At 38.8% G+C, this 72,089-nt stretch overlaps 2 protein-coding genes across 2 annotated transcripts in view; both read left to right on the forward strand.

Annotated features, from left to right (window-relative positions):
* The window catches only part of KLKB1 (kallikrein B1), a 24,364-nt gene extending 20,758 nt beyond the window's left edge, over positions 1 to 3,606 (forward strand). The window contains exons 13-15 of the mRNA XM_040966222.1: positions 479 to 574; positions 2,115 to 2,254; positions 2,779 to 3,606. Of these exons, the coding sequence (XP_040822156.1) occupies positions 479 to 574; positions 2,115 to 2,254; positions 2,779 to 2,943 (401 nt within the window). The 3' untranslated portion in view covers positions 2,944 to 3,606. The remainder of the gene's footprint in view (positions 1 to 478; positions 575 to 2,114; positions 2,255 to 2,778) is intronic.
* A 6,811-nt stretch (positions 3,607 to 10,417) lies between these two features.
* Positions 10,418 to 28,105, forward strand: LOC121146578 (coagulation factor XI-like). Its single transcript, XM_040966078.1, has 14 exons — positions 10,418 to 10,472; positions 12,529 to 12,688; positions 13,823 to 13,929; positions 15,282 to 15,441; positions 16,614 to 16,723; positions 17,154 to 17,313; positions 19,744 to 19,853; positions 19,958 to 20,117; positions 20,205 to 20,311; positions 24,530 to 24,698; positions 25,704 to 25,879; positions 26,742 to 26,837; positions 27,359 to 27,498; positions 27,763 to 28,105. Exons 1-14 carry the CDS (start codon positions 10,418 to 10,420, stop codon positions 27,922 to 27,924), a joined length of 1,872 nt encoding a protein of 623 aa, XP_040822012.1. The 3' UTR covers positions 27,925 to 28,105.
* The last annotated feature ends 43,984 nt before the right edge of the window (positions 28,106 to 72,089 follow it).

The raw sequence follows: 72,089 nt of genomic DNA on the forward strand, positions 1-72,089 counted from the left end.
GCAGAATGAGCCTCAGCAAATCCCAAAGCACTATAGTTGAAGGGGCTGACATGGAGGGATGGTGTTCCACGAAACTGCCTGCCTCTGTGTCTGTGATGACCGTGTCACCTTCACCTCTTTGCAGCTTTAATTTCCTAATCTATAAAATGGAAATGATGATGACTTCATTGACATAATAACCATTAAATGAACAGGTGTAGACACTTTGCTGTGACTATCAATTATGGGTTTGCACACTTTAAGAACTTTCAAATGCTTTTAACATTCAGTGTGAGTTCTGAGTTTTTTTTTTTTATTTATTTAATTCAGAAAGCTTTATAAGTAAATGTCAGGTGAACATTATTCTGCTGGTGAGAAATCTTGAATCACTGACCTTACAAATAATACAGAAGTGCTATTTTGTGGAAAAGGATGTCTTCTCATGGCTAATGCCTGTAACTTCATTGAACCAAACTCTAATTTAAGAATTAATTTTCAGACTACCAAAAAGCAGTATGCCTGCCTTCCAAAGAAGATACAAACATAATTTACACCAACTGCTGGATAACAGGCTGGGGCTACACAAAGGAAAAAGGTACAGCCTGACATTTTTGATATTTTTCCTAGAGCAAGTCTTGGTAGAATACACGGAGTAGACAAATTTAATCAGTTTCTGTCTAAAAGCATCATGATCTTATTTATTCCAAATATTTTTCCAGTGACTCTTAAAGAAGGAGATTTTTACTTGGGACTCAAAAAAAATCATACGGTAGTATTTTAAGCATCATATACAGGTAATTTGTTGGGCTTCACAAAGATTGAACTACTTAAGGCCAATAAACCCATTCAGTTCATCTTATGCTCAGTATAACTGGTGTGCCCTTTTCCTCAAACCATGTTCTCTTTTGATGTTAATGTCCAGAAGGCATGTCTATTCTGTTTGCGGGTAGTTCTTGGTTTTGCTGCAATCTGATGAAGCCTGTGAAACACTTCTCTAACGATGCTTCTCCATGCTTCAATAAAATTCCCGAGACGATAAATGAAGCCAGTTAAGTTGAATTACAGTCATCAAATTTACTTAAGATATGATGCAATCATATTTATTTGCATTTTATATATTATAAGTATTAATATATAAAATATATTTGTTTACATATTAAAAATAGGGTTCTAATACCTATCCCAATTTTGAACAGATGATAGCACAAACAATATTTTCAGTTATCTGCCATAAATATAATGTGATGCAAAACTATCTTAATCTCTATTGGTAGCAAACTCATAGGCACTGCTAAGACTACTACGCTTGGTGCCTACGTTTGTAACTGAAGAGAATATGAGATTTCAGTTGGAGATTAGTAAAAAGAAAGGTATACTTTATCCAGCCCAAGTTTATGGACCATGTAAATTCTTTCAATACACCCTAAGTTAAGAAACCCAGTTTACCTGTCTTTAAACTTTTCACAAAATTGATCATACTTCTTTTCCAAAATCCAGTTTTTTCTGATGGACAGTATAAGGAACAGCTTTCCAAATCCCTCCATCTTTTCTAATTTATTTATTCAATTGATTTAAATTCAAAATCTTCCCTTGAGGAAGACAGAAATTAAAAGTAATCTTAACTAAACCAAGTCTCTCAACATTTATTTAGTGGGGAACCTGAACAATGGGAGAAATTTAGGTATTTATACTTAAGTTGATCTTCATGGAAATATTTGTGAAGAAGAGATGTTCCTCCTTTGCCAGAGAGTTTTCCCCCCTAGAAATGGCATATTTGTAAATGCTAATTTTGAACATATAAAATGAAAGAGAGGGGTAAATCTTGCAAACTTTTGAACTGTAGACAATAAATACAAATAGGGACTTCTGTTAGGAAGAAGATATGGTGGAAAGTCTCTGGTCAGCCTGTGCTGCTAGGGGTTATCTTAACATCTCTAAGAGATAAGATGCCAATTTACAGCTGTCTCTTTTTCTGGATCTCTCTCTTTTTCTCACTCTCTCCACCTTTATCTTTCCAACCTTCATTACCTACTTGTCTTCAAAACCATGACCCCAATTGTTTTAAGACTTTAACCTTACTTCCATATTTATTTTATTCTCTTTCTCTGAAGTTACACCCTGGTTATTTATTACAGGTAAAATCCAAAACACTCTTCAAAAGGCAACTGTTCCTTTGGTGACGAATGCAGAGTGCCAGAAAAGCTATAGAGATCATAAAATAACTGAACAGATGATTTGTGCTGGCTATAAAGAAGGGGGAAAAGATGCCTGTAAGGTAATTATTCTAAAAATATAATAGGCACCTAGAGATAATTTATATCAAGATATATTTCCCAATAGTATATTTCCTTTCAGTTATCTATTTTAAAAATTCAACGACAAATTATTTTATAAACAATCTTTAACAATTTGACAGCTATACAATGTACATCATGTATGGTTTTGGGTGTATATGTCATAGTCTGTGTGTGTACATGCTAAACATAAAGGAGGACAAATGTACATGGAGTATTTCTCCTAAAATACAAGAACATTATTCTTCTTTGACATTGGGATTGTGATGTCAAATGTCCTTGTTGAAATTACATCTGAATGGAAAAGAAAATAAATGGAAAATGTAAGCATGCACTGTTAAATCAATCATTGTAAACATATCTGAAAGATCATCTGCATGAGATACGTGAAGTTTAAGAAACTATGTTATGGTGTGTATGGTGTGTGAAATTTGACTAAAAATTCACTATTTGAATGGTATCTGTCATGTAATTTTTCATTGTTTTTCTACCCACTGTAACACAGGGAGATTCAGGTGGTCCCTTAGTCTGTAAGTACAGCAGCAACTGGCATTTGGTGGGCATCACCAGCTGGGGTGAAGGCTGTGCCCGCAGGGACCACCCTGGTGTCTATACCAAAGTAGCTGAGTATGTGGACTGGATTTTGGAGATGATACAGGAGAAGGATTGAAGAGACTGCACAAGGACAAGGTGCCACCCATTTGATGAGCTGGGTTCCAGTCAAATTCTGCATCTTGGAGTCTTCATCTGCAAAAGGTGAAGAGCACATCTACCTCACAACTTTGTCACAGGCCAGCACTGATGACACACACACAGCTGTCAAGGGACCTGAGTTTTCAGCACCCTCTCCTTGGGAACTGATAATCAAGGATAACGGAAATCTCCACCACTGCTTGTGAAATAAAGTGGTAGTCAAGAATAATTAGAAAGTGTTTCTCCTCTGGTTGTGAAACATACCTGAAAACAATTGGACCTAGATTCTAGCCCTCAGCCTGGGTTCATTCTAATCTCTGTGCTTCCTCTAGTGCTCAGTGAGTCTCAAGAGATGTGCCTTGCTTCCCTGCCCCTGGAAACCCACCACTGGTGTGAGCACTGTGGCACAGCAGGATAAGCTGCCACTTGGAATGCCCATGTGCAATACCGGAGTGCCTCATTGTAGTCCCAGGTTCTCTGTTTCTGATCCAGGTTTCTGCTGATGCACACAGGAAGCCCAAGTACCTAGGTCCCTGCCACCCATGCGGACAATCCAGATTCAGTTATAGGCTCCTGGCCTAGAATCAGCAGTTGGAAGATATTGCCTCTCTTTGCTTTTAAAATAAACTGAAAATAAATATGAAAAATACCTGTTTGTTTTTTGTTTTTTGTTTTTTTTTTTCGCGGTGAAGCAAGCTTGGGCTTTGTTCTGTCCTGCAGAAGGGAACAGACCTTGCAGTATTTGCTTTCACAAGGAAGAGAAGGGTTACCTGAATCTTGGAAAACAGGCCACTCCTTTGTTACCTGAGCATTGCTATGGGAAAGGGCCTGCAGAGAGGTCTGTGCAACTACAGTCCTTCTAGCTGCTATTCTTGCAACATGAGAGGGATTCAGAAAGTTTGCAGAAGATAAGATAGAATTTTAAAATAGATTTGGTGCAAATTTTTTGAGATCTATGCAATATATTTTTGCAAAATGCATTGTTATTATTCTTTTAGATGATGTTTACATATTCAATCAGGGTGGGAAGGATCTAGGGTTAGAGAGAAGTGAGTGTGATTACTGTTTCCAAACGTTCTATTTTTTATTCCCATTTCAGGGGGAGAGGGAACACAAGGGGATAGGCCAAACCCAGCCTCCCAAGCATTCCATCCTAGGATGGGGAAAGGCCACCCAATATCAACCCAGGGTTGCAATGTGGCACATGCTCTGAAGGTTCTGCCCAGGTGGATGTGATAGTTTCAAAATGCTGTTGTCCTCATTGACCTATGGATGAGGAATTCTTTCTAATTTCCACCGGCTGATACACTCAACCTTATAGTTTCCATTCACCCACGTATTTGCTGCCATCATATGGCTAGGGTAGTTGTTCATTTGTTCTGTTCTCCATTCTCTGCTATGGTACCAGATTCTCTCTGCAGGCCCCAATGAGCTACCATGTCTTTTATGAGCACCATGGTTTGTTGTCCAGCACTCCATTCTTTATACTGGGGAAGACCAGTTCTAGGTGGGCTTGTGGACCTGAGCCAGACGACCCGGGCAAGCCAGAGCCCCCACCCCAGGTCTCATGGATCCAGCACCCACCTTACAGATGGGCCCAAAGCCCCAGACTATGCAACCCATGACACGCTGGAATCCCCATTTCTGAAGTTCATGGAGCTGGCACCCACCATGCAGGTGGGCCCAATGATCTGGGCCAGGAGACCCAGGCCCCTCCAAACCCCTAACCCTGAGGCTCACGGATCCAGCACCCAAAAACAGGTGGGTCCTAAGACCTGGGCCAGGAGACCCAGTCCCTTCAGGACCCCAAATCCCTGGGGCTCAAGGATCCAGTACCCACCATGAATGCAGACCCAGGGTCCAGGGCCATGTGACATGAGACCCACTGGAATCCCCACCCCTGGGGATCATGGTACCCACCATGCAGGTGGGCCCAAGAGCCCAGGCCTGTGACCTGGGACCTAGAGGACCCCATCCCCAGGGCTCATGGGCCTGGCATCCATTACACAAGTCACTAGGCCAGAAGACCCAGGCTCCTCCAATCCCCCAACCCTGAACATGCCCAGATCCACTCAAGATCTGCCCACAGCATCGTGGCTGTGGATGCAGTAAATTCTCAAGCTTCGGGCCCAGACTACCTCAAGATTTGCCCACTACATGGCAGAAGTAGATGGAGCTACGATTCCTGCAAAATGCATTTTCTATGAACTTCTTAAAGACCTCTGCTTTCCAAAAAGGCCTTACTTTGGGGGTTAGGTAGAATTAGGTTGCACATTGGTGATTTAAGAAACATTGTCAAGTATACAGTTAGATATATAGCTCAGACTTGCAAAAGCATGGTAGTTATAAAAGAAACTTGAAAAGCATGGTCTAAACCCTAATGGAATACACATTGCAAACTCACTGGTGATTATCACAATTCAAAACAAGTGGCTTGTATTCAGTTCAGTTATGCTTAATAACATTTTCACAGAATTGGTCACTTAAAAATACTGCGTAGGTTTCAAAGAAAAGCTAGAAAAGTAATTTTCTCAGGGAGATTGTTTCTTTACCCGTTCAAAGACACAGCGTGTGGGTGTGAAGGATAAAGATGGAAAGAGCTATGAGAAAATCATAAGACCTGACTTACCCACAGGCCACATCATAGGAAGCTGACGAGTTAAGAATCATCTTTAGAAGTAAACCTTTTTTATTTTTTTTAAAGATTTATTTTATTTATTGGAAAGTCAGATATGCAGAGAGGAGGAGAGACAGAGAGGAAGATCTTCTATCCGATGATTCACTCCCCAAGTGAGCTCAACGGCCCATGCTATGCTGATCCGAAGTCAGGAGCCGGGAACTTCTTCCGGGTCTCCCACACGGGTGCAGGGTCCCAAAGCTTTGGGGCATCCTCAACTGCTTTCCCAGGCCACAAGCAGGGAGCTGGAAGGGAAGTGGAGCTGCCAGGATTAGAACTGGCACCCATATGGGATCCCGGGGCGTTAAAGGCGAGGACTTTAGCTGCTAAGCCACGCTGCCAGGCCCTGTAAACGTCTTTTATAAAATGTGGCTAGATTCCCTGAGTTGATTAAAAAGAAATAAAAAGCTATTTGTTATTTGTGGATATTGTTTTATATTTTAAATGGAAAAACAAAAGGTTTGATTTTTATTAAAGTCTTGTATCTTAGGGAGCTGACACTGATAATTCCAACAGGTGTTTAAACAGGATTTTGGAATGTTTACAGGGCAAACCTTTAGGCCTTTGTTGTCACGGAATGGTCTGGTTTGGGTAAAATAGAGAAGAAAGTTATGAAATGTGGAACATTCCTCAGGCATCAATTATCATTCTTAAAGTTGCCAATTGGGACCAAGGTACTGGAATGTACTCTGTGTTACTCTCCATGTGTTCACATGCAGGGATGGATAGAGAAACCCTTTATATAATAGTAGCCACCTGGGACCAAGAACCGTGTAAGAGGCTAAGTAAAAGAGAGGTTACAATGATTTCTCCCTCTGTTCCATTGCACTGTGAGCAGCTTTGAAGGGGACTCATGATCATATCACATGCACGTGGACACTGAAAAAATTAAAACATCCTTATTTAAGGATGAAGGAAGGAATAGGGGCTTGAAGAAGCAAAAAGAAGCAAGTTCAATGACATTGGCAAAGACGGAACAAGGACTAGGCTTGGCAATCTTATTCAAGATTATGTCTTGTGGACCCACATCATGTCACCTCATGCTGTGAAAAGAATGAAAAATTCCAGATGCATTTATAACCATCACTTGTTTATTTTCGCTGTCTAAATCAATAATTGTCAATCAGGTGTGTTTTTGTTCCTGCCCTAACCTAGGACTTACCAATAAAAATAAGCTAAAAAAAAGGGGGGGGCAACATGATGATTCAACTGGCTAATCCTTGACCTAGACACTGGTTCATGTCCCAGATGCTCCACTTCCAACACAGCTCCCTACCCTTAACTTAGGAAAGCAGAGCCCAAAGCCTCGGGATGCTGCACCTGCATGGGAGGCCTGAAGAAAGCTCCTAGCTTCAGACTGGCTCAGCTCCAGCTATTGAGGCCACTTGGGGAGTAAACTACTGGATGGAAGATCTTTGTCTTTCTCTCTGCAAATCTGCCTTTTCCAATGAAAATAAATAAATCTTTTTTTAACAAAATGAAAAATCTCATTTGGTTTTCCAGTGAAGTGTGTCTCTCATTTAGAATTTTGATTTGTCTCCAAAAGTTGTCTCTCTCCCATTTTGACTGGAGCTTTATAGGACAGGAGCTCCAAAGAGGAAAAAACAGGGAACTTCAGGGCCTTCCATGCTCTCCTCTTTCAAATTTTTCCGAAAATATTTCTTGACATCAATATTTGTTATTTGGCATTTGAACCTCAAGCAATGTTTTGCATCATAAAGCCGTACTTTCCTTTATTGTGGAAACAGAATGAACTTCATTTTAAACAGGAAAGGCAATCAACTAAGGCTCTGTAAGCTGAGATGGGTCATGAAACATTGACAGCAGATTAAACAAAATATTTGAATCACTGTCTTCCAGAGAAAACATCACCATGGTGTCTTCGCACGTCACAGAAACATCCCTTAGAAGTTCCAGTCCCCTTTAACTTTTTGCCCAATGTAATAATATGCTGGCTTCTTTGCTCACGACTTTGTATAGCATTTCAAATTTACCTTTACAATGGTAACTATGCTCTCACTGTCTTCCTCAGTAAATTCTCTTTCTTGTCTCCATATTGCTCTTTCTATAGGAATTTTTGAAAGGACTGTCCAATGTTCCTCATCTTTGGTCATCTTTGCATTCAGGCATTGAGTTGTGATGGACTCGATGCCCTTCAGCTTCACAAACTGTTCAGATAAAGTCCCCGGCAACATAATCAGGAAAGTGACTGAGATTATCTGTGTCCCCAAGTGACCAAACACACAAAGCAAACTGTGGGTGTTTTCTAGATTCCAAAGATCACACTCACATTATTAGCACAGAGTCCCTGAACAAAGTACAATTCTTCCTTTGGTACACATAACTTTAACAAGTTCTCTAACGGGGATAAACTATCACTTTGTTTCTCCCTGATCTTCAGACTACTGATTCCATTTATTAACCCAAGATCTCATTTTGCTTTTCTATAACAAAATTAGGAAATATCTGTAAACCATTAAATTGCCTTTCTTAAACAGTTATTTAGCAGCAGGCATTTGTGTGGTGGTTGAGTCACCACTGCTTGGAGTGCCTGCATCCCATACTGCAGTGGCTGGTTCAAGTCCCCACTACTCTATTTGCAATTCAGCTCCTCTTTAACGTGTATCCAAGGAAAAAACAAAGGATGGTTCAAATAATTGAGTCCTTGCCATTCATACGGATGGAGTTCCAAGCTCGGGGATTTGGCCTGGCCTAATCCTGGGTGCTGTGGGCTTTGAGGAGTGAACCAGCAAATAGAAGATTTTCTCAGTCTTCTCTCTTCCAAGTAAGTAAAAATAATAATAATAAAAAAATTTGAAATCCCTACTTTTTATAGGATTATTACTTACTCGTGATGTTTTTTTTAAATGATTCATTTATTTTATTTGAAAGTTAGAGTTACATATATAGAGAGGGAAACACACACACACACACACACACACACACACACACACACACATAGAAAGATCTTCCTTCCATTGGTTTCCTTCCCAAATGGCTGCAGCAGCCAGAGAGAGGTGGGCCGTTCCAAAGCAGGAAGCTAGGAGCATCCGCCAAGTATACCACATGGAGCAGGGGCTCAGGGACTTGGGCCATCTTCCACTGCTTTTCCCACACCATTAGCAGGGAATTGGATTGGTAGTTGAATAACTTGGACCAAAACTGGTGCCCATATGGAATTAGGCGCTATAAGCTGAGGATTAATCTACTATGCAGTTGTACCACCCCTACAAATGGGGTTTTTAAAAAGAGGTTTGTTGCTTACAACAACTCATATCTAAATGGGTCACTGAATAGTATAACAGTATACGGTGTACATGAAAGGAAACTGGATTTATAAGAACTGAGTGGTGTTTACAGTTCACGATTTACGTTCTCCCATCCAAGTACTAACCAGGCCTGACCCTGCTTAGCTTCCGAGATCAGACAAGATCGGGCGCGTTCAGCATGGTATGGCCATAGACCACGTTTTACCTTCTACCCATTGCCCTACCCACAGCAGTTGACATCTCCTCCCTCAACATCTTTGCAAATCAAAAAACCCATCTGACTTTCCACATTTTCTCTTTAGACTCTAGGATCCAAGTTTAACTGGAATTAATGGTTAACAGCTGATATGTGATTAAGCTCAGCTTTGTCTAGCAACCATATTCAAGGTGAGTCTCCTGAAAGACTCAGGCAAATTCAAGTTGTCCAGTTGTGTCTGTGTGCTACCTGTGTGATAACAGTAAAAAGAAAAATACATATACCTAATGTATTAAAAAGCAAGCAATGCTAAAGCACATCTGATACACCTAAGGAACTTGCATAGATATTCAAAGAGACAATGTTACACAATATTGGAAAGCAGTAAAAGCAAATATACAAATGAAGGGAATATTACCCACACACGCTCACTTAGCAGAGGATGAAGACAGTTTTGGAAGAAGAAAGCTGTTCTTATTAAGAATTGCAGCAAATAAACACAAAGATATTTTCAGGTATGGCTTCAAAGATTATTTAATGTTTCTTTCAATGCTTGAAGCATTTTTTTTTTTTAGCTATTGGTGCCTTGAAAAAAATGTTTACAATGAAAAATGATTCTAAAATGTCTAGTTTCACATTTGAAAAAACTTTAGTTAATATTGACAATCAATTTGAGAGGGGAGGCAGAATGAAAGGAAAGTAGTAGTATATTCAATGATAAGTATTTTACTAATTAAAAAGACATTCAAGAACAGTGTTTAAAAATCACAAGCATTGATTTGTCTCATTGATGAGTCAGTTTTCATAGGAGACTCCACTCAATGCTAAGTGTATATAAGTACATTCATTGATGATTGACGACTATTTCTCAATGTCTGTAGCAGATTCATTAAACAGAAAATTCCATACGCAGAAAGTCATTCAGAGCTCTTTGAAAGATTTATAGAAACATCACTGAGGATGGAGCAAAGGGCACAAACCAAGAGAGAAAATAGAAATAAAGATGGAAAACTGAAGTGGGGACAGTGGTTAGGTAATGGTGGTAAGCAGTGAGCTGGAGGCCTAAGGAGGAAAAGAGGGAGCAAGGCAATTCAGGTTTCTGTACAACCGTGACAGTCTTCAGCATGACAGAAAATCATGTTCTAGAAGTGTGAAATGAAACAATTCAATGGTACAGTGGGAATTCTGTGAAAACTGTTGAATTAACTGCTCCTTTCCCTTTCAGCTTCTCATAAATCCTGATTTCAGCAAACTGCTTTGAAATCTACCTACTGTGTTCCAAAAATGTGTGTATTTCTCTCTTTACAGGATGACTTTGCTATATCCAATGCTACTTTACCTTCTACTTGCCTCAGTTTCTGGTGGTAAGTAGGACGTTACATTACACATAGAGTTAAAAAGGCTTCTTGCTAAATTGTAGATGGTAAAACAAGGGTGCATAAGCACGGAGCGGGAATCGCATGGCATTCCCCACACACGTGGGTAGATTCCATGCCATCCACTCCAGGGAAGGAAATAAAATACTTTGATTTTTTTTTTTCCCACCTCTGGCTCCATGGATGTTAAAAATAGGGAGGGAGGAAAATTGAGGCGAAGAATAATAGTGAAAGCCTTTTTCTATATCTTTATCTATATCAACACCTACCTAAACAACTCATTTAACTGTTACTTAAGAATAATAAGGGGAAAAACAGAATAATATGGAAAAGTATAAGTCTGATTTTCCTCACGGATTAGTTCTCCATTAGACAGTTCAAAGCAACACAACATACACGCAATAGCAATTTGTTCTGAAAAAAGTGTGTAAATATTGAAACACAGTTTTGGATTTCAATCATTTAGCTATTATTATTCATTATTCATATTACATCATGCTCAGTATTCCTGCTTATAAATTACTTAATACTCAGTAGAACATACTATTTTTAATCCCTATGTTTATTCTTTCTATAAAATAAAATTTAGGCATTCTTTTAAAGTGACATACATATTATATGATGTAATCATAATCAATCCTCTGTTTTGGCATATGTGAAAAGAGCAAATCTTGGTACAGAGATTTAAAGTAAAACAAATTTTAGTTAATGTATTAAGCTACTCAGTTCACAATTTCACTCTTCATTGTGACAAGACTGTCATTCATGTTATTACTTCAATTTTATTATTTTTAAATTGTATTGTTGTTCTATTGATATAAACTTTCAGTATCAACTGTACTGACATATTTTTAACACTGAATACAAAATTGCATATATGTTTCTACACAAATTTAGGGGCCATCTACCTTCTATAAACCTATAAAAAAATTCAGCTTTGTGGTGGTTTTCGCTACTTTATCCCTATATAGTTCCCTATACATCCATCTATATAAAGGTTGTTAAAATAAATATTTGAGTTTTTTTATTCTACTCAAAATGTTTTTTTTTTAATTTTAAGAATACTGAGATATATAGCAGTGTCCTTTAACGCAAACATGCCAAGATTAAAAGTAATAAACTTTTATTCAATGACTAAGGAACATTTTAATCCAAAAATTTACACACATTCAGAAATTTTCAATATCTTTTTCTCTCTTTTGAAGATTTGTTTATTTGAAAGACAGAAGGGGGGTAGAGGGAGAGAGAGAGGGAGGAGGGAGATTGTGCATCTACTGATTCACTCCCCAAAAGGCTACAAGGAAGTCAAGAGGCAGAGACTCCATCTTGGTCTCTCACGTAAGCGCCAGGGTTCCAAGAACTGGGCCATTTTATGATGCCCTGCTAGGTGAGTTAGCAAGAACCTGGATCAGAACTGAAACAATCAACAATGCAAACTTTACTCCAAGTTCAGCATTTTTATTCAACTCATTGTTTCAATAAACAAATTTATTTATCATTTCAACCAAAAAGAATTCAGCTTTTTGGGAGGTCTGGAGTTCCTTTTCAAATATTAGCCAATTTAAAGTGGTATAGTAGTGATGTAGTCCATTAGCACATGGAGAGTTACCACACACTACTGGGAAATGACCAGTCTGGATGGGGTCTTTGTTTCACAACAGGACAGAATTTGGATGAAGAGCACCAAAGAAAAAAGGGAGAAGTAGGGAGCCCATTCCAGACCTGAATGGGATCCTAAAGATCACCTCTGGCCAATAAAAAGGCTACGCATGATTCAGTTATACGCAAAGCATTCTGTGCCTCTAACACAATCTCTTAAAACCATATTTCCACTGAGACAAATATGCTATTTTGTAAATCTCTTCTCCATCTGAGGCTAATCATTCAAGAAATTAACATAGAGGTATTAGTGTCTGGATTTCCAAGTTCAACCACATTCTTATTAAATAGACCTACCTGCCTGCCTGGCCTCTGTGATGTTAGCACTTAATTAGCTAAGTGCACTCAAAACTCAAAATAACCTGGGTTGTGTATTGCATCATAGAATGTGTGACGAAGCTGTTCAGAGGCGTCTACTTTCAAGGAGGAGACATTACTACTGTTTTTACACCAAATGCTAAGCACTGCCAGCTGGTTTGCACCTATCATCCAAGATGCCTGCTCTTCACTTTTATGGCTGAATCATCTGCAGATTCTACTAAGTGGTAAATGGTTTTACCTCCACATGGAGGAAACAGATTTGACAGTTCAATTTCCCATTACAAAGTTTTCACTTATTTTTATAAAATTTAATATTAAATACTGAAAAATAAGTAGCACTTGCACTGAAATGTTAAATATTACAGGAGGAAAGCATGATGTTTAGACAGATAAGAAAAAAATACAAATATCAGTGTAATTTTCAGATTTCATGGAGGTCACATTGTTAATATTAATTATTGAGCTTTTCTATTAATTATTGATAGTTTAGTTTAGTTAAACCAAAACTGCCTCCTAACTTTGCTACTAGAAAAAAATCAAATATTTACAAATGTAAGTGGAAGAATTATGTAGTGATCCTATGTTGGATCACTGTTTTCTTCATGTAAGTATAAGCTTGTACATAGTTAAGAGGGAAAGTAATTTTTCAAAGCTAAAAGCTTCATTATGCAATCGTATGTAAAAAGAATCCCCTATTAGAGTCACTTTATACCCCAAGTATACTTCATAGCTACTAGCTGAAATGTATCAATATTCAAATATTGCACTTGGGTGTTTTGTCTTTTTAGTCATATTTTAAACATTCTACAGCACTCCTTCTACCACCCTTATTTCCATGTTGATCCCAAAAATTGAATCGTAAAGCCTTTCTAGTAAAATTTAGTTCAAGACATTTTTTGTGAATTAGGCTACATTCAAAGATATTCACAGAGTACTCTATGGAATTTATTAACAAGACAATGAATAGGAACTTAAGGCTCTGTAGATCAAAAAGCAAAACTGAAGTAGTAACACCAGTATAAGTACTTATATCACCATTTAAAATGTGACCATCTAAAAATCCATATTTAGCTAACAGATATCCAAAACTGCTGTTTTAAACTACATTTCACCACCAGGCCATAGTTCATCCAGCCTAATTACTTACTTCCTGTGAGGAATGAGTGTCATCACAGTCTTTTAAATGTAGGAATATTGAAATGAAAAACATAATCACAATCTTGCTAAAAAAATATTTACTTTGGCGTGAGCTGGAGGAGTTAGTTCCTTTCTCTTTGACTTTCTTTCTGTTGAATTATAAAACCCACTACTTCAGAACATAAATTTCCACCTCTAATATTGCTTCTATTAAAAAACAGGTTTACTTGCATCCTGAAGGACAGCATTACAGAATCACTGCCAAGTGTGAATTTGACAGGAGCCATATCTGGGTATTCTTTCAAGCAATGTTCACACCAAATAAGTGGTAAGATGTACACTTAGAATTATAAATAGTAGTCACTCTAATGTATACATATTGTCACATCAGATATAGTTAAATAGCTGTAAAATAAAACGCTGTCAAAAGTTCCATGACTTCTCATCCCTTCTTCAATATACTTTAATCTTCAAATATTTTGTCCTCTTCATCTTTGCAATCTAACATAACCATTCTCTTGTTGGAGAGAATATTTTACAAGCTATGCTCTTCCTTTATCCAAACTTTTTTTTTTCATAGTAGTCTGAGTTAGGGTCTGAAGAAGTGATTGTGGCAGCTTAGATCCCCAGTGGGGAGAGCAAATGAAAGACCTTCAGACAAAGGGGGATTAAAAGGGAAGAGTGAGTGGAAAAGCAATGATGGTGGACAGGGTCCTGCCATGTGGGACAGCCTAGCTGGTGGTTTTCCAGGTGGGTAGGGGAGTCCACAGGGGCTGGATATTCAACAGTTGTCCTGTGGCCCTCACCTCCAATTTTCCACAGAAACGAACAGAGGTTGGAGAAAGAAAAGGAGTTCAGAGAAGCTGATGGGTTAACAACAGATTTACATTGGACATAGAAGAAAGCCTAAACATAGGGGACCAACTTCCCTTCTTCTGAATGCTGACAGTAATGATCCAGATCCCAGAGTGTGTTTGGGTCCATAGAGCTATTAAGAGGAGGCAATTTACACTATATAGGTATATATGAGTTTTTTTGTTTAATATCTGAGGCCAATTGGAGAGTGTTTAAATTTGGCTAGTAGGCAGCTCAAGGGGGTAACAGGAGGAACGAGGCAGCACCCCATATGACTAATAGGTTCAGCTGCAGCCGTGGAATGCGGACTGAAACTGACGGAACAAGAGCATCCCCAAGTTTCTCTCAGTCAGGAAACTGGATAAACCCTTGCAGGGAGTTGTCACCACCACCACATCAGGGGTGAGCTACAGACCCAACAGTGGACAACCCATGTTGGAAGTTGTCACTTCTGAGCGTGGAATGGACTAGTGGGGGAGTTCATTTTGGACTGGAACTGGTCAGCAGACTTCAGCTCAGCTAATCCGTGTTTGGCCTATGCTCTATGCAAAACAAACAAACAAATAAATAGATAAAATAGAAAAGAGAGAAAAAAAAGGAAATGGGGGGATAAAGATAGAAGGAGAAGAAGGAAGGAAGGAAGGAAGGAAGGAAGGAAGGAAGGAAGGAAGGAAGAAGGCAAATTATAAAAAAGTTAAACGAAATGTTTCTGAGGAAAAGTGGGAGAAAAGTTTACTAAGTCAGGAGGAACAATTGCTAATAGTGAAATATTATAGTGGCTCCTGGAATCTAGTGAATACTAATATTTTTCACTTTTATTTCCAGCCTGCAACAAAGATGTTTATATGGACCTAGACATGAAGGGCATGAATTACAATAGCTCTGTTATGAGGAATGCCCAGGAATGCCAAGAGAGATGCACGAATGACATCCACTGTCAGTTCTTCACCTATGCAACAAGGCAGTTTCCCAGTGTAGAACATCGGTGAGGGAGTTGTGAATTGAGGATGTTAAAGGGTTCAGTGAAAAAAACAAAGTGGTGATTCATTATATTCTTTTCAGCAACTTACTGCAAACATTTATTTTCAGCTCCTAAAGACACTAAAGACTCAGTTTTGTTCAAGAAAAGTGTATAGAAAGACTCGTTTTGATGCATTTCATGGCAAGGAGCCTTGTAATGATCTTTTTATGGTGTGTGTGTGTGTGAGCATGCGCATGGTTAACTCCTATTCTAGTGAATTCCAGTAGTGCTCATTTTATAATTGATAATTTTGAAATAGCTATAATTGGTTTGATTAGCGGTGCCCTTCCCAGACTATGTCATAACTTAAGTCTAAAACAAGAAATAGAAACCCGCTCATCTGCTTTTCCAGCAACAGTTGCATATCAAGACAAAATAATTGAAGTCAACTGAAAAGTTTTGTCTTGCTCCACAAGCATTTCTGAGGCATTTCAGGAATAAATCTACTGTGTATGAAAATAAAAATAGTCTGATCTCTAATGATTGAATCAGTGCTCTTTTAAAACACTTATTTGGAAAATACATTATTAATTTTTGCATTTAGAAATACTTGAGAGGATCTGTATTCGCACAAGGACTGCATTTACAGAATCCAATGAACAAATAAAAAACTTGAAGTAACTAATATTTGGATTTTTAACATTAGACTTTAATATTATGCTCTCTACAACCACAGGAGAAAAGTGGAAAGCAAACAAAGCATCAAAAATTTATTTCAAAACAACAATGATGATGTAAAAACTTACTAATTAGTTTTCCATGGTTTGTAGTTCACGTCAAACAATATAGTATGTTTGGGAGTTCCTTGCCATTACTTTAACAAAAATATGAAAGTGTTAAGTCTAAGAAGGCCTTGAGAAACCAGTCATTCACTCCTACTGTTTGAGTCATCACCCCTCTTCAAGCTGTGGTTTTACTGATGAAGAAACCAAGTTTGTAGGTTTTCCAGGTCTACTGGATGCCCAGGGGTGGTACTGGGACTCAAGTCCAGCTTTCCAGCCTTCCCTATGAATGGTCTTCAAAATTATTCCTTTGTTCCAATGCCTAAGTCATATCACCAAATGGAATTTTTCACCATCTCATATCTTTCTTGCATTTGGAATTGTAAGAATTTTTCCACTTTTGTTTTCATTCAGTAACATCTGTATGTTGAAGTACACCCAATCAGGGACACCAACCCAAATAACGAGACTCAACAAAGTGGTGTCTGGATTTTCCTTGAAACCCTGCGCACTTTCTAACCTGGGTAACTACTGTTTTCTTAATGAAGAAGTCTAACCATTCCATATGTATGAGATTGATGGTATGTACCATACCTCTCCCTTAGGGTATCTGTTTATATTCACTGACAGAAAGACCCAGTGATCTTTTAGCTTCTTCATGTGACAGATTTTCAATGTGCCCCATACAGTTAGAGATCCTTCTTTCATGATCTTGTAAAATTTACTAATATATAGAAACCAAATTGCATGAATTTCATAGAAATGACTCAAGTGTACAGTGATAGAGATCAAATTTACATTTCAAGTTTAAAATAAGAACAGCATTGTTACTCAACAACTTTAAAGATCTTTGGGGAAAATAAAAATTTCTATATGGGATTTACAAAATGTGTGACTGCAATTTCCATGAACATGCTGGTGAACTGATTTCCTAACGTGTTTTCTGTCATACAGCCTGTATAAGGGACATTTTCCCTAGCACAGTGTTTGTTGACAATAACATCGACAGTGTTGTGGCTCCAGATGCTTTTGTCTGTCGCAGCATTTGTACACATCATCCCAACTGTTTGTTTTTTACATTCTTTTCCCAAGAATGGCCAAACGCATCTCAAAGGTAAGGAGCAAGGGTTCAAGGTAACTTGTTCTTCTGATGAAAACCACTGATTAACACCCATCATTAAAAATTCTTACTAACTAAAAATTCAATCTAGATATCTGCATGGTGAAAGAAATAGTGGAAAGATAATACACATTACACAGAATTAAAAGGTTTTACATCCAAATAAAATGCATCATCTTTAAATAAGTCCTTACTTTTTAGAAATCTATAAAGAAAATTTTGGGGGCAACTGGGTAAATGAGACTGTTGACTAATTATTAAATTATTTTATTTGCATTAACTTTTGGCATTAACTTTTCTAGGTGGAAAATGATATTGTGGCTATATAAAAATAATCTTTTAAGCATTTAGGAGTTAATTAACATGATATTTATAATTTAAGGACAAACCCACAGGAGATACTTCGTTGTTTTTTATTTTTAAAGGCAATTCCACCCAATGCCTGTTTAAGATCATTGAACCAAAAACAGAAACAGCACAAAATGTCAATGAAATGTCAGACTCAATGTGGAGAGCCAGAAATGGAAATGAAGTCTGACATCAACAAGGTTGGGTGATAGCAGAGGGGCACAGAAGAACTGAGGCCATCTCTGTCCCAGTGGGAATTAATATTGGATGCCACAAATAGTAAAAAAAAAAAAAATGTCTTTGATCACCAAGAGATATCTGTTGGAGTTGCTGACCCTCATTAATCAGATTCACTAAAAACATTTTAAAAACCATAGAACTAAACTGGTGCCCAAACTCAGATTCAATATTAAACCAGCCCTTCATATTTGTAAATTCCATATCCTTGCAGTCAATCAAAATATTTTTATAAAACTATGTGACTAAAAATGCACACTTTTGTTTTATTCCCTAACAGCCATTTACACAGAATTTATATTATATTTAGAATTATAAGTAATACAGAGATGATTTTAAGTATATGGAAAGATATGTCCAGGTTACAGCTAAATACTGTGCCATTATATATAAATGACTTGCACATCTACAGATTTTTAGTATACTTGACACTGAAGGACAACTACACTAACAGATTCAGAACTCACAGAGGTATTGACATTTGCTTGACTTGATTGTTCACTGTTGAGAGTGTCCCCAGGCCAAACCAGCCAAGGTAAGCACTTGAGTTCTTGTTGGGCAATCCTCATATCCCTCTAAGGAAGGCTGTACTCTTAAACATACCATAAATATTATACAAAATGTGAATCTTGCTTTCACTTACCAAACAAAGTTAATACAATGTAGCTAGTGTCTATGTGCATCTATTGTTCTAGACACTGAGGAAATAGTTGATATTTTAGTGAATTAAAAAAAAAAGTCTTGCTCATTTGGACCAGAGGAGTGGTAATATAAAAGTGATCAGACTGGAGTATACTGTCAGTTTGGAACCAAGAAATTTGCTGGTGGACCGCATGCAGGTTTTGACGGAAAGACAATGAATAAGTTATATCATGCAGATCTTCGGCTCAAGAAATTGAAAAGATGAAATGCCAATGGTACAGCTGCAGAGACTTTGTGAAGAGCAGATATTCTGTAGGAAGAAATGCCTATTAGAAATGGAAGTTAAGTTCATAAGATACAGCCAGTAATTAAAGTCAAGAGACTAGTGAGATTATCAAAGGATTAAATGGAACAGAAGAAAACTGATCCAAAGACTGGAACCCGGGCATGTTCAGAAATCAGTAAAAGTCTTTGTGTTGTATTGTTGTGCTCATTGTTTTTCTTCTTAATTTCATCTTTTGTAAAGTGACCAGTCATTGCTGTAAGAAGAGTAACACATCTGATACAGCATGTGGTGGGATCATGGCTCGCACAGAATCAGGACTTAGCTATCCAAATTTAAGTTAATTAAAATAAAATAAATCTAGAAACTCCCTTCCTCATCTGGATTAGACATATTTCAAGTGCTCAATAGCCACATGTGACTAGTCACCGTTTGACTGAATGGTGTAGATTCAGAACAGTTCTGTCGTTGTTCTATCAGATACTATGCTCTGTGCGCATGCCCAGTAAGGAAAAGGCAGCTGCCGTGTTGTGGAAACGCTGAAGACTTTCACTTGTCCCTAGAATTCCATTGCAGCATTTGAAGGAGAGTTCTAGGTTGCATGAAAGTTCTTTGATCTTTGAGAGGCTTGGAGGGTTGAGTGCAAAAAATAAAGAAGGAAGATACTGGGCATAGTGACTTCAAAATAAGCTCACGTAATTTTTGCAAACCCTTGTGGCTTAGTTTTGAAAATGTGTCTACCATTTGGATCACAGAGTGTGACTCAATGACTCAAGTGAACTTTCAAAATAGGAAATGTCTTGCTATTAAATGCCAGCAGAAGCTGATCTGACCTTCCAAAGATGTAGAGAAAAATGTTGTTCCTCTGAAGTACTTTACATGATGCATTTTTATTTCCATTTCCTTTGGGTTAGAAATCTTTGCCTCCTTAAAACATCTGAAAGTGGACTGCCAAGCACACGCATTATAAAGAACAAAGCTGTTTCTGGTTTCAGTCTACAAACCTGCAGGCACAGTGTCCCAGGTAAACAATGAAAGTATTTCTGATTGACATCAGCACGTCTTCGGGAAACTAATGCAGGTCAAAGTTCTGTTTCTCATATCTGGCATATGCGATTTGTTGTCCAGTGTTCTGCCATTCTTTGTTTTACCACGATACTGCTTTTTTGGGTGAAGAATTGGACATTGTTGATGTGAAAGGTCATGAAGCTTGCCAGAAAGTGTGCACCAATACTGTCCGATGCCAATTTTTCACCTATTCATCTGAAGAATCTTGCAACAAAGAAAAGTAAGGTATATTTATGTAACCTAGATTCCCCTGTCCCATTTCTTTTTGAGGTGCATTCTGTTCATAACATTTTATTTCTACCTGTAGGGGCACATGTTATTTGAAACTTTCTTCAAATGGATCTCCAACGAAAATACTTCATGGGAGGGGAAGCATCTCTGGATATACATTAAGGTTATGCAAAATGGATAATGGTGAGTGACACACCACTTAAGAAAATTCAAATGAAGTGTTACTCTGCACTGATTATATATCACTAAGAGTCAAAATTAGTTACAGAAGGGAGAAAATTAGTAAAACAGCAAATATAGCAATTTTCTATTGTCTTCACTCTTATCCTCCAGTTAACTATGTTTTGAAAGCAAATACTGGGCGTTGATTAAAATATCCATGCCTAGTATTAACTGACTATGTGTTTTAATTTGATTTATTTATGAAACTGGTCATGTTTGGTCATTGAGGCCAAAGATATTTCTTTTTATCTTGATCATGAAAATAATAAGTATCCTGATTAATCGAATTATTTACTTTTTCCTACTTTATGTGAAACACAATCACCAAATGTTCTCTAAATTATGTATCTGTCCCTGAAACACAGTAGTAGCTCCTTTTCAGGGCCATCATTCTTCCAGATTCCCTGCATGAGTTCTGCAGATTATGAATACTGGCCAAAGTTAATTTGTAACAATGAGTGTGCAAGGGCATGACAAAAATAAAAAGCTTATCTGTATACAAGATCTGGAATCCTAATAATTATCATGAAAACCCAGCACGCAATTTCTAAGCACCACAGCAAGGATAGTCCTGTACAAGTAGAACTGCTCCAACAGACAGAAAGAACATTCCACAACCACGTCTCCATCAGTAACCATAAAACTATAATTTTTAAATAATTTACGTGTTTAAAATCTGCTTCATTTATTTGAAAAGAAGAGAGACAAATTCAGGATGCTCCCGTCCATTGGTTGATTCTCCAAAAATTCACACTGCCCAAGCTGGGCCTGGACAAAGCCACAAACAGACCAGGAACTCTCTTATGTGGGAGGCAGATACTGTAGCCCTTAATTCACACCTTCTGTATACATGGGTACTCATTAGTGATAAGCTGGAATCAGGAATGGATTTGGGATACAAATACACTGGTACAGATTGCAGGTGCCCCAGGTGATGTCTTAACCACTAAGATCTGTTCCATCTTACCTTAATTTAAGTAAAGCTACATATTTTTGATGGTTCAATATCCAGTGTTACAATGTACAATGAATTAAGTTGCAACTGAGATTTGATGAGTAAAATGGAAATGATATCCATGCTTTAGTAGTTTTACAGCTTTAGATGTACAAAAATTGGGGTTGAGGCTGATGCTGTGGCACATCTGGTAAAGCTGTCACCCATAGCATCCACAAACTCTTTGTCACCAGTTCAAGTTCCAGCTGCTCCACTTCCAATCCAGCTTTCTGCTAATGGCTTTGGAAAACAGCAAAGGATAGTCAAAGTTATTGGGCCTCTGCACACACATGGGAGACTCGGAAGAAGCTCCTGGCTTTATACTGGCCCATTTGGGAAGTGAAATCATGGATAGAAGATTTTCTCTCTGTCTCTCTCTCTCTCTTTCTCCTTTTCCTACCCTCTCTTTTCCTCTATCACTCTGCACTTTCAAATAAATAAATGAATACATCTTTTAAAACTTGGGGGTGTTAGCATGTCTGCTATACTGAGAAGGTAAATTAGCCTTTACTGTCTGAGAACCTGTTTCATGGGACATACAAAAGAATATGTTGCCCAGTAATAACAGCCTAATTAGGAAATTATGTCTGCCTAGAGTTTATAGTTGCTTTTAAGAAAATCTTTGGATGGCTTAAGCATCTTTTGAAAACAATATGAAGTTGTAGTTCATACTTTGTTTTCCTCATAATAAATTTGCCTAAGGCAAGAAGAAGCATTCAGAAATAAGTTTTGTCTTGCCTCCACTTCTTTATTTGTTTGTTTGTGTTTTTGGTGGGTTTTTTTTTCTCCATTTCTTTAAAAAAAATTTACTTATAGTAAAAGAACAAATTTCATGAAATTCACATATGTAATTTTAAGAGCACAGTCATAAATCCCACCATATCCTCTCTCCCTTCTTTTTTCATTCCCATCCTCTGCCCTCCTTCCTTTCTTGCCTTTCTTTTAATTTTGCCAAAGACATATTTTTCAATTTATTTTATAATCACAAGCTTTACTTGCTACTAAATACAGAATTCAAGAAATAGTGGGCAGAAAAACCACTGTTCCTCAAGAATACAGACAACGGCTGTAAACAATCATCAATGAGAAAGAACAGTAGAAAATTCTATTTTCATCCTACATCTTTCATGATGTTCTATTCTATTGAAATTACAGACTCTTGTCTGTATATATGGAATATATTGGGTAGAGACTGATCATTGTGGGAGAAAATATAAGATAAAAGAAAAGGAAACCTTCTGTTTTTTTTTGGTGTGCTTTCTGAAGTAAGATCCCCATGCACAGTAAGACACGGTATATCTCATTGTTATGCTTCCCGTGTCCTAGACTGTTACTGATCTATAATATAGTTAAACATTCTGAAGATAAGTAACAGTGCTATTAAAAGAAAATTTCTTAACAAAAATTAAATCTGAACATATATTCAATGTTTTGTTTAAACTCAGAAGACAAATAGAATGAATATCAGGACTTATGCTTCATAAGGTCTAATGCTGAACTATTTACATATAGCTACAGCTCACCTTTTAATTTTCTTAAAATTTGTTTTACATTCTTTCTGAGCTTGCAAGTTAATAGGGCTTTCCAGGAACTTCAGAATACAGTTAAAGTATTTAAAAATATCACTCCAAAAGCAATGTCCCACATCTACTCTTTAAGATTTTTTAAAAATTGAACTGCAGTTACAAAAAGAGGCAAAGACAGGAGAGAGCTTCAACCTGCTGTTTTACTTCCCCAATGGCTGCAATGGCCAGAGCAGTGCCAGGTAGAAGCCAGGAACCCAGCAATCCACCTTGCTCTCCCACATGAATGCAGGGGCCCCAGGAAGTTGGTAATATATACCGCTGACTGCTTTCCCAGGCACGGTAGCAGGGACTGAGCTGGATGGGAAATGGGGCAGCCAGGGGCTGGAATCTGCACCCATAAGGGATCCTAGCATTGTAGACAAAGGCCCCTCCCACTATGCCACAGTGCCATCTCTCTCCTATCCACTTGTCAATGAGAACTCTGTAGCCTCACATAAACACATCATCCTCATTTTTTACCTTAGCTTTCTATCTCCTTCTCCTGTCCCTGTTTCCATTTGAAGCCTCTTCCAGAATTATATGTTCATGTCCCCACTGGGGAGAAAAGAAGGCCTGGAAATGTTGCTTCTGCATATAAACCAGTTAACATTTAGGACTTGACTTTTTGCAAGAGGCTCTTTCTGCTCACTGTACACGTCTCCTGTAGTTCAGGACATGGAGCTGCTTTCATCCCCTGAGTGCTATCTTGGCATCACCTGACACCTTGTTAGAGCAATTTCCACCACCTCTCACAGTCATACTAAATCCAAATCTGTGTTTTTAGACACTCAGGTGATCCTCATGTGCTTGGAGTTTGACATAGACTGCTCTAGAATACTGCTGTCTGTGGGCATCTCACTCCTACACAGTCTGGGTTATGTGGCAGGATTGGCCAAAGCACCAACGGAGCATGAGTTGCTGTGCCTGGAAATGCAGGTGGTAGATCTAAGAGGGACTAGTCTGTTAGAGCAGCCAAGAGGGGAAACAAGTCAAGAGTATGAGTCAAACAAATCACTGTAAAGTGCCAAGATGGACTCAGAAGAACCCCGAACTGTTAACAGGCCAAAAAAAAAAAAAAAAACAACCAAACAGAAGAAATTCACAAAAACAAGATCGGCATTGCTTTGGATGTGGTTGAAGCAGGAGGGTGGGTAGGAGACAAAGTCAGCTCCATTGAAAGGGACAAGTCAGACTAAGGTTGCAAACTGAGTAGAAGGCACTAAGATTTTGTTTGCAGAATTCTCAAGCTGGTCTCTACCTCCAGAGTTTCTGGTTCATTGGATCTGAGGTGGAGTTTAGGCATTTGCATTTCTAGCAAGTTCTCAGGGAATCACTCTTGGCAACTACTTCTTTTAAATCATGTCATCATTTCAAGAAAGTGTGCCTGAGACAACAGCTGGAGATGGTAGCATTTTGCATGGCCTGCAGTTACAAGGTGACTTAGTCATTCAATTTTTATGCACACGGTTTGCCTCATCAACTTGAATAGAAAGTCTATGCAATTTGATGTCATAATCGACTGTTGAATGGAAGGAACATTTTCATTTTTTTTGTACCTGATGGAGCACAAGTTTGACAAAAAATTAACATTAGCTACTCATTGAAATCTTTGTGTTGTAGAGTGCACAACCAAGATCAAGCCCAGAATTGTTGGAGGAACTGCCTCTGTTCATGGTGAGTGGCCTTGGCAGGTAACTCTGCACATCATGTCACCCAGCCAAAGACACCTATGTGGAGGCTCCATCATTGGAAACCAGTGGATATTAACAGCTGCTCATTGCTTCTATGGGTCAGTATTAATGCTGTTTTATTAGCTCACGCTCCACACACACATATGCGAACAATTACTAGCTTATCAGTCAACAGGCTTTAAACTAGCCTATTAGTAACTAATTTCCTATCCTTAGAGGAAAAAGGAAAACAAAAATAAATAAACACTCATGATTATGCAGCAGTTGAACAGGTGCAGGAGCATGTCTGTTTGATTGCATATTTTGCCACTTCCCCAATTAAATCTACACACACTCACAGAGGCTTTCTTGCTATTCCCTATCACATCTTATCACCCTCTGTGCACTGTGCCCAGAACTAAATTTTCCCTATGCATTGAATCAGGTCTCATTCATTCTCTCTCTCTCTCCCCCATGTCTCTCTTTATCTCTCTGCTTCCAGATATAGAAATATTTTATTATGCATCTTTGCACTGAATTTCTTCTTTACATCACTTTCAATATTGCCCAAACATCAATCTCTGCCTGAAGCAACTCTGAATCACAGCAAACCATAGCACACCAAGCTTCCTCCTTGATCTTTACTAACCCTTGAATTGCTTGTAGACACAGTCTGTGTGCTGTTTTATTTTGCTTTTGTTTTCTGCTCAGTATGCAGATTCATACTATCACTCAAGGGTATCTGAAGTTGAGTCTCCTCTATCTTTCACATTTGGAGAAATGCAATTGCCATTGACAGAACAAAGACTAAAACTAGGATCTTTTGGCTGTGTGTGTGTAAGAAAAAACACATTTGTTTATTCTATGTGTTCAATGTAAAATAAATACTCTCACCTCTCACAGGCTATTTTTTATAGGTGGGATGTCTGAATGGAAAAATTAATATTGCAATCACATGTTTTCCTTCTCAAAGCATGTCATTAGCAGAAAGTATTAATAATACTGTTAGTAGCTAAAAAGCTGTGTAATCCAACATGTTTGGGAGTTATTTTGTAAAGAAATAAATTTTGAAAAAAAAATTATTTCCTAAAAAAAATTCTTTCTTCTTTTTGCATGCTTCTTAGGGTACAATCACCTAAAATTTTGCGTGCTTATGGTGGAATTTTAAATCAATCTGAAATAAAAGCAGATACACCTTTCTTTGGGGTCCAAGAAATAATAATTCATGAGCAATACAAAACAGCAGAAAGTGGGTATGATATTGCTCTGTTGAAACTGGAAACAACAATTAGTTATACAGGTAGGTGAGAAGCTAACCACAATGGTGACCTCAATAAAATGAACTCCTGAGTTCATGGCCTGAGCACAGCATGTTCTCTGAGTGTTACTATTACAGGAAACTGAGATAGCCTCTCAATCTGTTAACGATGAAATTCTATTACATTTTATTTTGGGAGTGTTGTGAGGATGCAAGTTTTTTTCAGGCTCCTTTAGGTGCATAAAATGACATTTTCTTAAAGATGTATTTATTTACTTATTTGAAGGCATACTGAGAGAGAAGAGTCAGAGAAAGCCTATGAAAGAGAGAGAGATACATAGAGGGAGAAAGAGAGAGAGAAAAAAAAAACAGACAAACAAAACCCAGGCAAACTCAGGAGACAGAAATTCTACCCAACTTCAGTACTTGGGCCATCTCCTGTTGTTCTCCCAGGCACATTAACAGGAGGCTAGATGGGAAGTACAGATGAACTCAAACATGCATTTGATATGGAAAGCCTGAGTTGAGAGCAGCAGGTTAACCCACTGGAGCATCACACGAGGTTGACATAATTTTATAAGATATTGAAATATTAAGGATGATTTAGTCTGGTATCTTCCTTTTATGAACAGGACTGGAGATCATGGCAATGAAGCACCTTGTGCACGGTCACAGCCTGATAGTGAAGAGTCAACTGGGGAGTCAGAGCTATTCTCTATCTTGTCCTCTCAACCTGGGATACATGATAAATAACAGTGTGCATAAGAGATGGACATGCACGACAAAGTAAAATTTGAATATAGTAAACAGAAAAATTAATAATATAAAAGAAAAGGAGAGTTTCTTATGGGAAGGAAAATACATTTTGCTTAGGGCAACTAACACATGATGTTTAAAAATTTAGATTCTCAACGACCCATATGCCTACCTTCTAAAGGAGACAGAAATGTAATATACACTGACTGCTGGGTGACTGGATGGGGTTACAGGAAATTAAACGGTAAGACATGATGCTTTTAAATATGCTTCATCCTAAAAACACCTCCTCGGCCTTCTCAAGCCATGTAGCTCAAATGCAAGTGAAATAGTACCACTACATTGTAAGAAGTCTATTAATCAACATGGAAAGGTAAAGCTACTCACGTGAGGATGAGGTCAGGCCTGTCTGATTGGAGTTTTAAACATGATTAAATCTCTTTAAAGGCCAATTATTTTTAAATTAAGCTTAATGTGAAATTTAGCCTTTTTAAGGTGAATGTTCCAGCCTATTATCTAATTGTTTTCTCTAGGATGTAATTCCAGTTAAAGTCACCATTAAGTTTTAAACTTAATTAATAATAACAAAGTAGCACACCTAGTAATGAAAACAGTGCCTCCTTTACACTCTGTCATCGTACAAGTTCTGGAGGTAAACCTACTTTTTCCTTCTAAATTTTTGTGTAGGTGCAATACCAATCATAAATATCTGGGTATTTATTTATATGCATTTATTAAAAAAATTACATTCTTTTTTTTTTTCAGACAAAATACAAAATACTCTCCAGAAAGCCAAGATACCCCTGGTGACCAATGAAGAATGCCAGAAAGGATACAAAAAACACAAGATAACCAGTGGGATGATCTGTGCTGGCTATCAAGAGGGGGGGAAGGATGCCTGCAAGGTGAGAGGAGACAGTGTGCCTGGAGTGCTTACAGCATGTGAAGAGCAGTCTTGGCCAAAGAGCAGGTGTTACTGGATTTGCATTTCTTAGACTGGAATGTGAAATGCATGCACTGGATGAAAGAAACTGCTTATGTTCCTTGAGTTTGCTAAAGGGATGGGACACAACTTCGGGCAAATTCACTCTGAGCAAACTCCAGTTCGGAAGGGAAGTCTCTGGACTGATGTGTGTATGTGGAATGTCTTGACTTTCTCTCCTTTGCAGGGCGATTCGGGAGGCCCCCTGTCGTGTAAGCACAACGAGGTCTGGCACTTGGTGGGCATCACGAGCTGGGGGGAAGGTTGTGCTCAGAGGGAACGGCCTGGCGTTTACACCAATGTGCTCAAGTATGTGGACTGGATCCTAGACAGAACACAAGCATCCTGAAGCAGCTCTTAGCTCCCAGGTCAGAAGTACAAACCAGGTGATTCCTGAGAAGAGGGTTTTGAGTTCACTGACAAAGATATGGGACCACCACCTAGGCTCTACACTAACACAGAGAAAGTGTTTGGTGCTTGGAAGAAAATGCAACAAGAAAATGTCATGTCCACAATTATCATTCTGTATTATATTATAGTTGATTTTCAGCACCCAGTCTTTCTTCTGCTGAGCCAAAGAAATGCTGTGTGGTGATCATTTTGAAGATGAACTTGGGATTTATAAGCAGATATTCCAAAAAAGGATCAAGCCGAGGTACCAACAGATCAGGTAGAATTGCTTAAAAATTTAAAAAACAAGCAAACAAACAAACAAACAAACAAAAAAACAGAGAAAGATCTCTTATGTAAAACCTGGGAGCTGGAAGGCCCAGGAACAAGGAAATGCCATCAGTTACCAGGAATCTATACTCTGTCTGTACAAGTACTTGTCTTTTGTACAGGAATTCAATAGCAGCTTTGCAATAGTCAGGATTTTCTGTCATCACAATTTTTAATACAGCTCTTTCGAGTCAATGTCGGCAGATACAAGGTTAGAGTGACTACGGAAAAAGACGGTGGAGTTTCTATGTGGGAGAGCAGTGTGAACAGCATTTCACCTGAAGCAGCACCTTAAGGAAAACACTTAAACATCTACTTGCCTAAGAAACTGTGCATGGATGGTGTGCATTTGGAGTGGTTTGGGGAGAGTGGATGGGGATAGAGAAAAGGAAAGCAAGCTGAAACTCCCCAGCATTAGCTGGTGTGACTGTGGGCTACACAGTAAGTGTACTGAAGAGCGATCGAGCTAAAGTCTATCCATAGCACGAGGGAAATCGAATTGGAACCCAAAGGCTAGAGTCCTCAGGTTCTGCAAACAGGACTCGATTTGTCTCCCTTGCACAAATATTTACACAGTTACTATTCTGACAAAGTCCAATAAACTTGAATTTGAGCTGCCTCCAAATAGCTCTCAACCCTGATCAATAATTATACAATTAATTCAATGTAAAAAAAATATTTATTAGGCACAATTAAGTAACAGCATCACTTTGAGCCTTGAGGATGCAATGGTTAACATGTTGGGGTCTGTGCAGTGGATGTGGGGGGACACGAAGGTGTGAAGAGTGTTGTTCCCTTGCAGGCAGGGTCGCAGGGAACTTCCGGCTGCATGACAGGGCCCGGCGGATGTCTCTACAACCACCTGAATGCAGCTGTACCTTCCTTTGCATGGACCACCCTGCAGAATTCTAATCCATGCAGGCATTGTTTGCTACTGTGGAGCTGGCTTTTTTACTCAATGTGAGCTTGGAGGTCAATGTCAATAATAATGTCTTGCAAAAGGTCCTTTTATTATTCACACTGTCTTGGCTGTCCCCATTGACCTTAAGCTAATGTAGGGACCTGTATTTAGGGTTTCATTCTTTCCTTGATCTTTAGGTTCTCCTTTTCTTTGTGCTACAAAATTGAGTTGTAGAATAAGAATTGTAGTAGGAACTTTTTTTTAAAGATTTATTTATTTTTTATTACAAAGTCAGATATACAGAGAGGAGAAGGAGAGACAGAGAGGAAGATCTTCCATCCACTGATTCACTCCTCAAGTGAGTGCAACGGCCGGTGCTGTTTCGATCCAAAGCCAGGAGCCAGGAACTTCCTCCAGGTCTCCCACGCGGGTGCAGGATCCCAAAGCATTGGGCTGTCCTGGTCTGCTTTCCCAGGCCACAAACAGGGAGCTAGATGGGAAGTGAAGCTGCCAGGATTAGAACCGGTGCCCATATGGGATCCTTGCATGTTCAAGGAATTTCTATTGTTTTTAGGTAAAACAAATGGCAGAATTATCCTTAGAAACACCCACTTGACCATGAGGTAAAAAGTCTGAACCAAAGTTTGACTATTTCTGTATAAATAAAGCAGACAGCTTTCCCCACATTGCCTATTATGATCGTTAAATCGTAGTGGTCCATTTCTTTCCTCTTTACGCCTCATCCACGCACCCTTCTCAGCTGGAGCTGGACTCCGGCATTAACAAATAAAAGCATCCCCAGCTGCATGAAGCTTATCATCTAGTTAGCACAGAAAGGAAAAAATTATTACCTAAAGTCACTAATTTCAGACAGAAATGAATTGGAAACACAACTTCTTAGAGGCAGTGGATGACAGTGAAGTACGTGGGCCCTTGCTAACTCTGTGTGAGACCTAGGCCAAGTTCCTGACTCCCGGCTGTGGCCTGGCCCAGCCCTGTTTATTGTGAGTATCTGGGGAGTGAACCAGCACATGGATGATCTCTTCCTCTTCCTCATTCTCAAAAATAAAGTGAATTATACATAAAAAGCTGAAGACAAAGGTAAATATTAGAGAAAAGCTTTCAAAATAGTAAATTCGGCATTATAATGTTTCATTTATGGCCTTATTTATTGTTCTGCCTCATTAAAGGCTGAGAAGTGTGTATTCATTTTGAATAAGCGGCCAGGGTCCTGAAGGCCTGTTCTAACTCTCCATTTTCCTTCTGGGCTTTCTCGGTTTTCTTTCACACCTCTGTGTCAAGTGCTTTTTGAAATCCTTCCCCAGCATCCTTCAGAAGAGTTCTTCCCTTTCTCCATGTGAGAGCATTGTCTGCAGGTCTGTTGGAAATCTTCCCAAGTTTACAGCCAGAGAATGCATTAGCAGCTAGGACTCTGCAGCCAGCCACAGGGAACATCGGCCTTGGATGTCGGCAGCTGTTTTCCTGCTTTTCCTCAGATCCTGTTCCCCAAGAAGGGGCTTCCGTTGGTGCCAGGTGGGGGTCTGTGAGACCCTGCCCAGCCCTCAAACCATTTCCCTGTTGTGTGTGAGCTTGTTCATGACTCAGACCAGAGTCCACATCTCTCTCCTTTTGGGGAAGATAGTTCTGCCTTTCCCAAGACCATCTCACAAAGGCATCCTGCACGGGCACCAGTTCAAGTCCCAACTTCTGCTTCTGTACTTCTGGCCCAGTTCCAGAAGTGCTGAAGGCCCAGGATGGCAGCAGTGGATGGTTCAGGTCCTGGAGACTCTTCACCCATGTGGGAGACATGCAGGAGGCTCCTGGATTCTAGTTTCATACCTGCTTAGCTCTGGGCATGGTGGTCATTTGGGGAGTTAATTAGTGAATGAAGATATCTCCGTTTTCCCTCCCTCTCTGTAATGCAAAATTTTTAAGTAAAAGAAATAAAACTTCTAAAAAAAAAAAGAAACCTGTCATTCATTCTGGATTAAGAGCCCAATTACTCTACATAACAACAAAGGTATTTCAAAAAATTGATGGAAGAGTAGAATTTTAAAAGTACAATAGTTTTATTACACAGACAGTGCTGAAATTCATGCATTCTTTTTTTTATAGTTTACATTCTTGTGAACTTTGGAGGACCCTGCATGTAGTTTACTGTCATTGTCTACTTAATTCAAACTCAGAAAAGTCACCTGTCCAAAAACAGCTCTCAACAAATTATTTCCATCTCTTTTGCCCTTGGGTACCAGGCAATTTTATCATTCTTGTTCTTTTTCCTAACATTAGCAGAGGGGCTCCCAGATGGAAGCCATTTTTCAGGTTATGTTTATTTTACCTGGTCTTCCTAGAAAGATGATGACATTTATCTTTTCTGTATGATTCAAAGTTTTCCCCTGCACCCAGCAGGTTGGTCACACTTGGTAGCCATGGGCAAATGCAGGAAAGATGACATCCATGAACTCGGTAGGGAAGGCACATTAACTCAATGTGAGGAATGAGTATCAGCAAGGGGATGCATTCTGTAAGATTTGCTGATTTACTGATTTGAAAGGCAGAATGGGGCCCGGTGACATGGCCTAGCGGCTAAAGTCCTCGCCTTGAACGTGCCAGGATCCCATATGGGCGCCAGTTCTAATCCCGGCAGCCTCACTTCCCATCCAGCTCCCTGCCTGTGACCTGGGAAAGCAGTCGAGGACGGCCCAAAGCCTTGGGACCCTGCACCTGTGTGGGAGACCCGGAAGAGGTTCCTGGTTCCTGGTTTTGGATCGGTGCAGTACCGGCCGTTGTGCTCACTTGGGGAGTGAATCATCGGATGGAAGATCTTCCTCTCTGTCTCTTCTCCTCTCTGTATATCTGACTTTGTGATACAAATAAATAAATCTTTAAAAAAAAAGGCAGAATGACAGAGACACACCTCCCGCAACACGCACATGTGCACGCATGCCAACACACACACACACACACACACACACACACACACACACACACACACATCTTCTATCTGAGGGCTCATTCCCTAATGGAACCCATGAACTTGGAACTTTATCCAGGTTACCTGTGTGTGTGTGTGTGTGTGTGTGTGTGTGTGTGTGTGTCAGGTGTCAGGGGTGTTAAGTGTTTGGGCCATCCTTTGCTACTTCCCCAGGTACATTAGTAGGGAGCTGGGTAGGATATGGAGCAGTCAAAACTCAGAGCCCGGAGTGGTGGCCTAGCAGCTAAAGTCCTTGCCTTGAGCATGCCAGGATCCCACATGGGTGTCGGTTCTAATCCCAGCAGCCCCACTTCCCATCCAGCTCCCTGCTTGTGGCCTGGGAAAGCAGTCGAGGACAGTCCAAAGCCTTGGGACTCTACACCCGTGTGGGAGACTCAGAAGAAGCTCCTGGCTCCTTGACATCGGATTGACTCAGCTCCAGCTGGTGCGGCCACTTGGGAAGTGAACCATCGGTTGGAAGACCTTCTTCTCTGTCTCTCCTTCTCTGTGCATATCTGCTTTTCCAATAAAACTAAATAAATCTTAAAGAAACAAACACTTAAACCTATGTTTCGATATGGGATTCTGGCATCATCACAGGTGGTGCCTTCAGCTGATACACCACAACCCAGTCCCTGATTTCATTATTCTGTTTCTCGGGGACAGCCGAGTTGATTAACAATAATACCAAAGAGAACACCAATAAAAACATTACAATCTCCACCTCCTATTCCCTGTATGTGTGGAGAATGCATCTCATACTATACACCTCATGGGTACCACAGAGGATAAAGCACTGTTTGCTGTTTTATTCATCTGTGTATTTATATAGGAAAGGCAGAGTAACAGAGAGAGAGAGAGAGACAGACAGACAGACAGACAGACAGAGAGAAGGAGAGAAGCACAGTTCTTTTACCTGCTAGTTTACCCCCTACATGTCCACAACAGCCAGGACTGAGCTGGCATAAAGTCAGGAGCCAACGTGTGTAACACGGATGCAAGTCCTTGAGCCGTCCTCTGCTGCCGCCCTGGAGCACATGATCAGGCAGCTGGACTCAGAACAGGTGTGGAGCCTCTATTCCAGGCCTGCTGTACCAAGCACGCATCCCAAGATAAAGGATATGTTACTATCTTTTTTAGGGGGAAAAAGTCAAAAGGACCAACTTGGAAATATTTTCAATGAATTCTTTGTTTTCTCACTAGATGGCACTCTCCTACAGGTTTAAGTAAATTCTTTGTGGTTTTTTTTTTTTTCCGGTAGCAACTGTTTCCATTCAAACACAATTGACTTTGCAAACACAGTTCAACATAGGTGCTCTCCAGACATCAATTTCTCCTTTCAGGGTTGCTGGTCTCAGCCCCAGTGGCTGACGGCCCCAGTGTGAACCATGCCCTTCTCTCTCAGACCTCCAGGATGTAACGGGAGTGCTGATCTGTATTCCACCAAGCCTTCTCTGATGACACTGGCTGTCTTGCTATGTCCCACAGCCCAGGGATAGTTTTTCCAAGTTCCTCGGTTTCTTTTAAGCTGTGTTTTCCTCTCGATGTTTCCATGGTCTCAGCTTTCTGTTCTCTCCCTGCCTCTCTCCAAATCTTCTGTGCTGAGCACATAAACAAAATTCCTCAACTCCTTGGTTATGCAAAGCAGTAAGATAACATTGCATTTTTGACACTGAATTTTTGAAAGCAATTAACAACTTTTGAATATGAAAGGTTTTGTTGATGATACAAAAGTACAAATTCCCCTCTTACAGGTACACTCACATAATACAGAGGTAGGCAGATACAGAAGCAACCATTCCCAGCCTTCACGATAAAGTTCCTCCTATACAGAGGTTATTCCCCTGACTGTGTGTTGCCTTGGACCCTCCATGTCACCCCAGTCACAGTGGCAAAACAAACTTATGAAGATGATTTAGGAAGCAGAACTTCTACCCATATTTGTTCATTCACTCAGTGAGCAAGTGCGAGGAACGGTTCTGCCCTCCCTTGAGGAGTCTGTCTCCTAAGTTGGTCAGCCTGTTAGAATTTGGCACAAGAACATCAAGAGAATGAAAATGCAGGTTCAAATATCCCAAGGGAGCACCTGGAAACCTGCGTCGCTTCCAAGAATGCCCACCAGATGGCACAGTAACCTTGTGAACAGAACCAGACTCCTTTCTGAGTCCCATTAAGGGCTCTTCACCTCGGAACCTCAGGTTTCCAACAGGTGCAGCATAGTCCAGGCTCAGCATGAGCACCTCTACCAGAACTATAATTCAGTTCTACCAGGCAGAGAGATTTAAATAGTCTCAACATTATAGATTTCCTGTTATATTCTAAGTGTAGTCTTGAAATTTTTCCCTTTAATATTTTTAATTGTCCAACCATTATACACTAGTAGAATGAAATTTCCTCTGCTGCTCTAAGTAGTTCCCAAATTCAGCCTGTAACTTAAACAGTAGAAGAAGCTTGCTTATTATGAATATGAGTTTTAGTAACACTGTACCCTACAGTGAAATGTCACAGAATGTACCATCAGATAGCCAAAAGTTTGCTTTTCATTAGCATTCACGTCCAGTACTTCATTTGATATCATCACAGAGAACTATAATCTGCTTATGACTGATCATCTACTTTTTAAGGACAAATACTTTAAACAGATTTTAAAAAATACACTTACTCGTACATTACTCAAGACTACCACATTCAAATAGTAGCCATGAATATTTTACTGATTTGATAGAATTTTAAAAATATTTTACTTTTTAAAGGCTTATTAGCTTATTTATTCTCATCTATTTGGAAAAAAAGAGTGGCAGAGAAGGAAGGAGGAAGGAAAAGAAGGAAAGAAGGTGGGAAGGAGAGGGATAAAGGAAGAGAAAAGAAGAGAGAAAAGAGAAGAGAAGAGAAGAGAAGAGAAGAGAAGAGAAGAGAAGAGAAGAGAAGAGAAGAGAAGAAATGCCCAGAACAGATAAGTCAGGTTGAAGCCAGGAGCCTAGCACTGTATTCACATCACCCATGTGAGTGACTGGAGTCTAAGCACTTGAGCCACAATCTGTTGCCTTTCAGGCTGCATTAGCAGGAAGCTGGATTGGAAGCAGAGTGACCAGAACTGGAGCAGCTGCTCTGACAAGGTCGCAGGTGTCCCAAGAAGCAGCCAAGCTGCAACATCCACCCATACACTTCTTACTTTTCTTGTATACTTCTATCAAGAGGTTATTTTGTATGTTCTACTTTCTGGAAGTGTGAATACGCTGCAGAACATGGGGTATGCTGATGGCGTGTACAAAAGAGGGTGTGGCATGCTGAATAGGTCCTCCACTGTCCTGAGGTTGTCCACATATTAGTCCCCAGAACCTGTGAATAAATGACCTGACAGAATTAAAGGGATCCCATCAGTGTGACTGACTTAAGAGTTTTAAAATTCAGCAGGTTTTCTGCGCTGCCCTATTGGGTCTCACAAAATCATTGGGTCCCTTCTGAGGGGGTAGTCAGGAAGCTCAGAGTCAGTGCAAGAGGTAACCCAAAAGCTGCATGGTGGAGTAGTACAAGGAAATGGCTACAACCCAAGGGACACACGTGGCCTCTAGAAGCCGCACACAGTAGGGAAATGGGTTGCCCCTCAGTGCCTTCAAAAGAAACCAGCCCTGAAGACACCTTGACTTTAGCCCATAGAGATGGAATTGTGACTTTGAGAAGGGGAGATATCTGTGCTATTCCCAGCCACCACATTTCTGGGGATTTAATATGGCATTGCGGGTCTGGGAGTTGGGTGTATAATGCAAATGGATTTAAGAATTTCCCTCCAGTGGAGATCACTGATTTATTACAAGACAGGGTCAAAGTGCAAATGAACAAACTCATTGATGTGCTTTATGGGAGCAGACAGAAGGTCTGTCATTGCTCAAAATCTTTCCTGGATATAAACTCTTATTATCTCAGATCACTAGATGTTTGTAAAATTTCCCTTGCTGGCTCAATTATAATTAATTTCCTCTAAGAGTGAATTTATTTGTACCACACAATGCATATTCAAGACCACTGGAAAAGTCAGGACATGAAGTGCAGGAGCAAGCAATATCATAAAGAGAAAGTATGCACCCATTCGCTTAGAGTTTAGACATATAAGTTCACCACTAACGTGGTAAAAATGAAAAATGCAATTAGCATCAAACTCCAGATTTTTTTTATCTTATCTCAGCCAACATTGCTTTGATTACACCTACAGTGTCATCGTCCAGCAGAACTTTCTGGAATGATGGGAATGTTGTTCAGTTATGATACCTAGTGGAAAATCATTAGACTCATGTGGCAACTGAATGCTCATAACGCAACTGAGGGATCAAGAAACTGAATTTTTTACTTAATTAAGTTTAACCAGCATCTCATGGCAGTCTGAGTGACCATCACAACTCTGGAGATTGGTAGATATTGTGCTACCTTTTCTATGTACACTGCACCATGTGGACTATCTGCTTGCACTGTAATGAGCTTAACATAGCAATTTCACACTGCTTTTGACCTAGAAGAAGCATGTACTCACATGCAATGCTTGCAGCTAGGGCTGTGTTAGACCTTTGGAATCACTGAATACCGTCACGGCGCCAATCTCCTGGCACTACTTCCCCTCATCTTGTGTGTTATTAAATGTCTTCTTATAGACATACACTGTATTTTTATCTACATTCACATACATACAAATATAAAATAAGTTGAATAGCATCCTATAAGGTATACCTGAGTGCTATAAAGTTCCAGTTGTTCCCCAGGTTTCTATTTTTCACTGCAATGCATTTTAAAGCAATCAAATCTAAAATTCTCTAGAAAACAAAATGCCCCCACCTTGCTCATGCTTAAAGCACCTGTGCCTACTTAGCTGAGCTGACTCTGATATTGCTCTGAGTAGAGCATAAAGCTATGGGACGAGAGTTGAACAATGAGGGAAATTTCCCATCTCAAAATGCCTCCGGGGAGGGAAGAAGGTTATAGAATGCCAAGGTTCTGATGAAAAGCTAAGTGATTTCAAGAGAAGCTAATATAAACATTCATTTGTCATCTTGCCGGCTCACAAAACTCCAAGGAACCATAACTGTTCTCTCAAGTGGATTGTTTTTGTCTGCGAAAATATTTCTTTTGGAAGAATTCTACATGGAAGTCTGCCTTAAAAATGAGGTGAAGAAGGAACTATAAAGCGAAGCTGGAGGGAGGCTTCAGCACCATGCAGGGTCTCTGGGATAGGAGCCTTCTGAGGTACCTGGGGCACTTTAGAAAATGAGTCTAAAACAAATGACATCAATACTTACAACAGAACTAATGCAGAAAAGCCCACAAGCCAGCTTGTGGCAGGGCTTGGCTTACAATTAATCATGTCTGGCTTACAGCTAAATGGTCTTTCCCCTATACTCACATCTTCAGCACTGTGGCATTCCAGCTGGAGATCGGCTGGACAAACTGCAACAGGGCTCTGATAGGTTAGTTAGGGTTGTTGCAAGAAAGGAGACAGAAGTTCATTGGCCATCACAGTCAGGCATAAATCACAACTTCTGATCTGGTGATGCATGTCTGGGATCAAGCATTCTGTTCCCACATAAGTCTGTTGGGAGTTGGGGAGGGAGTGTGCGTTGGAGGGGTGGAAGAGGGACCAAGAAAGAGGCGGGAAAGAGGAGAAAAAACACCTTCATTATATAATCTCTGTTTTGTGCAAATATGAGTCAACATATTTCATCCTTTTGTAAACAGATCTTACACATCACATTGCAGAAAATAAATTTGATAATGCTTGTTTCACAAGCTCCAGAGTGTAAGGAGTCAAATACTGTCCCCATCCTCTCCCTGCCCCAGTATATCAGTTATACATGAATACAATTGCTTTTATTTATTTTATTTGAAAAGCAAAGTGACAGGGAAGGAAGAAGAGAGAGAAGGAATGAATCTTTTATCTGCTAAATGTTTGCAGCAACCAAAGCTAGGCCAGGCTGAAGTCAGGAGCCAAGAACTACAGCTAGTACCCAAGAACTGGGGAAGTACGCACTGCCTCTGAGGTATGTTCTGGGAAACACATTGGAAGTGATGCAGCCAGGCCTCGAATCAGAACTATGTTGTGAGATGTGTGTGTCTAAGTGGTAGTTTAACCCATTGTACTACTAACTTTAGACCCAGAATCAATTTGGAAATGTGTATGCAGGAGATTGGAAGGATACGGTCAGAGTCAACCCATGTGAAGGAAACATTGGGCTACAACAAACATACCTGCAACCAAACAACAGCCACTCCTAAAGCAGGATTTGGAGTTCAGTTGGTCTGGAGTATTGCCTTATCTTTGCATGGGCAAGAGGCCCAAGCTGATCTGTTAATGATGACTGTTGAAGGGAAACTCACTGTGGGCTTTCATTGGCACCATTAATCGGTATTCAGATTTCACAGGGGTCTTAGCATTGCACGGCACCCACCATTTCTAGCTTCCTATACACCTGTAGTCTATCAGAGGTTTAATAATAGTCTCTGGTCACAGAACTAACTGATAGTAAAGGAAGAAGCTGAAGGCTATGTGGTTCAACCTGTCCTCCCACAAAAGATTTGATCCCACTGAGACTCAGGCATCAAATGATCCATCCTAAGGTGTGCCAGTGGTTATTGGACCTTTTCTGCCTGAATTCCCCAGAGTTTGTTCAGGCAAAGGTGACTCTTTCCATCCAGAGTCTCTGACTGGGTTGATTTGAGTTGGGGTGGGAGAATATTCTCCAGTGCTGCTGGTGCTGTTGGAACTGGCAGAGACTACACTTGAGAACCACTGGGGAGGGTGGGATAGATGAAGAATTCTGCAAAAACATTTTTCAATGCAGAAACAGTACAGGTGACTCTATTAAGGTAGAGAAATGGAACCAAGTCATGACATGGCCTTTAAGCAGCTTACTGCTAGTCTTATTGCTATAGAATCAATGTGAGATGACAAACAGCAAAGTAGCACAGGAGCCTGGCTTTCTAGATTCAGATGTGGGCTCTCTTATTTATTAACTGCATCATCTTGGAATACTCACTGAACCATTCTATAGTGCTTGAGATGTTTTAAGTATGAAAATTTATCTTTAAAAGAAGATTTGAAGGGATGGAGATGGACACACACACACAAGAGAAAGGGAGACAGAATTTCCCAACTACTGTTTCATTTCCTGAATGGTGATGTAGGCGTAAACCAGGAGCCAGGGTCCCAATCTTCATCTCCTTTGTGGCTGAGAAGGACTTAGTTACTTCAGGCACCAACTGCTGCCTTCCAGGGTTCACATGAGTAGGAAGATAGGATCAACATTGGAGTATGGACTCAGACACAGGCACTAAATGGAGTGTGAGCACCCCAAAGTATCTCACCAGGAACAAATTAGGAGCCACCATTTTGGTACTTTGGGCTAATCCTCTGTCTGCAGTGCCAGCATTCCATGGCAGCTCTAGTTTGAGTCACAGTTGTTCCACGTCTAATACAGTGCCACACTATGCACTCGGGAAAGCAGCACAAGATGGGTCAACTCTTAGGTCCCCTGTCACCCACATGAGAGACCATAATGAGGTTCCAGGCTGTTAGGCTTCAGCCTGGCTCAGCTCAGGCAATTGAGGACATTTGGATGAGTGAATCAATGGATGTAAATCTCATGGCTGTGGTAACTGTTTTTTTGGTTTTGACACCAACGACAGGTTTGAGACATACTGCTTAGGAATTCTATAGAAAATCTTGGCCTAAGCATGTGTGTTGTTTTTCTCATGATTAGGTTGTGCTATGGGGTTTTGGAAGGAGAAGAGAACTCTGTTCCCGTGCCATCAGATTGTGTATTAACCATCCTTATGTCCACAGATGTTGACCCTAATCACCTGGCTGAGATGAACAGGTCATTTTTCCATATTAAAGTTACCATTTCCCCCTATGTCCATACTGTACACCTTTGAAGGAGGCAATTATGAAAAGATCATACTTAAGGAACTGGGAACATTTTCTACTTTCTTAAGAGTAGGCTATTCACATAAATTATTTGAAATAATTCTGCATAGGGATTTTTCTATTCTTGGACATTTATTGATTCTTATAATTCCATGCTAAATAGAAAATATTACAACTTATGTTCAATTTGGAATGAAATTATCAGAATTCAACTCCACTGTTAGTTAAAAAGCATCTGTTTATAGAGATTGAATTTACACATAACAGAGTGAAGCTGCATCTGGCAACAATTAAAAGTGGGACAACAACGACTGTGTCTATGCTGTAATGGAACTAATGATGACAAACTTCTACGTCCACTCATATTTCAGTCTCCTCTCCTTCAGAGGTTACTTCCAGTTCCAGCCTGTTGCAATTAGGCAGAGGCATACTACCTACTACATCTAACTAATGAATTGTGACTAACAGCAAGTACATGTATAATGAGCAGGGACATTTTACTCATTGGTATAAATCCACTTGGATCTTTTGCCTTTGTAAGAAAGCTTAGGTCAATATGAGGAAGTCATACAGTGTGCCACCTGTAGGGTAGGTGAGTCACAGTACATTATTTCCACCTTCAAAGGATTCCACACAAATAAGAAACCAATTCTCATTTCAAGTCACAGGTGATGGGGTTGTGAATGTGGCATATCCTAACCTATCCTTGCTTAATAGACTCACCTAACATCCCCAATTCAAGTAACAGCTATAATACTATACAATAGTTACTGACAATTTATCTCATATTATATATTTTAAATAATTTTGACTTTAGAAAAGCTGGTGTCATTTCCATCTGAAAGCTGAAGATCCTTAAGGCACCTGCCACAAAATTTTCAGCCTGTTTTATCCTGTATTTCATTCTCTCTGAAGCATTCAGACTTTCACACTGTGAAAACTCAGAGAAGAAACTGGAAATGGATTATCACCTCTGGTTATTGGGCATGTGCACCGAAGTACAAATATCTGGGGGCACTTTAGAAATACTTCTCACTTGCTTTACTTCCCATTGAAAATGAGAACGAGGAAATAATGAAGCTTATTAGCAGTGTTTAGCTTTTCCTTTTCACTTCATTTTCACGCAATAGGAATTCAATTTATAACAGTTGGTATCTGAGTTACAGCACAGATATGCCTTTTAAAGGAACTTACTGGTAGGAATAAAGTTTCGCATTGTCATGGAATTCCTGTGCTAGTGTGGATGTGATGAGAATCAGCAGCTCCTGCTAAAGTGATCAAGGTCAAATCTCACCAAATCATAAATGTGTTAGTGAAACAGATGCAAACACATGTACTTCAGTTATTTTCATGAAAATGAAATTGTATAACTGATGCATAATGAAATTAAAATTTTCTAAAATAAGAAGTTGATAAATTTCCCAACATACATCAGGATTTTTAATACTTAAATTCACTTATCCCAATAACGAGGCATGTGTTAAAAAAATTCTTATTTTATTCTGTTTAAATGATTTAAACATATTTCATGGAAGGAGATATTCTTTTCCATAAATAAAATGTATGAATTATGCTTAACCATGAAGAGTATATTTGAAAAAATTTTGATAAACTAGAAGAACAAAATCTCAACATAATGAAGATAATGATAAAAAATTTTAAATGACAGTTTCTTTCTTGCATTATCACACCAAGTGACACTGTTTAAGAAGTATTCCGTTTACAGCTGTGCAAGGAAAGGAAGAAAAGCAGGAAGACAAGTCTGAGAGCAATCAGCAAATGAACCTGTCTGAGGACTTTTTTAGCTGATCAAGGCGAGAACAACCTGGAGAGGCTGGCAGCTGGCAACGTCAGAATAAACTGGGAACTTTGGATGGCATCCTGGCCTGAGGTCTCAAAGTTTCTCAAGAGCCATCCCTTCCTAGGTAACCAGGGTTAGAAGGAAGACCTCAAAGGCTGGGTGGCTTAGCAGTTAATCCCCTGTTGATCTGCCACACCTCACGTCAGAAGCCCATGTTTGAATCCCAACCCTGCTCCTGATTCCTGCTTCTTGCTAATGGTTACCACGAAAACAGTGGGGCTGACTATGGTAATTGCAGGCTTGCCACCACGTAGAAGATGCAGATTGGATGGCTGGATGCTGACACTGACCTGGTCCAGCCCTACATGCTGCAGGCATCTGAGGGAGTAAACCGGTGAATGGAAGCTGTCTGTTTCTCTGAGTCTCTCAAAAATACATTTTTCTTAATTAGAAAAAGGAACACTTTTACACCACTTGAGATTAGATTAGATTAGAATGGAGCTAGCTAGAACATTACATTATGCACATTAGCATATATGGAATTAAACAATATAGTTATTTTCTGTCTTAAATTTAAATTCTATTTATTTATGTATACATACATAAAAATATAAACATATATACACATGTATATGTGTGAAATAATGAGCATTTTGATACATGAACATAAGTGAGTGGAAAAGAAGAAGTGAGTAAAGGAAGAAGGAAAGAGGAGGAAGAAGGCAAGGAAGAGAGGATGAAAATTATACATACACTGAAATACACAGAAATTTGCCAAAATTTTCTTAGAGGTTATGGAAACACTGTGTGTTAATATTTATGTTTATTAAATACTTTGATATGTTTTAATAGTCATGTTACTTTAGTTATCAGTAAAGTAAAATAAATAAGGAATACAATGAAAAGAGATGTTCATAAAGGTATCAAGTTTGAGTATACATTAAAAGAAAGAATATTTCATTCTAGATTGTCTAGAATCTAGAGAGGCAACAGATAAACTAGTTAACTACGCATCTGATGGGGCTAGAAAAACAACAGTAAAATAACCCCAAGATTGGCAGAAAAAATAATCAAAATAAGGGAGGAAATAAACCAAATAAAGACCAAAAGAACAATACATAACAGCAATGAATCTAAGAACTGGATCTTTGAGAAAAATCAGCAAAATAGATATGCCAGTAGCCCAACTAATCCATAAGAAAGGAAGGAATGAAATAAGGATGGAAGGAAGGAAGAAGAAAATAAATAATATCAGAGATGGAAAAGGAAATACATCAAGAGATACTCTGTCATACATGGAATAACCAGGAAGTATTACAAGCAATTATATGCCAACAAATCAGAAATGGATAGATTTCTGATTAACACATAGAATTTATCAAAACTTAACCATGAAGTAAGTAAAAAATCCCAATAAACATATAACCAGGATGAAAATTGATTTGGCAATTAAATCTCTCCCAACAAAGAAAAACCCTGGACCAAATGGTTTCACTGCTGAATTCTATCAAACATTTCATTAAGAACTTACCCCAACTCTCCACACACTATTCGAAATAATAGAAAAGGAGCCAAATCTTCCAAACTCTATGAAGCCAACACCACCTTAATACCAAAGCCAGACAGACACAACAGAGAAAAAGAACTACAGACTATTATCCCAGATGAACGTAGATGCAAAAATCCTCAACAAAATATTAGCCAATAGAATGCAATAACATATCAGACAGATCATTCACCAGGACCAGGAGGGATTTATGTCAGTATGTAGGGATGTTTTAACATTTGCAAATCAATAAATGGGATAGACCACATCAACAAATTGAAAAATAAAAACCATATGAAGTTCTCAGTAGATATAGAGAAGGTATTTGATAAAAACCAACACCACTTCATGCTAAAAGCCCTAAGAAAGATAGGCATAGGAGGAACATTCTATAACACATCAATTTAATATATAAAAAAATCCTTTGTCAGCAATCACCCTGAATCAGTAAAGCCTAGAAACTTTCCCCAAATCTGGAACTAAACAAGGAAGTCCACTTTCACCACTGTCATCCAGCATAGTATTGAAAGTCCTCATTACAGCTATTAGGCAAGAAGAAGAAATTAAAACAATTCAAATTGGAAACAAGCAGTTTAAATTATCCCTGTTTGCAGATGACATGATTTTATAGGCGAACCAAATGACCCATCAAAGAGATCACTGGAACTCATAAGACAGTTTGGCAAGTTAGAGGGTACAAAATCTACGAATGTAAATTGGTAGCTTTAGTATACACATAACTCTAGTGAAATTGGCCTACATTCAGAAATCTTCCTAACAACTGGCATGGATGTGGGGCAAAATGTCCCTTACTCCGCTGTTGCTGGGAGTGTTGGTTAGTGCAGCCAGTCTGTAAGTCAGTATGGACAGTTCTAAGACAACTGAAATTTAATCTACTGTATGACCCAGCTATCAACTCCTGGGAATATATCCAAAGGAAGTGAAATCTGCATATGAGATAGTGACCAGCAACCCTATATTTATACCAGCACAATTCACAATAGTAAAAGACATGGGAACAAACCAGGTACCCATGGAAAAAGGAATGGATAAAGAAACTCCATGGAATATTACTCAGCCATTGAAAGGAATAAAATTCTACAATTTTTTTGGTCTTTACAAAAATTCTAGAATTTCCAACAAAATGATCCCAACTAGAGATTACTTTGTTCAAATAAGCCAATTGCAAAAGGACAAAACCATCTGTTCTTTCTGATATAGGGCAACCTTCATGCAAAATACAAAACAAATAGATATACATATGTGTGTATGTGTGTATATATACATATATACTCTAACAGATTAACTGTATAATGGAGAAGTGAACATATATTGCAGGATGTGTCTCCACTCCTGAATAAAGAAACATTCAAAATGAAACTGTTAAATACACCTGACAATATGATACTAGATTTTCTTCCTTTGTCTATACCTACAATGTCATGATACACTTCAACAGCAGAATGCTAAACTTTCAACTGTTACCAAAGGTCTATATTACTGTAATATTATAGGAGAAACAGTGGGAAGGAAAATTGGGCAGGGAGGAAGAAAAAGGAGAAATATCGATACCTACACTAAAATGTATCACTGAAAATAACAGTAAAAGGTATTTATTAAAATAATTTTAGATTGTTTCAATAGCAAACAGATTTTTATAAATCAACACAAGACTTTAGATTTCTCATCCATCACACGACGTTTTTGAATTTGAGCAGAATTAAAATCAGCAATTTTTTAAAAAGATTCATTTTATTTTATTGGAAAATCAGATATACAGAGAGGAGGAAAGACAGAAAAGAAGATCTTCCGTCCAATGATTCACTCCCCAAGTGGCAGCAACAGAATTGCGCTGAAGCCAGAAGCCTGGAGCTTCTTCTGGGTGTCCCACGCAGGTGCAGGGTCCCAAGGCTTTGGGCCATTCTTGACTGCTTTCCCAGGCCACAAGTGGGGAGCTGGATGGAAAGTGAGGCTGCTGGGATTAGGACCAGTGCCCATATGGGATCCCAGCACATTCAAGGCGAGGACTTTAACCACTAGGCTATCATGCCGGGCCCAAGCAATTTTTACTAGATCAGAAAATCAAGCTCAATAGGAAATGACTGCCACCAAATGGGAGAGGTTGACAGGCCGACATAGAGAATCAGCATTTCCAGAAAATAGCCTAAGAGTAGGAACAGCCATCAGAACTGCCAATGAAGTAGGAAAAGCTGAATTACAGTTGGAAAATGTCTGGAATATCAATATATTTTAATCTTGAGAGCTTAAAACACCAAAATCAAGCCCCAGTCCTAAGGGCACTGCAGTGTGAACTTTCCCTGTAGGAGCTCCAAGAGATCTTCAGAGAACACCAAAAGAAACACTTCTTGTGCTTTCTACAGGTTGGCCTTGTGAAACGTGCCCAGGGCAACCTGTTCTCTTTAGCAAGGACTGTTTTCTGGATTTCTGTGGAAAGCCCTACAATCCAGACTCGCCAATTCATTGTTAAAGGAGAGCAAAGCTGCAGACTGAGCACCCACATGTGAAACTGCTATGACATTATAATAATCAGGACAGTGCAGGTATGGGTGAAAGATCAGAAAAATATTGCAGTGTAGTAGAAAAGAAAGTCCAGAATTATAAAATCAGCTGGTCTTTGGCAAAGGAATAAAGACAGTTCTATGGAGATGGCAAGTCTCTTCAAAAAATGACTCTGGGACAACTAAAGTCATCTCAAAAGAAAGCAATTCACACAGCTATAGCATACATTTTATAAACAATAAATTCAAAACAGGTAAGTGTAAAATGCAAAACTGTAACATTTTTGCTGGATAAACACAGAAAAATTCTAGGTGATTTTGAGTATGGTGCTAAAACACCAAACCCAGTAATAAGGAAACAAACAGCCCAAATGAAAAATAAGCAGAAGCGCTAAGCTGACAGTCCATCAAAGATACACAGATGCAAAATGCATACAAAATTATCATCAACACCATGTCTCACTGGAGAGATGAAAATTCAAACGGGACACCACTACATCTACTAGACCAGTAAAAGTCCAAAACACTGACAACACAAAATGCTGTGTTGATACAGAACAGTGGGAACATTCACCCCCATTTTTGGTGTAAGAATACAAAACTGTATAGACCTTATGGGAAGTAGTCTGTTTCGTTTCTTACAAAATTAAACATAACTGTTTTTTTTTAAGAGAGCTATTTTCATTGGAAAGTGAGATATACAGAGAGGAGCACAGACAGAGGAAAACCTTCCATCTGTTGATTCACTCCCCAAGTGGCCAAAACAGCCAGAGCTGGGTCCGATCCAAAGCCAGAAGCTTCTTCTGGGTCTCCCACACAGGTGTAGGGTCCCAAGGTTTTGGCCCATTCTTGACTGCTTTCCCAGACCACAAGTGGGGATCTGGATGGGAAACTGAGCTGCCGGGACATGAATCAGCACCCATATAGGATCCTAGCACTTGCAAGGCAAGGACTTTAGTCATTAAGCTACTAAACATAATCTTAAACATATAGTAAAAATCATGTGTTTTGGGCCCGGCGCGATGGCGCAGTGGTTAAGGTCCTCGCCTTGCATGCCCAGGATCCCACATGGGCGCTGGTTCTAATCCCAGCAGCCCTGCTTCCCATCCAGCTCCCTGCTTGTGGCCTGGGAAAGCAGTCGAGGACGGCCCAAAGCCTTGGGACCCTGCACCTGTGTGCGAGACCCGGAAGAAGTTCCTGGTTCCAGGTTTCGGATCGGTGCAGTACCGGCCGTTGCGCTCACTTGGGGAGTGAATCATCGGACGGAAGATCTTCCTCTCTGTCTCTCCTCTCTGTATATCCGCCTTTCCAATAAAAAATGATAAAAAAAAATTTTTAATCTTTAAAAAAAATCACGTGTTTTGATTCCTACACATGTGAACTAAAAATTTGTGTCCATATCAGAACCTGTACTGATTTTATAGCAGCTCTTCATAACTGCCAAAACTTGTAACAAAATGACATATATCAGATAAAAAAGATAATGAAACTCATACACTCATACAATGAAATGATTCAGTAATAAAAATAAACTATCCAAGCACTAACAGACATGGTGGGATTTTAAAGGTATTTTCTCAGTAAGAGAGCCAACCTGAAAAGTCTACTGTGTGATTATGACATTATGAAATTCTGAAAATGTCAAAACTAAGATCTTAGGAAAAACAATGATTGTCAAGATTTGGAGATGAAAAAGGGAGGAAAAAAGAGATGGTACATCAATTTTTTAGGACAATGAAATTCTTCTGAATGATACGATAATGATGGTTATGTCTTTATGCATTTTTCAAAATGTGTAACACACAACACCAAAAGTAAATCTTGACATATGAGGCAGACCTTATTTAAGAATAATTTGTCAATATAGTGCATCAATTGTAATGCATGCCCTACACTAATACTAGATGCTAGTAATAAGGGAAACAGTTTGGGAGGTAGGCAGATCTATAGAAGCTGTACTTCCTGTTTCATTTTTTGGTACAATTCAAATGTTTTACAAAATGAAGTCCATCAACCTTTATAAGATGCAGGCAGGACATGATGGATGTGAGCCCAAGCTCTGAGTCTAAATTTCCAAAGTGACCTGAACAAATACCAAGTGGAGAGAACATGACAGTGCCAGTGTCACATAGTGAATTTGAAGATCAGATGAGAATCTACGGGGAGCACATGGCTAACTGGATGACTATAACACCATCATTAGAGTTCTTGTAGGGAAATTGCTAATAACAAAATTGATCAAAATTGGACTGTGCTCCACTGTAAAAAGCACACTTTTATGTCACTGGAGTTTTTGAACATAGATGACATACCTATTGAGTTAGCTTTGGTTTTGAAAAGAAACACATTATCATGGAAATGAATGGACAACATGTCATCCTACATCCCTTCCAATGCTGAAATTGTAGGATCCTGAGAGAGGAGTTGAATCAAGCAAAACCACTTATGAAATTATAAAAGCCAAACGCTCAGGATATTGTTTGCCATATCTCCTGTTTTTATAGAGCATTTCAGCATATTGCTAAGGAAATTTTTCACAGCCTTAATTTTACAGTGATAGAAAAACATTAATGCTTATAATTCAATCTCATTTTACAGGGGCAGAATATTAAATTCTAAGAGATTTCTCATGATCCTAAAGTTAATCAGTAATAAAGCTAAATTGATACACCGGGCTCAAATTTCTGTTTGGGCCTCATTTTATTACGCATGCTGCCATCTTTTTCATCAGTTGTGGCAAGTTTCTAAATCCACATTTGCACTTGAACCAAGACAAAATCCTCTGTTCATGTTGGAGTATTTCCTCACAGCTCCTGCAATCATTGCCTTTTAGGAGAGAACATTTCCTGCTGCTGTCTTTGTAGGATTACTTCCTATTGACTGTTGTTTGTGTGCCTACAAGACACAAATTCAGCTTCATCATCACTCATGGATCATCACCTATTTCTAATATCATAATAGCAATTTCACACTAAACAACCTTCAAATCACTATTACTACTTGATAATAGGCTTATGAAATTGAGAAGATGGGATTTTACTTTAATTTTCATTTCATACAGAAGAAATAGGAATGCAGAGACGTTTCAGGACTCACCAAACATACAGCTAATTTTTAAATGAAATTAGTTTTGATGTAAGTCTTTTGAATTCTAAATTCTCTATTTACCATGGTTACTTGGAAATAAGATATGGCAGCAAATACTGAACAAATATCCTTGGTTTAAAAACATTTGTTGTGCTGAAGAAATAATAGCTTCACATGGACTATTTGAAAAAGATTATTTTATATTCGATACAGACAAAAGAACACAGGGGAGTAACATGTTAATTATGAAACAGTAATAAGATGAACACCTATGAACTCTGCCCCTGAATGACTTGAATTTGCCTATGTGAGTCTTCATTGTATCAATTTCTCTTTCTTGGGAGGTAATGTTCATCATTAACTTTTTTTTTTCATCATTAACTTTTTTAAAAAATTATTTTATTACTTTATGATTCAGCTCCATAGGTGCTGGGACTTCCTCTCCTCCCCCTTCCATGATTTCCCTTATATCATTACAATAGTATAGTACTTCATAAACATTCATAAGTACATTATTCTGCTGTTTAAGTATATCTTGACATTATAGGCATAGACAATGGCAGACAACTTAACATCATATTGTCGAGATATATTTAAATCATTAATTGGGAGTCTATCTTTGATTTGGAGGTGAAGATGCACACTGCCTTGTATCTTCACATCTAGAGGTTCATCCCCTGAGCTCCTAGTGAACTCCCCTTCCCACCTTGTTACTGGTGGAGTTGCAGCTGCCAATGCAGTTCAGACTGACACTGTCGGAATGCCGCTGGGATAATGGTCACTGCAACACCACATCATTGTTTCCGCCAATTTTCTGTGTCTGACAGTCTCCAGGTGTCCCTCTGCCTTTGGTCTGTCCTGTCTTGTTTCCTGGAATGTGCCCTCTTTGATTCACCCTGGCTGATGTTTCTCCATCTGTTTGAATGTGTCCTTACCCTCGTCTGCCATCTTGTTTCTCCTGAGTTTGTTGGTTAAGAAGTGTTCTCTTCGGGTGCCTTTGTAAGGCACACAGTGATCAACATGCTTTTAACATTTGCTTACTATGCGAAGGTAGCACAATAAGTCATATGACTTCTTTTATTTACATATTTTCTTTTGCTGAAAGAACTAGTCAGTCTATTGTTTCTGAATTTCAATGAAGTCTGCAAGTGGCAAGTGTGATCCAGAAAACATCCAGATAAATGTTCATGCTCATACCATTCCAAACTATTCACCTGTGTTTATGTAGTTTGGAGCCTTCACACGTTGCTCTCAAACTCTTTCTCACAATTCTTTCCATCCATCACCTATCACAGTGAAAATTGTGTCTGATTCATGCCTATGTCCAATTTCTTGTCTGGTATTTGTTGACAAAGCATATCCTTCAAATAGAAAGTAGGCATAAAAGAAACAACATATGCCCTTTCTGCATAGACTTAGTCATATGTGACAGTTGAGTACAAGTGCAAAATGGTTCAGTCTACTGGTTTATATACATATATGGCTCTGATTGAAGATATCAAATAAGTTGAAATACATAATGAATATTTTAGAGCGTGTCACCCACAGGAAATTTATAGACTTGGCCAGAAGAGGTTTAACTGAATCTCATTCTAAGTGCCAGAAACATAGATGAAAATTACTCCTCAGACTCATTAAAATTGACTTTCACTTGTACAATGCACCCTAATTAACAACCAAGCTGTGTTCTGTCTGATTTTATACTATACATATATTTTATATGAAGTATAAAAGTTTCAAAACATTTTTCATATGTATATATATTGCATATATGTGCATATACATGGGTATATATACATATATGTGGAGTATATAGTGTGTATATATATGTACATACATATTCACCATTAACCTATTTTCACCATTTATTGATTCAAATACCAAAAAGTTGTTGTGATTTTTCTATTTCATATGTTTAAAAATAAAGCCAGACGTATCCCCTATTCTCCAGATAGAGACAGAACAGTTGCAGGAATGTCAAAAGTACTTATGAAACAGGCATATACAAAGAATCAAGATAATTGGAATAAATTAATCTGCCTAGCAGTCAGGAAGGATTTAACAAAAGTAATTATATTTGTACCAGATAGCCAAAAAAAAAAAAAAAGGTAGGAGTTTTCAAGGGAACATCATGAAGTAGTAAGCACTACAAGGAGAAAAGCATACATTAACACTCTGGACCCACTACTTCCCATACTTTAGATAACTCATTTTGCTCTTAGAGCATAATTCCTTCTTTGAAAACAGACATAATTGTGTGAGTTAATTTGTGCAGGATTGGCAGGGACAAATTATAAAGGGTATAGCACAGCACTTGGTTAGAAAGATCAGGACAATAATTTTTGAAAATATTTTCCAACAAAATCCAACATATCCAGAGAACAACCTGCCATTATTTATTTTTTGCCTGTATTCAATCTGATTCTGAAAAGATCTTTGAATAAATTGAAGAGACTGAAATTGTGGTGGGAAAAAATGTTTAATCCATTTTTTTTAATTTCAATTTTTTTCTCTTTAAATTAAACCTGGTGTTTGGTAATAATAGTAGATTCATATACAAGTTTAGAGATCGATACAGGAAGATCCTATTAACCAGCTTACCCCAATAAAAACAACTTGAAAAAATTGTAATACCATATCATAACAAAATATTGACATGGATGGAAATAAGATACATATAATCTCCATCATTGTAACTATCACTCATGCAGTCCTTTTTAAGATCCTTTTCTGTCATTTGGGAATTTTAAGAATGATATATGAATGGAATCCTTTGGAGATTGGCATTTTTAAAACTCATAATTCCCTAAAGAGACATCCATGACTTTTCATGTGTCAATAGTTATTCCACTTATTTCTGGATATTTATGCTACAAAATAGAATCACAGTTAATACTAACTCACTGAAGGATGTATGGAATTTTTCCAATTTTTGGGCATTATGAATAAGGCTGCTATAAACAGCTGTTTCTATTTACTTCTAGCTTGTATTATAGGAAAGAGATACCCACAGAGACAGGGATACAGAGAACAAAATTATGTGTGTATTTTTCTAAGAAACTACATAAATATTCAAAAAAGAACATTTCTACTAGCAATGTATGCAAGGCAAGCTTTTATGCATCCTTTGTCAACATTTGTCATCTTTCTTTAAGCCACTTCTACAGCTACTCAGTGATAACTCACTGCTACTTTAATCTGCCTTTCCCTTAAGGTATAATTTGTTGAGGATATTAATGTACTTTTATTTTACATCTGAATAGCTTCTTTAATAAAATGTCTCTTCAGGATTTTTACTCCTTTTTGAATTGGATTTTTGCTACTGAGGTTTGAGAATTTCTTACAGGTTTAGATATTATTCCTTTGTCTCATGTGATAATTCAAAATATTTCTACTACTATTTAACTTGATGTTAATCCTAACTGTCAATTGCGTAAAAAGAGCTTAATTTTAATAAAATGCAATTTGCAAAATTATTTCATAGAATGTATTTCAGTTTCATTTCTTTTTTCCTTTCTGTTTTCATTTGTGATTTGCAGTATGGTTTACACTTGATCTTATCCAAAAGGCCAAGAAGTGATTACAGTATGGTTTAAAACATTTCTTTTGAGTATCAGAGATTTTCCTATTTTGTCACTGCCAGGAAGCTTACATGAAATAGTTGTACTCATAACAGGATAGCTTAAATTGGTAACTTTAATCAGTCATTTCCACAAATGTGACCCTTTTGTTGTTGTTGTTGCAGACAGAAAAGTTTATTTGCGAAGGGACCAGGTGAGCAAGGAAGGGAGAGGCAGGGGGAAGCACCTCCAGAGAGAAAGCTGGGAGGTGGGGTGCCTCTCGAAAAGGGGAGGGAGAGAGAGACACCAAAGGTTTGTGGAAGGGTCTTGGGATTTTAAGCCTTCCCTGACCCTTCCTTGTTGGGTGGGGAACCTACAGGTAAGATGTTTCCCATTGGTGGTCTCTTAATTAGTTAGAAAATGGGTGGGCAATGCTGGTGCCACCCAGCTGAAGGTTTGGCCAAGACCTCAGCAGGCCTGGATGGTCTCAGACTCCCCTCTTGAAATCCCACATCCTACTTCTGTAGAGGTAAGGGGCGATGATGTCTTCTGGCTGCTTCCTGCTGAAATTGGGCATCGTTTGGGTAAGGGGCCCCTGGAGGTGTGGGATCCAGAGAGATGGTCCAGGTCATCCAAGTTGCCATGGCAGGAGTTGGTCCGGTTATCATACAAGTTTGCACGTTCAAGGCCACCTGGAGTAACCAAGAGTAGTCCGAGAGTCCACTCGTGAATTTTGAGATCCCATCTTTTTTTAAAAAGATTTATTTATTTTGTTGGAAAGTCAGATATACAGAGAGGAGAAGAGATAGAGAGGAAGATCTTCCGTCCGATGATTCACTTCCCAAGTGAGCACAATGGCCCATGCTATGCCGATCCAAAGTCAGGATCCAGGAACTTCTTCCGGGGTCTCCAACATGGGTGCAGGGTCCCAAGGCTTTGGGCTGTCCTCTACTGTTTTCCCAGGCCACAAGCAGGGAACTGGATGGGAAGTGGAGCTGCCAGGATTAGAACCGGCGCCCATATGGGATCCCGGCGTGTTCAAGGTGAGGACTATAGCTGCTAGGCCACACCACCAGGCCCAAGATCCCATCTTGTGAAGTCTTCTCTCGATTGAGTTGGGGCATGTAGCTCCCGTCTAGGCTCTTTTTTTGAGCCCCACGTTGGGTGCCAGGGAAAATATGTTACCAGAAATTCCCGGTGGGTTCTTTCCTCAGCTTAGTATAGAAATAAAAAGCCGGGAATCTGTTGCAGACAGAAAAGTTTATTTGCGAAGGGAGCAGGTGAGCAGGGAAGGGAGAGGGAGGGGAAAGCACCTCCGGAGAGACAGTCAGGAGGTGGGGTGCCTCTCGAAAGGGGAGGGAGAGAGAGACATCCAAATGTGACACTTTTACGCTATTATCCCACAGTTCATTTTTGATGAATGCTCTTTTTTTATAGTTTATGCCCATTAATAACTTATAATTATTTATAATTTATAATAATTTATAATTAATAATTTATTAAATTGAAGTTTTAAATTATTTTGAGTCCTCCTATCAAAAATATAATTGTTTTTATTCCACAATTATAAGATGAATATTGACTTCGACTATATATTTCTACTGATGAGATTTATATTTCCACATTTTGACTTAGCAACATCTTCCTTCAGCTTGAACGATTCTATTTAGTATTTTTCTTAATGTAGCTTTAAGTTACCTGAGAAAGTTTTCATCCTTCTTTCATTTTTTAAAGGAGAAAAAGGCTTGGAATAGAATTCTTGGTTGTGGGATATGTTTTTCCACCAACTTTTGGGGTATATAAGCCTACTTGAAGTTGACACTTAAAAGTCTGCTGATAGTTTTATGTGGATATCCTAATGTCTAACAAGCAGCTTTTACCTTGAAATTTCCAGTTGTTTTGCATCTATTTTTGACAGTTTGGTGATAATGTGCCATAATCTACCTCTTAAGTTTCCATTAAGTTTTCTGTATCTGAATTTTGAGTTCCATTCTCAAACTTAAGAAGTTTTCCACAATTATTTCTTTGAGAATGTTTTCTATTTCATTAGCTTCCTTTTCTGGTACTCCAATAACGCATACATTATTCCAATTAATGGTGCCCTCTAAGTCCCCTAGGTTGTCTTTCATGCTTCATTCTTGTTTCTTCTATAGCTTTAGATTTGTAATTTACAATTTATCTTCAGATTCATTAATTACTTCTTTTGTTTTTACTGTTGAATTCCTCTTTTGCGCTTTTAAGTTGCATTATTATATCAAGTCTCATAATTTCTGTTTGACAAGTCCAAAGTATTTTAATTATTTTTTTAATATTTTCAATTTGCTCTTGTTTATGTCTCTTTACCTCAATGAACAATTTTCTCAATCTCATCCTAAATTCATTGTCAGGTAAATCAGAAATTTAGATTTTGATTGGTCAGCTTTTGGAGATTTACTGAAATATACTTTCCAGCTTATTTTCCTTGATATTTTGTGCGGGTTTTCCTGCATTAAGTAAGAGAATTCACTTCCCCTAGTGTTATTAGACTAGTCTCACGGAGATGTTCCTTCCCAATGATCCACATAAGTATTCCAGGTTTTTCTAAGCTGCTTGTGATTGTCTAACACACTTTGTATTTCATGATCCTCAAGAAATTGGAATCTCAAGTCATGGTATTGGCTTATAAAGGTGATACTAAAGTTGGTTACTAGAGATGCAGCTGGAGAAATTATAATGTTAGGAGAGGATTCTAGTCCTTTCTTTCGAGAAGCTAAGAAACAGAGACTTTATCCCAATTATTCTATACTATACCAAGAAAAGGGCTTATACCCTTGATTAAATTATCACTTTTATTCTGAGGGTTGCTTTCTGAAAGTTTGAAAGTTTAAATTTGTCATTTTGTGGGACTGGCATTGTGGTATAGTTGGCTTAAGCTTCCACTTTCAAGAGAGGTTTTCCAATCTTGTGGATCTGCTTCTAATCCAGCTTTTAATTACACACCCACAAGGCAGTCTCTGATAGGACAAGTGTTTGGATGCCTGCTACCCATATGAGAGAAACAGACATAATTCCAGGATCTGAAGAGATCATATTTCTTTCTCTCTTGCTATCTTGCTTTCTCTCTCTCTCTCTCTCTTCCTTCTTTTTTCCCTCTGTGTAGCTCTTTCAAAAACAAGAAATCTGAAACAGAAGATTTCTTCAGATATTAGTAATTCTGGGTGGATGGTGACATACAAATGAGAGACCAAAAACATGACTGAATGTTTTATTAGAAAAGAAAGATGTATGGTGGGTAGACTATTAGAGGAAAACATAGTAAGGACTCTGCAAGATATAGCAATTGGGAAAGACTTAGAAAAATCGCCAAGAACCCAGGCAATCAAAGCCAAAATAAACAAATGGGATTACATTGAGCTGAGAAGCTTCTGTACAGTGGAGGAAATGGTCAACAAAGTGAAGAAGCAACCAATGGAATGGGAGAAAATCTTTGCAAACTACACAACCTATAGGAGACTAATATCCAGGATTACAAAGAGCTTCAGAAACTCAATGACAGCAAAACAGCAACCCTGTGATGAAATGGACAAAGGAAATAAACAGACATTTTTCAAAAGAACAAATTCTAATGGCTAATAGACATATGAAAAGATGCTCAGGCCTGCATAGCTGTCAGGGAAATACAAATGAAAACCACGTTGAGGTTCCACCTAACGCCAGTGAGAATGGCATACATTCAGAACTCCACTAATAACACCTGCTGGCACAGATGTGGGGAGAAGGGTATCCTCCCTCATTGTTGGTGGGAATGTAAGCTAGTATAACCACTGGGGAAGTAATTATGAGAGGGTTAAAAAACTGAGAGCTGACCTGCCATATGACGCCTCTTCTGGGAATATATCCAAAGGAAGTGAAATCTGCATGCAAGAAAGGAATCTGTTTTAAAAAGATTTTATTTATTTATTTATTTTTATTGAAAGGTGGATATACAGAGAGGAGGAGAGATAGAGAGGAAGATTTTCCATCCACTGATTCACTTCCTAAGTGACTACAATGGCTGGAGCTGAGCCGATCCAAAGCCAGGAGCCAGGAGCTTTTCCAGTCTCTCATGCAGGTGCAGGGTCCCAAGGCTTTGGGCCATCCTCAGCTGCTTTCTCAGGCCACAAGCAGGGAGCTGCATGGGAAGCAGGGCTGCCGGAATTAGAACAGACACCCATATGGGATCCCAGCACGTGCCAGGCGAGGACTTTAACCACTACGCTATTGCGCCAGGCCCAAGAAAGGAATCTTTAATCCTATAATTATAGCCGCACAATCTACAGCAGCAAAGACATGGAAACAGCCCAGATGCCCATCAGAAGAGGAATGGATAAAGAAACTGGTGTATCTACTCTGGAATATTTTTCAACCATTAAAGTTGTAGAATGAAGTTCTACATTTTCAACAAAATGGTCTCAACTAGGACCATTATGCTGAGTGAAATAAGTCATTTCCCAAAGGACAAACACCATATGTTCTCTCTGATACAAGTCAACCTCCTTGCAAAGTACAAGATCAACAGTTCTTTCAATATTATTTTTGCTAAATCTCAGAGATTTTGATTTTTTACATTTTCACTAATTCAAAAAAGGATTTTTTAATTAATTTCTCCAGTGACACACAAATCATATGATAGCATCATTTGTGTGAAGATGGTTTTTTATTTCCTTATTCATTTCTTCAGTAACACATAACTCATTCAATAGCATGTTGTAAATTTTCTATTTTTCTCCCTATTGGTGTTTTTTTAATGACTTTTAACTTAAGAGGATACACAGCAACTCTGTGATAGGGACTATCATATCCAAATGTGAAGATACAATGCAGTACAAATCTCTACTTCCAAATCAAAGATGGACTTCCAATGAAAATGTTAAATGTATCTTGACAATAGGATGCTGGATTGTCTGTAAGTGTCCACACCTACAACACTGGGATACACTTAAACAGCAGAATGATGGATTTATGATTACTTATGATGGACTATACTATTAAAATAATATAAGGCAAATCATGGGGGGTGGGTTTTGGGGAGTGGGAAATGGAAATCCTACTACCTATGGAATTGTATCATAAAATAATAAAATGTACTAAAAATTATAGAATTAAATGTGTTAATTTTTTGCTTGTGGTTATGAATAGACACTATTTGCTTTTAATTTCAAAGTATTGTTATCGTTAATTAATTAATTAATCAAATAATTAGTCATTCCCCAAACACCTGCCACAACTAGGGCTGGGCCAGGCCAAATGCAGGATCCAGGAAATCAGCATAGGTCCCCCACCTGAGTGTTTCAGATCACTTACTTAACTCATCATTTCTTGGCTCAAGCCAGAACTGAGAGTAAGAGCTGGACTCAAACTTGGGCAGGATTATGCCAAGTAGAATTTCAACTTCCATATTAATCAGCCAACTAATTTCATATTCTTATCATGCAAGCTTTTTCCTTTGAAGACCCCTAAATCCTCATGGAATGTGGGGAATTTTAATTACTGAAATGAATGAAATAAATTGGTTTTTTCAATTTGGATCATTTGCAATTTTGACTAATTGGCTTCTTAGAACAGAAATTTAAATGATTACCTTTCATCTTACATTATACACTCATAAATAATTATTTGGTTGGTATTATATGTCATTAAACCAAGACACCTCATGGAAATAATCTGTCTCAGAATTTGGAAGCAAGTCAATAGCCAATGACCTGTATTAAAAATTCTGCTCATGTCAAAATTTGGTGACCTAAATAGAAATTAATTAAGAACATGTAGTCAAAACTTGCCTCGAAATAGGCACTCAATTCAGAACTGGCATGTAAAAATATGTACTTAATTAAATATTGAATTTAAGCAACATATAATTTAATAATTTAAGCTACTTAATAGAAGCTGTAACAGTACAGAATACAACCACATGAATTCCTATAATTTAATATTAAATGCTTGCATATGTTAAACATCAAAACTTCATGAAAATAGATGAATTCTAGTTGAACACAAACAGATTATTTGAATAAAGTATCATCTCTCTAGATTCCATCAGTAGCACTTACAAAGCCTGAAATTTAGCAAAGTGGAAGGGCAGGCAGACAAGAAGCTTACAGTGAAGTCTCAGATGCAGGAATCTTCACAACCAAGACTGAGGAACAAGGGAAAATTCTGAACATTAGGACAACGGACAACACTAGTGTACAGTGTTCTGTGGATATTCCTTAGGAGTTGTTAGAATCAATGTTTTCCTTTGTTTCATTTTCGTGTTTTGTTTTGTTTTTTTATCTTTTTTTTCTGGACAAGGATATAAAGGCCCAAAAAGGTACAGAGGTAATTTTTATAGTGTCAACTCTGTTGCTGGTCTATCCAGGTTAGCTCAAGTCTCAGTAACAAAAACACCACAGAGATCACATGGCATATATGACAGACATTTTTTCCTCCCAGTTCTGGGGCATGGTGGGCTGAGACCAGGAAGCTACTGTGATTGAGATCCGAGGAGCACTCTCTTCCTGGTTTGAGTGCAGTTTACTTTTGGCTATGTGCTCACAAAGCAGAAAGGGAAGGAGTAGGCTCTGTAACCTGGAACTAAGTTCATTCAAAGGGGCTTCACCTTCTTGGCTTAAACATTCCCAACATCCCCTCCCCAAATATCATCACATTCACATTCAGGGTTAGATGTCAGCATATTGGAGGACACAAACATTTGGCCCAAAATAGTAGCACAGAAGAGCCAGTCGCATCTTACAGTACTTGCCCCAGTTCACCCACGGCTGTTTTTCCATTTTTTTTTTCAACAATCATCAATTCTAGAGAACCATTTAAATACTTTAACTCCTACTTAAGTTTCCTAACCCAATAAAAGGCGAGTTTAGCAGCTTCAAAAATAATGAAGTTAAAACTATTATTATAAATCTGTTCATCAAAATTTCAAAAGTCAACAAACAAAATCTCAGTAGTGCCTTCATATGCCAAAAATGAATTTATCTGAAAAGTAATTCAACAAACAATCCATAGTTAAAAATAAAATAAAATTATTAGGGATAAATTTAACCAAACCAGGTCTCCACAATAAAATTAAAACACTGATGAAAGAAACTGAATAGATCACAAAAATAGAAACATATTCTGCAGTCAATTCATGGATTAGAATCATTAATATCATTAACATTGTGCAGACTATCCAAACTAATCTACAAATGCAATACAGTCCCAGTTACTCTTCACAGGATTTGAAGAAACACTACAATTAATATGAAACACACACTCACGCATAGCTGAATGACTAAAGATATATATATATATATATTTAATTATTTATTTTTATTGGAAAGGCAGATTTTCAGAGGAAAGGAGATACAGAGAGAAAGATCTTCCATCCACTGGTTCACTTCCCAAGTGGCTGTAGCAGCCAGAGTTGAGCTGATCAGAATCCAGGTGCAAGGAGTCTCTTTCAGGATTCCCATGCAGATACAGGATCCTAAGGCTTTGGGCCATTCTCTACTACTTCCCCAGGCCTCAAGCAGAGAGTTGGATGTGAAGCAGAGCAGCTGGGACACGAACTGGCACCCATATAAGATCCCTGAGATTGGTGATGGAGGATTAGCTGCTTGAGTTGTCATGCCAGGGCTGGGTACTAGCAAAGCCCTAAAGTTTTCCAGTTTCACCAAGAAATGCAAATTACCCTCTAGGGGAAATCCACTAGGTCCTGGGGAAAAGTCAGCTAACCACAAGGTACTGCAGTGACAACTATGCTTCTTGGATTGTAACCTACTATGCCACAGTGGTCAGTCTCTAGCCATCCTGCTTGTGTGCTCCTGGCATGAGGTAAATAGGCAGTTGGCTAGTTTGGCTCTGCTTAAGCTGGAATTCAGTACAAGGCCCAAATGCACTTGCCTTATTTGGAGCATCTAAATGTGAATATAGCAAAAATATGGAAAGTTGGATCCAAGTGGTTTCACGTCTCTAGAATCGCCACCCCCCATATCCTAGCTCATAAAATGGGCAACATGGTGTGGGGACTATCTTTCTCCAGAGCCCCAAAGACCATGGCAGGAAGCATTGCACAGGTGCCCTGTTGTTAAGAGTAGAAGAATAGGGCCCAGCATGACAATGTAGTGATTAAAGTCCTCACCTTGCATGTGCCAGGATGCCATATGGGCACTGGTTCTAACCCCAGCAGCCCTGCTTCCCATCCAGCTCCCTGCTTGTGGTCTGAGAAAGCAGTCCAGGATGGCCCAAAGCTTTGGGACCCTGCACCCACATGGGAGATCCGGAAGAAGCTTCTGGCTCCTGGCTTCGGATCGGCTCATCTCCAGCCATTGTGGTCACTTGGGGAATGAATCATCGGACAGAAGATTTTCTTCTCTGTCTCTCCTTCTCTCTGTATATCCACCTTTCCAATAAAAATACATAAATCTTTAAAAAAGAGTAGACGAATAAGTAAAAATGACAGAATAATACAAAGAAGACAGACCATGAATTCCCAGTCAGAACAGGCTTATTCACTGGCAAGGTTCTCAACAGAGGAGTGGTTGGGATTGGCTGTCAATCACCCAAGCAATGAACCCAAAAGTGGTGCAGAAGTTTAAGATCTGCGACGTTCTTGTGCTGTTGCACTCTCTTTGTATCATCTCCCATACCCTTACTCCTTCAGGTAATCCTCTGACCCACCTCCGACTCATCCCTGATATTTCTCTGTGTTGGGCAGCCCACTCTTATTTGTATATATGTCTTTACTTTCTCATTTTTCAAATGCATTTTATCATCACTCTGTGTACCTTACATGTGTCTGTACTTGGAATGTTGATAAGAAACAAAAGCTTGGAGTAAGATTAATTCACTCTTGCTCAGATCACATCCCTATAAAATGTTCAATACATCTAGCTCTGTCCACTCTTTTTGACTGTTCTCATGAATTCTTTCGCCACCTACAACACCACCCTTAGTTGGCTGCTTTTTGTGACAATCAAGCAGCCTGGACTGCTTGATGCTGCACAGCCAATTCATCAGAATTAAGAGTTGATACAATGGAACTAGTTTATCCAAGAAGCTGGCAATCTTAAGGAAAACAGATCTCTGGTTCCATAAGTAATGTTCCCATTTTTCAAGTTAGCAAGACTTTTAAAGGAAAAAGAAAAGAGAGAGTTGGGTGGATAGGTTAGGGAAGATTGTTATGCTTCTAGGGTCCCTGTTGATACTACTTATTTTTCTTTGAAATGAAACTTGGATGTTTTGAGTTGGTGGTAACAGTTTCCATTCTTATTTAGAGTCTGCTGTTCTAGCCATCTCACAACAGCCAGATTCTGAAATTCTCAGATTTACATCCATTGAACCAACATTTTGATCAGTTGCAAATTAGCAGTCAGCACTTGTTAATTAGAACATTAAAAAGGAAGGTGTACTTTCTCTATAGTTGCCAAAGGTTTGCTATAAGCAAGGAGAGAATGTGACAAGGAAAAGGAAGATATATTCAGTATGCTTACATATAGAACTAATTAAATTGACTTTTTAAAAATTCATCCTGTTGGGCCCAGTGGCGTGGCCTAGTGGCTAAAGTCCTCACCTTGAACGTGCCTGGATCCCATATGGGTGTCGGTTCTAGTCAGGGCAGCTCCACTTCCCATCCAGCTCCCTGCTTGTGGCCTGGGAAAGCTGTAGAGGACGGCCCAAAGCCTTGGAACCCTGCACCCATGTGGGAGACCTGGAAGAAGTTCCAGGTTCCTGGCTTCGGATCGGCATAGCATGGGCCATTGCACTCACTTGGGGAGTGAATCATCAGATGGAAGATCTTCCTCTCAGTCTCTCCTCCTCTCTGTATATCTGACTTTCCAATAAATAAATAAATCTTTTAAAAAAATTCATCTTGTTATCAAGCAATGAAGGTTTCAATATTCAGCTCAAACCAGGCTGGAACTTAAAAGACTGAAGATAATGATACTTGATATTCTGAGAACAGCTGACTGCCTTGTTTTGCAAATAAATTTCACATTCCAGCTAACAGCCCTTTGTTATTAGGAAATAAATATTCTAAAATCCATTTTTCCTCCTTAGTTACATCTGAAGCAAGCTTAATCCCAAATGGAGTTGATTGCAAAGATTAACTGTTCTTTTAGGGATTGCCATGTAACAGTTCCTGGTCTGTCCAAAACAGATCATTTCCTGTCAACAAATCTGTAATTTTTAGGATGCAGTTGTGTTGAGGGATAGACACTAGAAATACAACTACACTAATGTGTAATCAGACAAGTCCTCTTGCTTGCATATACCATATGAGTGTTATTAAAAACATCCAATTCACCTTTTGATAACAAGAACATTTATTACTAACTACCGGCTTGTATGATAAAGAGGCAGGTTAGGTTGAAGCCAAAATCAATCTCCCCATACAGAAAGGCCAAAAGGGCTTTGAGAATTTATGTAGTTATGAAACTGGGAGTGAAACAAAGCAACAGACCACAAAAGGTACAGAAGAAACGGATGGAGAAAGTTCTTTGAACTTACACCTTGACAAATCAGATTTTCATGTGCACCATCTATTTCAAGATAGCTGATGTGATATCAATAGAGGTGTGCAATTTAACATGATAAGAAACCACAAGGATGCTCTCAGGTCAGTCTGAGTTAGTCTGAGCAGGTTCCAGTGCCAAGGCTGGCTTCAGTTGGTTCTTTGTAGTGACACTAGAGAGACATTTCAGATTTTTTTTTTAGGAAAGGCAACTGTTATGAGATTATAAGTTACTGTGTAACAGGTAGGCATAAAAAAATTATTAAGGAGCAGTTAGCATGTTAGGCAGCCATGGGGAGCTAGATGTTAAGCAAGGAGAGAAGGGCCTTTGTTGTCCATGGTTTCAAATGAAGGATAAATAGACTTAGAACTTCCCAAACTCAGTGGCAGCATGTGTTTAGCCCCCACACAATGCTTTCTTGTCAGGCAAAGCTTATGGGGCAGAAAAGATGACTCAGGAAAGAGAGTATCTGGTGGATTTTGGAATTTCTAACTACTGATGTAGCATAAACTATGACCTTGTCAAATACACTTTATTAATCATCAACAGCCTGTAGTTAGGATGTGACATGTATTCCCTGCAAGACTAACTGAAAAGTAAGATTAATTAGTGTGATTTAAAATTAGTGTATTTATGTGATTTAAAAGTCACTGACAATTCTAACCTTACATTGTCTTTAGGCAAATTATACCTCTGACTAAAAATTACAATGTTAGGTAAATACACACTTCATTATAGTTTTGATCCAGACATCCTGTAGGTTGTGCTCTGTTCAGCTATTAGGTCACACTCTCGATTTTATTATGCACATAAGAATTTCTTCAAGAAAAAAAAAAACTTTACACTTACTAATTAGGAGGACTTTACCGACAATGTAATGGGATTTATCTGACAATGATAATGGTCTCATTAGTTATTTCTATAGTGCCTCAGAGAGCAAGAAACTGTGCCATTAAGGGAAGAGAAAGCACAGCAGAATTTGTCTCATTAATGAATTGAAGCACTCATTAGCTAATCTACTCCAACATTTCTAATGATGTCCTGGTTAATGACCACTAGAAATGCAGAAGTATTTTAATATAAATTCTCAAACTATCAGGTTTGCAGATGTAATATTGGTTACTCTGTACATAATATTACCATCACAGATAACAATGGCAGCCAATTTTTCTTAAGGCTTATATGGAAATACAGATAACCTGAAAGTGAGCTACTTTTTGGCTAGTTGATAAATATCTTACTCAAGTTGGACATACATTTATTGAGTTGGATAAATTGATGTAATTAGCCAACTGTTCACAATTGTACAGATGGAGGATGCAGGTGGATGCTGAAGTTTCATGACTTATGGGAAGATATATATCAAACATTGCCTCCACTGGGAAGAAAACTTATTTTCTGTTGTTGACACAACATGTATTTAAAGTCAACCAAAAGATAATGCATAATCACCTCCAAATAGAATTCACTGTATTATAAATTATGGAAGAAAAAGACAGCATTTCCCTTTTCATTAATGTCTCTGACAATCTCCATTATTGATTGAAGCTGTCTAGTTCCCCTTCACAATCGACTAGGACACACAGTGTGTTAGAGAATTTACACATAGCATGTCAGATGTCACTAAGAAAATGGGTGAAGGAACTCAGAAATCTGCTTTGAAACTCCAACTCTACTTGTTACTCACCCTGTGACTTTGCTCTAGTTACTAAATCCATCAAAATTTCACTTTCTTTGTCTCTAAAGAGAGACACTAGTAACTATCTCAGTGGACTGTATATGATGAGGTCATGTATGTGTAGCATCTTGGTATACAGTAAGTATCTGATAGAGGTAGCTACTGCTATTTTTGTGTGTATTAATGATAATGAGAGTACCACTGAAGACAGTTCATCTCATTAATATGTCTCATTTCTTCTGCCAAAGATTTTAGTACCCCTCCTGACAATATGAGCTTGAACTCTGACCAAATTTTTGTTAACTGCCTTAGTTTTGCCAAACTTTCTTCCCAGAGGCTGGATACCCTCTCAATAATGCTGCTGCCCATTTCCTTCTCCAGAGTGCTCCATCTAAAGGCAATGTTTCTGCCTAGTATTAATTTGTGTCCGTTGATAGAATACTTTCTTTTGTATTCCTCTTATCACTTCACAGGTGGTTACCCTTAACTTCAGTCAGAATTAAGCTTGCCTTCTGCAGTGAATTACTTGACTGTCTTGGTTAAGGGCAAGCATTGTACTTCCGTCTCCTTCCAGTTGGATTCAGTCCTGTGATGCCTTGTATATGAGCATTTTATGTTAGGCAAGGTAAAGAAATAAAAACTTTGCATCAGCTTCCTTGTAAGAGGTTACAATCTACTTTTCAATATGAGTTGTTTGAGCAACTGATGTAAACCATTAGTATTTTACTGCATATGCATTAATGCAATTAGCAGAATAAATACCAGTACAGCATTCAATCTGGTAATAAGATATGTGTTTTATCCTATTTTGTATTGGGTTGCTAATGTGGATATTAAGAGGTGAAATTAAATGCTTATAGACATGTGTCATTAAAAATCTGTATCCATTTTTGTTTATCTATACATAAAGCACAGGAACTTTATTTTAATACAACTATAACATTAAGTACCATTGATACCAGTCAGTGTTATTCTAAAAAAGAAGGTTCTGGGCATCAGTGGTTAAATCCTCACCTTGCCCATGCCAGGATCCCATATGGGTGCTGGTGCACGTCCTGGCTGGTCTATTTTCCACCCAACTCCGTGCTTGAGGCCTAGGAAAACAGTAGAGGATGGCCCAAATTCTTAGGATTTTGCATCCATGTGGGAGACAAAGAAGCTCCTGGCTTCTGCTCAGCTCAGCTTTGGCTACTACGGTCACGTGGGGAGTGAACCAACGGATGGATGATATTTCTCTCTGTCTCCCTCTCTCTATAAATCTGCCTTTCCAATATAAATTTTAAAAATAAATAAATCTTTTTAAATAAAATTTTAAAAACTATCAAAACTGCTTGAGCAGGACCCTCAGAGCATGCCTCACATCGGGGACCTGGGATGGGTGGGAGGCTGGGTGGGGCTTTTCCCTTTGTTTCTCCCCTGACCCCAGACACAGGGGAAAATGATATTAGTGTGGAAACAATGGTATTACCCGCTTTTCCAATAGCCCTTGACCCTTTGTACCCTAATCAACTAAGTAAGATTATTAAAAAAAAATAAACTAAAATTTCAAAAAAGAGAGAAAAATTTAAAAAGTTACTGTGAAGAAAACTAAGAAACATACTCCTTCAGTGTATCAAGGCAGGAAATAAAATGGATTTGGAAGGCATAGTTTTGCCCTTGTTTTACCCTTGACAATTAAAATTAAGGGTCTGGCGCAGTAGCCTAGTGGCTAAAGTCCTGGCCTTGCAGGCACCAGGATCCCATATGGGTGCTGATTCGTATCCCAGTTAAACCACCTCCCTTCCAGCTCCCTGCTTATGGCATGGGAAAGCAGTCAAAGACGCCCCAAAACCTTGGATCTCTGCACCAGTGTGAGAGACTGGGAGGTGGTTCCTGGCTACTGGTTTCAGATCAGTTCAGCTCTGCCTGTTGTGACCATTTGAGGGGTGAACCAGTGGATGGAAGATCTTTCTGTCTCCCCTTCTCTCTGTAAATCTGAATTTTCTTTTTTCTTTTTAAAGATTTATTTATTTATTTATTTTATTACAAAGTCAAATATACAGAGAGGAGGAGAGACAGAGAGGAAGATCTTCCATCTGATGATTCACTCCCCAAGTGAGCGCAACAGCCGGTGCTGCACCGATCCGAAGCCAGGATCCAGGAACTTCTTCCGGGTCTCCCACATGGGTGCAGGGTCCCAAAGCTTTGGGCCATCCTGGACTGCTTTCTCAGACCACAAGCAGGGAGCTGGATGGGAAGCAGGGCTGCTGGGGTTAGAACCAGTGCCCATATGGGATTCTGGCATGTTCAAGGTGAGGACTTTAGCCACAAGGCCATGCTGCCGAGCCCTAAATCTGAATTTTCAACTAAAAAAAATAATTAGTTAAAATAAAGTTAGCCTTAAAATAAACAAAATACTAAATAGTAAGTAAACTAACTATAAAGTGTACTACCTATATCTGTTTTCAGTATCCACAAGCCAATATTCTTAACTGCGTTAGATCATCAAAGATAGAGATATGTTCTAGTAATTCAGAGCAAACAGGGCTTATCTTGTTGGATAGTTGAAGAGGTACTTTTAATATTGTTGTTCAGAATGAAAACAGTAAAGTTAGTGTTCTGGCTAAATGAAGCTGATTGTGGAGTGGGGGAAAGACAGAGCAAATTACAGTCCACTGTCACAACAACATAAATTATAACATCTGACATAAATGTGACACAGAAGAGAATTAGACTTACTGTACACAATCTATCAAAGTATTCTCTAGATCCTTACGCTTCCCTAATGTCCCACCTAAAACCATTAACATTTGTAAAAGACGTACGTAAAGAGTGAAGTTTACCACAGATAAGCAGCAATAATTCGGTTGTTGCAAGATGGAGGAATTCTGAAGTACTTCTTGACATAGAAGTAAACATACAAGCATTCTGCATGGGTGAACAGAAGGCTCTCCACAGTTTATAATGCAGTGTCTGTGCCAGCCTCAGGCACGCTAGGCACACACTCTATTGACCAGTGGCATGTTTGCTTTTTGTGGCAAGAGCTTCTTTATGTAGCATGGGTAATTAGTCTTGTACTCTGTTCTGGGTTCGGCTCAACTTCTGTCGTAGACAACACAATCCGGAGGAAATTAGTTCTGGTGTAGGATGTTTGCCAAGTGGCAATCCCTACTGAATGAATGAAAATAAACCCTTATTTAAAAAGCCTAGTTCCGGACTTAAATATTTCCCTATGCTCTCAGTGTACTTGTAAAGCTGACAAATGCGGTTTCAAAAGCTATGTTTTTCCCTTATGGTAGCTATTCTCACACATCCCCACGTATTGTTGTCCATGCTGTGTTTGCATAAGTGATCTTTCCTGTTGGTAAATGTATCTACTTGCTCCAGAAGAGTATTATCATAGAGAAAATATTTATGTGTAATCCTGACTGAAACAGCAGAATGCTCCTGAGTACTCTTAGGATAAAAATCTAGGTCTTTTCCTTGCCCCCTCAAGAGCCCCCTTCTCCAGGAGGTGTTTTCTCAGGCACCAGTACCTTCTTTACCTCCCTTCACAAATTCCAGACCCTGTTCTTGCCTAGTGTAGTTTAGTTGCCACTTCCTCGGGAAGCCTTCTATGGCTTTTCAGCCTCAGTGGTAATCCCTTTGTGTGCATTCTTACATCATGTTCTCCTCTTCTGTATATGTGAACGATACTTGCATCTGTGCTATAACTGGGTTAACATTTGTCTCATGTTGTAAATGCTAAGCTTCATCAAGGCAAGGACTCTGTGATTTGGAGCTTCACAGCACTGGCTGGGCAAGCACAGTTTCTGAGTCACTACCAGATGCTGAAAACACGTTTCATTAAAATCTGGAAAGAAGAAGTTAGCCAGGCTTTACTCTTCAAAGGAGCCTGGCCATTCCCAGTCAGTGTTTTGGGTTATTCTAGTTCCTCCACTTGCCATAACTGTACCCTCCTGTTCACCATTCACTCTCAGTGGCCTTGTTTTCCAGCTGGTTTTGCTTGTCATTGTTCCTTTTTTATTCATGATTCTACCTGGGAACCTGCAACTCAGTGACCTCTCATTCAACTGGCTCTTGGAAGCTAATAATAGTTCAGTGGGGTGCCTGGCTGTAGTCCAAGTTGCCTTGTGTAAATACCAAGCTTCGTGCTTCCTATTTAATGGTGTTGCCAGGAAGCACTGATGAAGCCATTCACAAACTGGATGATGTTGGAGGAAACATCACTCTTCCATCAGTGCCTCCCGCATCCTGGTTATTCTCACCACAGGAAGCTGCGCTCAGGCTTTTTGCCTTAGATTTACGGCTTTCAGAGCTTCACCAGCTTGTCAACCATTCTGTCACTGTTTCTTGGTATGGCTGCATTAATTAAAAAAAAAAACTCTCAGGTTTATATAATAAAAGCCTTAAATTGCACAGCGATGTGTTGAAAAAAAATCCATAAAAATGCTCAGACTGAGATTGTCTCTTAATAGCTCTGCGAACAAAAGTACATTTCTATTTATATAGAGACAAATTCTTCAGTGAGATCTAGAGTCCATCTTTCAAGCTTGTGGGTATCAGTGAAAATCTTGTATCACTGGAACCCTAGTGCGGCTCCAAACTGCACCTGTTTTTAGAAATGGATTAGTATAGAAAATCCTGGCTCATCTTATAGAATGACTCAAACAGATCCTGAACTTGACTTGAATTCTAAATTAATTCTGAACTCTTCTGCATAGCAACTCAACAGCCCTCAGGAATTAGAAGAATGGCCATTTGTAAATCACTCAAATGTTATTAGATTTGCTACCAGCTAGTCAACAAACTGGATAGAACATATCTATACAGACTACAGAGAAGACCTGGGTAAAACAGCCTAAGACTTGTGGGATTTTGCCCAATCAAGATCTGAACTCCTAAGGTCTTCATCTATTGGTTTTTCTCACACTTTTACTTGACACTTTCATTGTTTCTGACTTCACATCTGGTCTAGCTCTTGTTAATTTACAATCTATTTTTGCTACTTTTGCTTACTAATTAATACTTTCATTCACGCATATATTTCTTTTGTCCTATAAAACCTGATTTATTTCAGGCTAAATTGTTGATTATAAAATTTATTATATTGCCATTTTACTCTGCATTGTCTTGATGTGTAAAATCAGACCTCTGAGGATCAAGTTCAGTCAACTGTGAAATATTCAATTGTTTGGATTAAAACAATTTTGTGTTTCTGAAAACTAATTCTCAGATCCTTTTGCCTAACTCATTTATGTCAGAAAGTATTAGCTAAGCAGATTTTATTTCAAGGATCCTACAGAATACCATGGATGCAGTAGTATTATAAAGTATATTTTAATTAATTCAGTGCTTCTTAAAAGTGCTTTGTGAAATGCTGGTGGGTGAGCCATAATTCATACAACAAACAATGAAAACTGATGATTTTGAAAATGAAAGACTTTCCACTCCTTTCATTTTCAGTTATCCTGAAGTAAGCAGCATAATTCATGGGCTAGCTGGAATATATAATAACTTTGGTCATAAGTGTCCCAAAGTGTGCTGCAGACTATCTGAATAATAACTAATTACATACCAGTACTACTATATACTTACATACTGATACATATAAATGAGATTAGGCTAAAAATTATTGGCCATGCAGAACCCAACAACTTTCCTAAGTGCAGGGGAAATTACTGGAAACATTTTTCTTAAGTGGAAATATTCCCATGTATCCTAACCTTGTCAGGAAGTAACAGCAAAATGGGATCAGTGGTGTAAACTGAGTTCACATGCGCTGGAGTCTAGTTTATAGGAAACTGAAATTTAATATCTGTGAGAGCAGGGTTTATAATTATATCAACTTACTAGTTCTCTTTCCTGCATTCCCCAAGGAGGCATCACTTTTACAAGTCACTTGTTGAATCTCCAAACATTGCCTTCCTTCTCCTCCCAAACCAACAGTTCTCAAAAATCTTGATCACATCTTCTATTAATTTGAAAAAGTATATATCCATTTGAACTTTTGATATCAAGATAAACTTCGGAAAGCAGTACTATATCTGAGTCTCTTCTGATTAACCAGATCCCTGACTCTGACAGGTGGGAAGCTGAAGAGAAATCCCCCTATGGAACTCAACTGCCTGGTTTCCTTCTCATTAAGCTCTCTTAACATGTTCTAAAACACGTGGTTTCAGGCTCATCATCCAGGAGTACAGAATATACTTCTGTAGATGTGACACTAAGTGACATACAAATCAGGTTAAGGACCTGAAACTCCTATAACATGCAGAAGTTTGTTTTTTCTTTTTCCCAAGCAGAATTTAGAGAAGCACAGCTATGAGGGCTTTGCATTTATGACAAAGCAGCATGCACTTATAGTTATATTGTACTTTTCTGAAAATATGCAACTTACTATGTCCAGGACTTCCAGAGACAATTCACAGCAAACCTAAATGAGAATAGGATGTGAAGGCCTTGGAGCGAATCATGTGTGACACAAAATTTACAACAGTAAAATACGACACATGTATGCAGGTATACTATTCTGGCTAATGATTACTTTCTGCTTTGAAATTATTCTAAATTACCAATGCTGTTAAAAAGGTGAAATAAGTTCATTGGTGTTTGTTCTATTCCCAGGAATAGTATATCTAGAAACAAACTGTGTGGAAAATTTATGGAAGAGTTCACAGAGTACTATCTTTTATAACTAAATGTTTCCATATATTAGTCCCAAAGAGCCTCATTTTTTTTTTTTATTTATAACTGAAACATAAGTCCTGAGGAGAAGGATCATATCTCAATCGTCACTAGCAAGCAAAGAGAAGAAAGAGTAATACTGTGTACAAGTCCAGGATGCTACCACTGCCCTCACACTCTCACACTCAGGACATGGTCACTGCCCTCACACTCAGCACACGGTCACTGCCCTCACACTCAGGACACGGCCACTGCCCTTACACTCAGCACATGGTCACTGCCCTCACACTCAGGACATGGTCACTGCCCTCACACTCAGGACACGGTCACTGCACTCACACTCAGCACATGGTCACTGCCCTCACACTCAGGACATGCTCACTGCCCTCACACTCACACTCAGGACATGGTCACTGCCCTCACACTCAGGACACGGTCACTGCCCTCACACTCAGGACACGGTCACTGCACTCACACTCAGCACATGGTCACTGCCCTCACACTCAGGACACGGTCACTGCTCTCACACTCAGGACATGATCACTGCCCTCACACTCAGGACATGCTCACTGCCCTCACACTCACACTCAGGACACGGTCACTGCCCTCACACTCAGCACATGGTCACTGCCCTCACACTCA

Source organism: Ochotona curzoniae, unplaced genomic scaffold (genome assembly GCF_017591425.1).
Source record: "Ochotona curzoniae isolate NIBS_2020 unplaced genomic scaffold, NIBS_Ocur_1.0 scaffold_4505, whole genome shotgun sequence".
In the NCBI taxonomy this organism is placed as follows: Eukaryota; Metazoa; Chordata; class Mammalia; order Lagomorpha; family Ochotonidae; genus Ochotona; species Ochotona curzoniae.

Bases quoted from the DNA above. Each gene is read 5' to 3' on its own strand.
- LOC121146578 (XM_040966078.1), top strand. From the start codon at position 10,418: ATGACTTTGCTATATCCAATGCTACTTTACCTTCTACTTGCCTCAGTT. The intron at 25,880-26,741 runs GTAGGTGAGAAG...TTAAAAATTTAG, and splicing joins AACAACAATTAGTTATACAG to ATTCTCAACGACCCATATGC. The intron at 26,838-27,358 runs GTAAGACATGAT...TTTTTTTTTCAG, and splicing joins GGGTTACAGGAAATTAAACG to ACAAAATACAAAATACTCTC.